Source organism: Coffea arabica, chromosome 3c (assembly GCF_036785885.1).
Source record: "Coffea arabica cultivar ET-39 chromosome 3c, Coffea Arabica ET-39 HiFi, whole genome shotgun sequence".
Lineage (NCBI taxonomy): Eukaryota > Viridiplantae > Streptophyta > Magnoliopsida > Gentianales > Rubiaceae > Coffea > Coffea arabica.
Genome location: NC_092314.1, coordinates 39,913,106 through 39,985,194, shown reverse-complemented (window position 1 = coordinate 39,985,194; position 72,089 = coordinate 39,913,106). Strand labels below are relative to the sequence as shown.

Here is a 72,089-nt window from a genome sequence, read left to right as displayed (position 1 = left end):
CAGAAGCACGCCAACATTCTTCCCTCAGTTTTGTTTTCTACAACTAGTTCAAAATTTCAACTTGAATTTCAAAATGTACTTCTCTTCCGTTTGCTCCGTCTGCTCCCATTTGGAAGTCAATATTTTTTTATTTGCAACGGCGTCGTTCTTTGCCCTGCTAAAGACTTGCTGACTTGACTCATTTGTCTCCTCACGTTTGTGATTGTGAGGAGACCGTTCAGGAGCGGTCGGCCTGACGACCGCTCTTGCCCCGTATCCCTTCTCCACTACCTCATAAACAGGGTTCATCATTCAAATCTCACATCAAGAGGACAATCATTTGGACTAAAGATTTGGTTTTGGTAGTTAATTTGCAAGATCTATATTTTGATAGGTATTGCAATTCGTGTTTTTTATTTTTCTTTCTTTTTCCTACTTTTGATTGAATCTAAAGGTGACAATTTGTGAAGAAATAGTGTTTTAATAGAAGAAGAGAAAGGAAAAAGAAGAAGAAGAATAAGCAAGGAGTGTTTTTGATAAGCAGTTTGTGAGTGTGTGCCCATTTAAATCCACTCTACACGAACAGCGAAGTATTGTGCAACTAACAATTTTGCAACTCTGTTGGTTTCAATCCCTGAGGAAGAGAAGAGTTAAAGACTTAAATGGGAATAAGCTCGTGAGTAGTTTAGGACATTCACTGACTTTTTCGTTTAATATCAAGCAGTCAACGTTTGTCAAGCTTTTGTGTATTCCAAGGGTTCTTCAGTAGTTTGGTCTCAGGGTTTAGTTTGTAGTTTGGCCATACCTCAGGGAGGTAAATATAATTAACCCTTAATTTTAATAACCATTGATGAAAGAAAAATAGTTTCATAAAAAACACTAAACTTATTAAAGCAGGCAAATAGTTTCTCTGCACAACTCCCTCTCTCGACAGTTTTCTCAGACCCATCCTCACCGCCCTGCACTTGTAGGCTCTACTCCAACATAGGTTAATTATACTGGAGCCAAGCTAGAGATAGTTGAGTTTTCTTGTTCTCCTTCTTGTTTTTCTTTTTCCTTCTGATTTCGCTGGTTATTGACTGGATTCTATATGAGATGGTTGAGGGTTTCTGGATTTTTGGTTGATTTTCTGTCGTTCTGGTGGGATGCTGGGGATTCATGGTGAATTGGAATTTTTGAGTAGCAATTGGCGGTGGGTTTTCCGATTTTTACAAACTTGAACAAAACTTAGTTTGTTGAATTTCAATTGACATTTTGCTCATTTTTATGGAGACAAGGTAAAATACATTTTACTCACATGTGATTTAGCGATTTTTCATATAACCCAACTATAGTTTCAAAAGTTATATATATAACTCCCTTATAGTTGGAACTAAAGTGTCAAACTAACCCATGAAAATATCGAAATTATTCTTGTTTAAAAATTAAAATAGTTGAAATGACCAAAATATATAAATATAATATGCTCGACATTCTAATCTCATATAGTTTTATATTTTATCATATAACCCCTTATGCTTTATATGGAAAGAAAGAACAAACATTTGCCTAAAAAAAATGATTCTAGAATATTAAATATTTTTTGTGTAGTAAACATGCCTATATACAATGTTTTAGATTTCATAGACACTGATATGAAGAACTTAATTTCAGGTGCAAAATGTTATTTTAACTAGCAGATTTCCTGTCTGAAGTTGAAGCTGAGGAGTCAATTAAAAAGTACACCAAGCCCTCTAGAAAACTCATTCAGGACGAAATGCTTATTAAAATATTCGGGATTAAGGATGGCCAGGGAGAAAATTCATGTGCCCATACCCATTAACGCTGTTTTGAGAACATTTGTTGTTCTGGTTGTGTGTGTGGGAGATATAGTTTACGGTGTATTGGCACCTGCTGAACACAGATCCACTGCAATTGCTGGATTTCTTGTCCAGCAAAGTCCTCCTGCTGTTGAAGCTGCTTGTCAAACCTGATGTTGTCATGACCTATTTTTTGTATTGTGTAAATCTCTTATTGTGGATACAACACTTCTCCTCTAGATTTTTTTATTGTCAGCAACAGGTTGTTTCATTCTTAAAGTAACTTTGAGACAAAGTTGTCTTTTTCTTTTCTGTATTATTTTCTAAAATTCTTAAGTAATTTCACTATCAACAAGCATACAACAAAGCAGTAGCTGGCCTAACATTTGGACCCACTCTACCACTGTCTTCCGGCGTGCACGTGCGCCCGCACACACACATATATATATGAGCTTTTTTTGAGATATAAGAGTTTTTAACATGAAACGATATTTTCTTATCATAAATTAAACAAAGAGAATAATAAGAAAAACTGCTGATCTTATTGTGAGTCACCCACAAAAGTTTTTACTCCCAGAATGTTTAAGTGATATTTTTGAGTACTTTTCAAGAGCTCTTGAGGTTAGGTTCCCCCCCCCCCCTCTCTCTCTCTCTCTCTCAAGAGTCTTGTATGTTTAATTTTAATTAGTTAATAAAATAAAATTTATTTAAAAAATAAAAATGAAATGTTTTTGGGAGATGTATAACTTTAGACCAGAGGCTTACGTGAGTACTCCATTTTGAACCCCCATTAAGCCATTATCAAAAAGTAGTAGTAAAGTATTACGAGTTGGAAAAAATTTAGTTTTGGTCCCTGATGTTTAGCTACTTTGCAGTTTTAGTTTTTAAAATTTTGTTAAAAACAAATCTGATTCTCAATGTTTAGCATATGTGTAGTTTTAGTCCGTAAAATTTTAGCAATAGTAAATCCGGTACCCAATATTACAAATTGGAAGCATTATTTAGGACAATTGATGGATTTTTTCAAATATTGACGGAATCAGTCATGACAATCACATGTTTGTTGAATTAAATTTCTTAAAAAAGAAGCAAAATAACTAGTAATCTTGAACAATAAGAATAACTTACATGATAGAACGTTAGTGACTAATTATTAAAGAATATTTATGAAAAACTAAGTATTATGATTTGTTGATTAAAGGTAATAGGATTAGAATATGAAAATGGATTCTAGATCGATGAATTGAATGCTTCGAAACCTTAGTTAATTAATTTGGACACAAGCAATTAGTCCTTATTATTGTTATTTAAAGTTAGCCACTATTTTGATTCTTTATTTTGAAATTTAATTTAATGGACACATGATTAGACATGACTACATTTTGTTAGTATTTGAGAAAAATTCTTCAAATGTTCTAAATCTGCTTTAAATTGGATACACTGGGTACCAGATTTGTTCTTATCAAAACTTTAACGACTAAGACTATACATATACTAAACACTAACGACCAAATTTACTTTTGCTAAAATTTTAAAGGCTAAAACTGCACAGATATTAAACATTAAGGACCAAAACTGCATTTTCCTCAAAACTCGACTTCAAGAACATAATATAAAAAGTATTCTGGTTTTACTTTTTTTTTAAAAAAAAAATAAGAAACTGTATAAAGCAGCGATAAACGAAATAGGAAGGCCATGTGTTTCACGAAGGTGTCCTTCGAAAAAATGCAATTTTCGTTTTCAACTGTAGTTTTCATATTGTATGTGGTACCATGTTAGGCAGACAAACCAAAAAGTAAATGGACAAGTAGAGAATAAGACATCAAAGCCCCACTGCCTCGTGTTTTTCGTCCCGTCGCAATAATGACTTCATGAGTCTTTTCTACTCGCGAGGAGAAATTATCGATCTTCACATGCTTCGCGAGGAGTAAAAGTTTTCTTGCCAAAGTAATTATGCTCCAAAAGTCAACAAACGCAGTCCCTTTCAAATTGACTTGCCATTCCAAATCAATTTTTAACTTGTGATTAGATTCATACAAAAAATTTATCAAAGTATAGAAAATATTGGACCAAGTTATAGAAATTGATTCTATTATGGAATACAAATTCTGCCATTTTGACACTCTTGTCCAAGTTATGAAAGAGTTATATATAACTTTTCAAACCTCAAGGGGTTATGCGAAAAAGTGCCAAATCACAAGGGGTAAAGTGTATTTTTACCCTAAATTTAATTATATGCTCATATAACCTGGAGCATTAGGACTATTTATTCTACAGTATTGTCAATTTAAACCAAGCCAATGAGTCTTTTGGCTAAAAATGCTTCCTCCTTGAGATAAATTAGGAATGCATATTTTATGTCATTCTCTCCACTGTACAATTTTGAGCTTTGAAATTCCTCCAATTGATGGGTGGATTTCAAATCCAAATCCACTCAAATCCCTCATCCAAACAGATCCTAAGGAAATCTTCATCCTATGTAGATCAGTTGCACTATGCTCTCTGATCAAACAAATTATGTTAAGACATGAATGATTCGGAATACATTTTGACTGGATTTGGAAGGGTAAACTCTGTGTTATTTTGTATTAAACAAAAGTTCTCATGGTTAATTATTTATTTGGAGCTAACAACGGCATGTTAGCTAATACTGTCAAGAGCCAATAAATAGAACAAATAAACTGATAAATTTACCCTCTACTCACAACAATAAATAAAATTCACAAAAAAAAAAGAAAAAGTTGCAAAAATCAAATTTGAGAGAGTTTACTAGAGAGAACATAAAGATAATTGAACAAAATAAATCTTTATCCCAACGCCTAAACTTTAAAAATTGATAGATAAAAGAAAATATAAGAATGGAAATTGCAGAAAATAATCAAAAGGAAGTTCACATACAAAAGAAATGGATTTCCGACTGAAAATCCATTTACAATATTTTATTCAACAGCTGGAGATAACATACTACATTAGAAACATGCTTCCATTTATTTATGTAACGGCTAGAACAATTTGCTAATTGTTCCCTTAGATGCTAGCAGCATTTTAGCTTGGAGCTTTAGCTTGGTTCAGCAGTTACCAACACACCTATCCGTAAGCTGCCAGATGCAGATACAGCCAGGACAACAGCCCCATGGATTGCCTGCGCAGGGTTCCCCGAGGGGTGAACATTCCCCTTCCTGACCATCATGAACTCCAACGCCAAGCATTTTTATAATCTGTCCTCCAATTGGCAGCATTTTTCTTGGTGCAGTTTTGACAGCATTGGTGGTTTCTGTAGCTTCATCTTGCCCCAGCACCACCACGCCTGCAAAAGAAATTAAAAACAAAAATCTTAGTAGGAAATTAGCTAGTAATGGACGGTAATTGAGTTCTACTAGTAATTAATACTCTAATTGAATTTAAAGACAAACTAACAATTCAATTGGGTTAAATGCATTAAATCTCCATGAACTTTCACTTATTTGCACTTTACCCCCTAAACTTCTCTAATAGGCACTTTTCGTGCCACCCCTCCCCCCAAAAAAATGTCCTTGCAATAATTTTTTTACCCTCTCATGATACTATTTCCTTCCTTTCATATTAGATGATACGAATAATTTGAATACTATATGAAATATACTTAGAGAGAGAGAGAGAGAGTATTGTTTTAATTATGACTATATGCAAATGATAAAACAAAATAAGTATGAGAGACTAACTAGATGCAAGGAGCACAAGAACAAGGAAGAAAAAATGATTAAAAGCCATTTGGTGTGAGATCCTGAGTGCATAAACATTTGCACACCTGCGTATATATATAGTGCTGAATGAAACGGTAGATGTGGTCAAAATGATTAATCCAAATTTATTAGTAATTTGATGGGGTCGAACTTATATTTGATTTAGTTCTTCTTCCGATTTTAAATGTGGGACATCTCATTCAATCCTTCCCCTTAGAAATTTTATGTACTTGCAAAATTTGGTCATAACTATCCACTTAGTCGTACGCAGATTTTAGAGAATCCCACACAGAGATCAAACGAGATTTGTTTTGATACCTCCAAATCTACTAGATTGGTCCAATAACTTTTTAAATTGAAACTATGTGTTAATTCAAAATTATTAATAATTCATTGGACCGAAACTTATATTTCATTTCTTTCTTCTTCCGATATCCGATGTGGATTATCTCAGTAGACATTCACTTGTATGAACACAAAAAACACGTTCCGGATAAGATTTTGGGATAAGATGGCTGAATGAAAGGGTCGTTGGTGGTAATAGCTTCACTCGATGATTGGGGGTAGGTGGCAATAATTTCTGGTGTAGCCTTAAAAAGAATAGGACACTATAAAAAAATATATTATCATTTATTCCTATATATCTAATAGAGGAGATTTATGTCTCTTTTATTTATATCGCATTACTTTCCAGTTCCTTTTTTGGGTAAGAAATAAGAATCATATAATATCAAGAATTTATATAGAAAATAAGAATTGATATATATCCAAACAAAAAAAGAGTAAGCCACGTAGGAAACTACTTGCCGTCTCGTTAAGCCACGTAGGAAAGAAAAAATATGAAGGGATAAATATGAGGATACGACTTTATTATATATATATATGATTACTTTGGATTGCTCTTCCTACCTTATTCATACCTCAGCCGTCCTTCTAATTTCTTCTTCTACTCCTCATTTTTTCCCTTTTATCATTTTTTTAATTTTATTATTTAGACGGTGAAAATGATGATAAAGTTAGTAAAGATGTACATTACAAACTTTTTTTTTTTTTTTTTTTTTACCATAGAAGGCCATTTGGTAGTGAAGAAGATGATAATAGCCAATATAAATATCAATTATAAAGGACGCATATATCTTCAGTACATGGTTGTTCTACTTTTCTTTCTTTTTTGTTAATTTTCAATACTGGAGTTGATTTTTCAAACCTTATTTGATTTGTTCTTGACTTGGGAGAGTCAGAATCTTCTTTTTCCATTAATTTGAGATATTCGGTAGATAAATTTATATTTGTTTTGATCTTTAATATTGCTAAACGAAAAACATTTTCATTTCTTTGGTTGATGAATTGAAAATTGCTAGACATTGTGTAAAAGATATTTCAGAATTCAGGGTTTTTGCCTTTATTTCATACTTCCTCATTATTAGCTATTTTTTTATTATTAAAAAAGTTTTTAAAAAAATCATCGAGCCGATGAACTGACTGGTTAAACCGATTTTTTTTTTAAAAAAAAAAACCCGAACATCCACCCAATTTGTTTGGAAAAAAAAAAAATCCACCTAATTCATTTGAAATTGACTACTTCCTAACAAATTTATATCTATTTGAAAGAACAATTAAAAAGTGAATTAAAGAATGATTAATGGTACAAATAAGTCACTACCAGCCAATAAATACTGCAAGTTGTCATGTGAAAAGGTTCTTCCGTTTATTTAAGTGTAATTAAAGGCAAGGGGATTGCCGGCCTGCCGCTTAAGCTTCTCAATCACAACATGTACTAGTAATAAGCATTTAGCTGTACGTGTCTTTTGAGGTGGACATAAGGTGTAAACTATTTAGCCAAACCTGCTTTTTTTTTATTTAATATTTTCAGGTTCATTCATTCAAGATGCATTTGGTAAAATTAAAATCTGACATCATTAAGTTATTAAATTATAAATACTGAAATCATAATATTTGAGCATATTCTGCATTCAATGAAATCCTACACCGTTCGAACCCATTTAATTAATTAAAATGCTCAATTTCTCGTTATCAAACATATCTAAACATGTTAAAGATCTGAATATATTAAATAAGTTTAAGTGCTGAATTGAATTATCAAACAGAATTTTAGTTTAAGAAGCTTAAAATTGCATTCAAGTGTACATTTTTATTTATCAAACTAGTTTTTCACCCTCGCACGAGGATGCCCTTGGTCTGTGTTTTGTTTATCAGTAGCAATCTTTATTGTGATTTGTTAAACACGTTTATTGGGTATTTCAGTTGCAAGGGGATACGATTCTTGCTGTTGTTTATTTACCCAATGCTAGTGGCATTGCTGAGCATGTTCAATTGCATTCGACATATTGCGCTGAGAATGCAATTATTCGTCCTGTGATGATGCAAGATTGCTTTCAAATTGGCTCTAGTCCATATGAAATAACACTAACAAAGCACACTTTTATTCAGCAAGCTGTAACCGTTCATGATTTAGCTATTCACAATTATTATCAGTTGACTCGTTTTGGAGATTTGGAATCCCTCATTGATCATGCTAATCCAAAAAATAAGTATGGCTGACTAATTTTACGTAAAAAGAAAATTCTCTGTAGCTTGCTTTGTTTATATGAGTGGTTATAGTTTAATAATAATTTTGAGTTGTACTGCAGTTATTACTTGGATTGACTATTCATGCTTTGCCAGCACGTACGATAATTGTAGGGAGGAGAAATGTACAAATGCAAGAATTCGTCGTTACGAATGAAGAATAGTATATCCTGATAAGCTGAAGATGTGTTTGATAGGGATATTGGGTATTAATTTGATTTGCTACTCACTATTGTTGTTCCCTAGGCTGCAAACGAATTTAATCGCTTGCGAATCGATCGTGAGAGACTCGAGTCCAGCTAGGTCAACATTGAGCTTGAGTCAAGTTCGATCTTGAACTCGAATTCAAAAATATTAAACCTGTTAGCTCGCGAGTCTACTCGAACTCGATTATATATATTATTTTTTATTTTAATAATAAAATTAAATATATATTCTTAATATTTTATTATTTATTAAGGAAAATTATTATTATATTTATTTTTTAAAAATTAAATAAATTTTTTTATTTTTTTAAACTCGAATTCAAGATCGAGTTTTACATTTTGAGCTCGAGTTCGAATTTCATAAACTTAGGTTGAGACTGAATTTAATTAGTTCAAAACTCGACTCATCTTAACTCATTTGCACCCGTAATTGTTCCCATGTTGGTACGAATGAACAAAAAATCGGACCTCAATATGGAAGGAAAATCGAGAGCAGCACAACTAGCAATTCATGTCAATATAGCAATCACATGGTGTGCTTAACACTAATCAATATGGCATAAACATAAAAAAATGGTCTTGTCTTTCCGAAGGAAGTCTAGAATCCAAAATAGAGAAGGGAAAGGTGGGGGGCTGTTTGTGTTTTTAAACTCGGATCAAACCGACTGGTTCGACTGGTTGAACCGAGAATCAGCTAGGCTTTCAGTCCGAGTTCATTCAAAAAACCGCCCTAAATAAAAATCAGTCAAAATCGGGTCTGACCGGGAATTGAAAATAACCATAAGGACCGGGTTTGTTTTATTTGTTTGGTATTCTGCTTTTTCTTCTTCACTTTTTGACTGTTCCTATCCCTAAAGAGATGATCACTAACCTTTAACTACCCTATGTTCTCTCACGGATACTTCCATGGTGGTAATCTAGCAAGAGCCTTTCATGGTTGCCATCACAGTTGCTAGATCTGGAACTTAAAAAAAAAGGATGGCTAGTTCTGAAATAAAAAAAAAAGGAAAAGATGAATCAGCAAGATGATGAAAAGAAAACAAGGATTGAAACTTACGAGCTAACGAGTTAAGTATCTTTAAACTCGAGTTTGCTCGAGCTCGGTCACTTCAATTGCGAGTAACTCGACTCATTTGGACCTCTAGGATTGATTGAAGCTCTGATGTGGTATGATTTTTCTAATTATTTATTTATTTGACTTGTACTTTTTTTTTCAATGCTCCATTGATTTGTTAATCATTCTTTTCCCTTTCTGGTATTAGGACTGCATGGTTATTATTATGTTTGGGATTTTAAGAATGCAAAGTTCAAGACCATACCACTTTGCTGAAATATTTCTTGAAATTTTCTTTTGCAATAAAATGCCTAATATTAGAACACTTGTAAATGCCTCTAAAGCCTATTTTGTGTTCGTATCGCCCACATTCTTTTAAAACCGGCCTGATATTAGTTAAAAATAGTAAAGATCGTAGACTCAATATAATTTGCCTGAAATTTAATAGGACCAAATTGATTAATTTTCTAAATATCAAGGACTAAATTTTCTTCCTTGAAACAAAAAGAACCATTTTACCCACATCCTAATTGTTGAGGACCAAAATCTAATTAGTTTAAGACTGAGGCGGAGGACAACCACCAGAAGAGAGGTAAATGGAGTTCTGGAGGGTGGTTACCCCTCTCTTCTGCTTCTGTTCCTCTGCCGATGAACTCCAAAAAAAAACAAAAAATGCAATTCCTTCTTTCTAAATCCAAATCATATATATATATATATATATATATATATATATATATATAATAAAGTCGTATCCTCATACTTATCCCTTCATATTTTCTCTTTCCTACGTGGCTTAACGAGACGGCAAGTAGTTTCCTACGTGGCTTACTCCTTTTTTGTTTGGATATATATCAATTCTTATTTTCTATAGAAATTCTTGATATTATATGATTTTTATTTCTTACCCAAAAAAGGAACTAGAAAGTAATGCGATATAAATAAAAGAGACATAAATCTCCTCTATTAGATATATAGGAATAAATGATAATATATTTTTTTATAGTGTCCTATTCTTTTTTTTTTAACAGCTTCATCATAGATCCTTTTTATTTTAAGATAATTTACCCATATATAGAACAACATACAAACAATCTAGAAATGGAAATTAAAGAAAGTTAGCTCGAGAAAGTTTTTACAAGACTCACAATCCCCATGCATAATTGATGTACAAAGAGAAATGGCACTTCATCTGATTGAAAAATTCTGGAAAAGTCCATAAAAAAAATGGAGTGTCATCAACCAAAGAAATAAAATCCCATTATCATAGCTAAAGAAAGATGAGATAAAACATTAGATATTTATTGAAGTTTTGCACCCCGAAAGCCCCTACCCGACCCTCCGTCCGTCGTGTCCTCCGCCCGTCTTTTTTTTAAATATATTTCTGCTAATAATTCCTTAATCACAATACATCTTTGCCCAGATGGTGGGGAATATTTCATGTGTGGACCCACATCATAGGAGTCCATGCACTTAAAGGACTCGATATAGTGGAGGTGGTCTTTTAAGGTCGATAAAATCTATCTTGATAAGGCATTTGTAAATTTATTACGTACAGGTTTATATACGTGCATAGTACGAGTCACATAAGGTCTTATTTCCTACCCAAAGTTATTTGGACGATTATGGTTTTATTTCCTATAAAAATTCTTAATATTATAAGATTCTTATTTCCTACCCAAAGTTACGTAATTTAAGCAACTTAAATTAAGATAAACATACTTTTAATGTTCTTATCAATATCTCTTTGTATTCTTATCAATTCTTATTTCCTATGTCTATACTACATATAGCCTCTAATATATTGATTTCAAGTATCAAATTCATGGTTAGGTATTTCCAGTGCAAGCGGTTGGCATATTAAAGTATCGATTTTGGGTTTTCACTCCTCTTGATTATCAGGTACATCTTTTTTCAATATATATATATATATATATTTTTAAAAAGGCATGTTGATCTTCAATTGTAAGAGCTTAGTAACATATCTTGAATATTTTTGTTTTATTTTCTATTTGTTTTGTATGAAGACATAGGATTTAAACAAGTACTTTCATCGTTATTTTTGTAGGATTTTTTTCTAACATGTTTGTTAATTGATTTTTGTGATCATATACTACGATGTTTGTTAATTTGCCTTCAGGAAAAACAACCAAAAACAAAAGGCACTGGAAAGTAATGCGATATAAATACAAGAAACATAAATATCTCTATTAGATATTTCTGCAAATTCATTAGTTAATTAAAAGACTCTGCCCATTTATTTAATTATAGTCTTTACGTATTGTTATACACAAACTTGAATGCGATAAATCATTTATTTTTTTTATATTTAGTTATCCTACTTTGCTATCATGCAGTGATAATAGAAAATCAATCAATGCTGATTTGCACGGACAAATCGAGGAGAATGTTCAAATAGAAAAAAATAAAAAAAAAAGTTTCTGAATAGTAGAATATTATTTGATACTATTTACTGCGCTTTTTATTTATTTTCAAGTTTTTGAATGTTATGGTATTGTTGAATGTTATTTTTTCTATTTTTGAATTATTATTCACTGAATTAGATGTTCAAATTTATATTATAAGAATACTTTACATTACAATGCGCACATGGTAATAAACTTAAGACAAATTATAATAGATTATACATTAAATATGTATTTTATATCGACATTTTTATAAATTGACTAAAGTTTATTATTTTTCGACGATTCCCGTTCAACGAACGGGTACAAAACTAGTTCTATATATTTTCGATGTGAAATACGAAGGGGCAAAAGGTAGTTTTGGATGACAATCATTTTCTTGCACAGTTGCACGTACCTATTACGCGTTAATTTACGACAAACTCAAAGAAGTCATTGCAGTTGGTGGAGTCAGTGACCCATCTTAATGTGATAACTTATCTTTTTGGAAGAATAATTAAAAAGTGAATTAAAGAATGATTAGTGGTACAAATCAGTCACTACCACCCAATAAATACTGCAAGTTGTCATGTGAAAAGGATCTTCCGTTTATTTAAATGTAATTAAAGGCAAGGGGATTGCCGCTTAAGCTACTCAATCACAACATGTACTAGTAATAAGCATTTAGCTGTACATGTCTTTCGAGGTGGACATAAGGTGTAAACTATTTAGCCAAACCTGCTTTTTTTTTTATTTAATATTTTCAGGTTCATTCATTTAAGATACGTTTGACAAAATTGAAATTTCAAATCTGACGTTTGAAAACCGACATCTGAATCCGTTAAATTATTAAATTATAAATACTGAAATCATAATATTTGAGCTTATTATGCATTAAATGAAATCCTACACAATTTGGAACCATTTAATTAATTAAAATGCTCAATTTCTTGTTATCAAACATGTCTAGAAATGTTAAAGATCTGAATATATTAAGCAAGTTTAAGTGCTGAAGTGAGTTATCAAATAGGGTTTTATTTTGATTTGCTACTTTTTTTTTTCCAGAGACGACAATTGTAGTATATCATAATCTATCCTACACTAGGGGGAGGGGGTGGACCTAACGAGGTCCAGGGATAATCCGGAAGGGACTGAACTACCACTAGACCAAATGGGTGCACTACGTACTCGTCTGGGTTTTTTGAAACAAATCCACATTTAATTGTGGTGATTGGTGGGATGGTGGCCACAAGCCCAAAGGCTGATGATTCCTTAATTTCGGAGTTCTGATGGCATCCGGTGCATCAGTGCTGGTATGATCGCAACCAAGAAGGAAGATTTGCTACTCACTATTATTGTTCCCAATGTCTGGTACGAATGAACGAAAAATCGGACCTCGATATGGAAGGAAAATCGAGAACAGCACAACTAGCAATTCATGTCAATAGCAATCACATGGTGTGCTTAACTCTAATCGATATGGCACAAACATAAAAAGTAGTCTTGTCTTTCCGGAGGAAGTCCAGGATCCAAAATATAGAAGGGAAAGGTGGGGGGATGTAGGAGGAATGAAAATTTTGTGCAAAGAGAGGGAGATGGAGAGGGCCTAGTTCTTGGATAAACACCAAAGCCGCGAACAAGAAGGGAGGAGAAGTGAAGAAAGAGGAAAGACATTTGTAGAGGGTGTAAATGAGTCTAATAAAATCAAATGTCATAGTATTTAAACTTGTTTAGTTATTTTAACGAGTTTGAAATTTTATTAAAATTTAAATAATTTATTTGTCAAATCGAAATTAAATAATTTTTTTCAGCGAATATAAAATATTATTTAATTTTAAATTAATTAATTGACGAATCAAAATTGAATGAACTTTTATCAAATAAAACTCGATTCGAATATTGAATAGTTTGACTCCTCTTCCAATCCTATACATTTGTTTGGCGCTTCGGATGGTGGTGAGTGAAAAAGGCTTTTTTTTTCTCAGGCCTATGGCCGTAGATATTGGAGAGAGAAGGAAACGGCGGAGGCGATACAGTGGTAAGGGAAAGGCTACTAGGGTTTGATTTGAAGCAGGAGGTCAAACCCAGACGACAACTAATGAAACGCCACTGGATTTGTTGAAATTTACAGCATAACTGCTTTCATGAAAATGCAACTGAAGTTGCTCGAAATTACGTTAGGCAACTCATACTTTAGTGTAGTGAAAATATGATATGATTTGAGGTACAAAATTCAAAAGGACAACCACTCTTACCGCAAAATTCAATCGGATTACTCTTACAGACCACTATACTTTTTCTTATAACCTAAATGACAAACTGAAGGCACACAAGAAGTAGAACTGCAGAAGAAGAACCAAAGAGAGTAAAAGTCAATCAGGTAATGATGTTCAATCCTATGTCAGTCATGTTTCCTAATTCTTCTGATTGTTGCTAGCATTTGACATTGACTCACTGCTTGTTCAGAAGTATAGAGTGCAATTTTTGTACTTTCATATGCAAGTCCCCCCCCCCCCCCCTCCTCCTCCTTTCTTTCTTGAGGATACCAACTAGACAGCAGAAAAAATTACACATATACCTTTAAACCTTGGTGTTGCTGAATTGTCAGATGATATATATATATATATATATATATATATATATATATATATATATATATATATATATATTTGAAAATGGATGCTCAAATGCCTGAGAGTTGAATCAGATGATGAATTTGATTTTTGCGCTATAAAATGGTAAAATCGTGCAAACCACGAATGCAAGGTTGCCATGCACATTTTGATAGACCTATTTTGAGCTCACACTAGCTTATAGAAGCCTCTAAAACTCGACAATCCTTTAGAGGATCCTGAATTTGGATGTTAACCACTTCCGTTTACCCCAGACCTTCATAATGGAGTTAGTCCGTTTTGAAGTATTTACAGATGCTTCTACATGATTGAAGGTTTTGGATGATAACAGACAACTAAAGTCCAGAAAGGCTTGAAGAAAACTACTGCTAGAAATCTCATTGTGGATGTGTAGGAAAACTTTTGGTTTGTATTGACACAATTTACGGTGTAATAAGGTCTTTAGGTCAATCATTTATGTTGTGTGCCTGGCGCTCCATTTGATACCCTCATTTTAAAGACAATGCATCCATGTTTCTGTTAGAAGTCTCAAATGGGGTTCTTATACAGATTTTCACCTTTTTTCACCTGTTGTTCTTGAGAAATTTTGTATATGACGAAAGCCTAATCCATCTTGTGCCATCGTCTATGTCTTTGATGCTGGAAATTGTCCTTGCTTCCTGTCCAGTTTCTCTTCTTTACAGCTGGATTGCTATTGTGAATAAAGAGAGGAAAGGAGAGGAAAGAACCAAAAAGTTGCATGGCCTTCCCCATTCCAGACAGAGTAAAGAGGCTATGGGATGAGTGGAATCTTCGTGCTGCTGTTCTCATCAGTCTTTTTTTCCAAGTGGTGTTAATATGCTGTGCGGCATCACGTAAAAGAGCAGGAAACATGATAGTGACTGCTACCATCTGGTTATTTTATCTGCTTGCTGATTGGTTTGCAGCTTTTGCTGTTGGACTCATCTCCAACGGTCAAAGTAATAATTGTCCTGAGAAATTTGCAGTAAATCAAGACCTTGCAGCATTTTGGGCTCCATTTCTATTGCCACATCTTGGTGGCCCTGATAATATTGCCGCCATCTCACTTGAAGACAATGAGCTGTGGATTAGGCATCTGCTTGGGCTTATCATTCAGTTTTCTGCTGTTGCTTATGTTTTTTCACAATCCCTGCGTAACGTATTCTATGTCCCCACAATACTCTTGATTTTTGCTGGAACTATTAAATATGCTGAGCGAACACGGGCTTTATATTTAGCTTGTTTGGGTAATATTAAGGATTCTATGCTTCCACTGCCAGATGCTGGACCAAACTATGCAGCTTATGGAGGAGTACTCATCGAAGGAAGCTGCTCAAGTTCCAGTTGAGATAGAGATAGTGAAGGAACATGACAGAGGCACTCAGACTTCTGAGACTTTGAGTCCTGAAGGCATCAGTGATATAGATATTGTGCAAAATGGGTATGAATTGTTTACCACTTTTAGGGGCCTGATTGTTGACCATATGTTTAGCTTTCATGAGCGCAGTAAGAGCAGAAAATTTTTCTTCCAAAGGTCTGCATTTGATGCTTTCAGAGTAATGGAGGTGGAGCTCAATTTCATATATGATACTCTCTACACTAAGATGGCTGTGGTACACAGTAAAAAAGGTTATTGTCTTCGATTGATCTGCTCTATACTTATAGTGCTTTCTTTTGAGAGATTTGCATCACATCATAAACCCGATATTAACCATGTTGATGTTGCTACTACCTACATTTTGCTTTCGGGAGCTGTTCTCTTGGATTTTGTAGCCTTTACTAAGCTCATTTTCTCAGACTGGACCATAGTCAAGCTTAAGAATCTCACAGTCAAAACAACTGTATATGCAGTCCATGAAAAGCTGTCATGTTCCAAAAGGTGGTCTAATACCCTTTGGCAATGTAACTTGATAAACTTTTGTGTGAATCAGCGTTGGAGATGGTTAGATATTGCAGCTGAAACCGTTGGAATCAAGGATGTTCTTGATGAAATGTACTACAAGGAGGACATTGTCATTCCAGAGGACTTAAAGGATTTCATCTTTATTGAGCTCAAGGTTAAAGCTACCAAAGCAAAAACCACAAATGTTGCTAAAGAGATATACTCAGCAAGAGGTGATTTGGCACTGTTGGATTACACCAATCACTACCCATATCCCATCATTTCATCAAGTGTAGGTGACGAAGTTGAATACGATGAGAGCCTGTTGCTGTGGCATATTGCCACTGAGCTATGCTATTGCACGACTCCTGATGATGGCAATTCCAATCGCAATTATTGTAAGCTTATATCTGATTATATGTTGTATCTTTTGGTTATGAGGCCTAATTTGATGTCTGCAGTTTCTGGCATTGGACAAATTCGATTTCGGGACACATGTGAAGAAGCTAAGAAGTTCTTCAGCAGGTGGAAATCAGAACTAATTATAAGAACCCCAGGCTTGGGAATTTGCAGAAAATTGATCACCTGCTGCATAGCCCAGAATGGATTAACTGGAAAGAGACTCAAGTTCAGCAAATCGAAAAAGAAATGCATGCGAAAAGCTACTTAATGTAAATGCTCTTGTTAAAGCCATTGAGGTGAAGGGAGATAGAAGCAAATCAATATTGTTCGATGCCTGTAGGCTTGCAAAGGATTTGAAAAAGTTGAATGATAAGAAAAGGTGGGAGATAATGAGTAAAGTGTGGGTGGAACTGTTGTCCTATGCTGCCAGTCACTGCCGAGCAAATGCTCATGCTCAGCAGCTCAGTAAAGGTGGTGAGCTCATTACTTTTGTCTGGATACTGATGGCTCATTTTGGATTGGGAGAGCAATTCCGAATTGAGGCGGGACATGCAAGAGCAAAACTGATTGTCGGAAAATAGCAACTAAGAGTGACCATTTTCATTCTAGCTGTAAACTGAAAGAGAGTCCTCCAACTTGGATGTACTCCTTGACTTAGGTGAGTTTTGTGCGTTGCAAAAGACTTCCCTTATCCCTTTTTTTCTTTTGAGTTTCAATTTCAGAGCCACAATTCACACTAGTGCTTTTTATAAGATGTGCTGATTTATCTTATGTTTCCTGTGGCTTTGGTATCAAGTGAGCATTATGTGAAGTTTTTTCATATGTCATTCACACACATTAGGATGTGTGTTCCAATATGTTGCCTGTGCTTTTCTTTCTCTGTTTGAAATACGAAAATACTTTTATGACAAAAACATGAAAAGCTGGATTACCAATATTTCATGGGGAGAAGGAATTGCTGACTGAATCTCATCTCTCCAACCAAATAACTTGTGAAAGGCATAACAGGTGTAAGTAGTACAGTAGTATCCGTCTTGTGAAACACAGTCACCTCAGTTCATCTTCCTCATTTGATACTGATACTGACATCTTTTGTAGAACTTAAAACTTACACTTTTCCTCTTTTAGTGAATCAACAATCAGTTATTCCATTTTTCTGAACGATTATTCACATCATTTGAGCTGATTTCAGCGCTTTTCTCTGCTCCAAGTTAGCTAAGGACGGAGGTAAAATAGAATTTAACTGAGGAGGCTCTCTTATAAAACAAAGAATAAACAAAATGAAGTTTCTAATTCTTATAATCTTATTATGATTATCATTATTTTGTTTTTTCGGTTTTTCGGTTTCGACCCTTTCTTTAGTGAGTGCAGACTGCAGACCATAATACACGTCAAGGCAACTGCAATGCTAGTGGTAAAAAGTAAGATAATGTTATTTTTCCAGGCCAAACCATATTTTTTAACCTCCCACCCTTCCCACTCCCAATTGTTGAGTCCAAAATTTGAACCCTCAACCAAATAGCGGGGGAAGTCCCTGACTACTTGGCCAACTTAGATTCTTCTGTCTGAGAAAACAAGTTTCATCGGCTAAAAGACTCGCATCTGAAAAGTGTAACATGTTGTTTTCATAGGTATCACGAACTATGTCTTCTGGAATTGTGCAGATGTCAAAATGTCAATTCTTTTGGGCTGAAGAAACAAATGACCATTTCTTGTCTTCCAGCATCACGATTTACACATTTGCGATTTTTTCCCTCTTCTAGTAGTGCAGGATCTAGTTTGACATTGACTGATGGCGATTGTACTATGATGCATTGACAGCAAAGGGGGGAGGTGGTGCGTGTCATTTCCAGCAGAATTTGCTGGGATGCTATTAAATGTGCATATAAGACCAGGCGAATATCAACCTTCCTTTTACTATGTTAGGCTGCCTGATTTATGCTATCTGTTCATTTACCATTGACCAAGCGCGGCTCCATGGTAGACGAACGGTTTATTTTCATCAATGGTGTGCCATTGTCATGTTCTCAATTTGCTCCATCAGATTGCCTATTGCTTGTCTCATTTATGATCTGGCAGATGAGGGAGTGAAAAAGAACGAGAACTAATTAATAGCAGAAAAAAAAAGGGCAAAAAAGTTTACTGAAAATGACATCTCTTGTACATTTCCGATTCAGCAAACTTATCAAATCGGGAACTGAACTGTATTTTGTTTTAAGTTTTAACTGAAGGCTGAATCAGTTAAATCTCGGGCTAAGCTCTACAACCTCAGGAAGCATGTCTAAGCCCAATTCCAGAATTAGTTTCTTGTTAGATTATTTATGTATGAGTATGTCGAGCACATGTAGTTTGCAATAGACTTGGAGTTTTTCTCATAGTTATTAAACCCAATTTGATCTGGTGGTTCGACTCGTCAAGTCTGTGAACTGGTCATTGAACCAGGCCAAATTTTTTGATTCAAACATTCCTACACGTGAACCGTTGACTTTTTAACGGATCGACGGTTTAATCGGTCAATCCGGTGAACCATTCGGTTTTATATGAAACCCAGTTTACATGTTAAAAATTTTTAGATGTGAAGATTTGAACCCAAACTTCTTGTATATATGCAAATGCAATTACCACTACAGCAACAACTCATTTGTTGATTGTTTAGTCTTTTTTATATTATCTATTAGACTTTTATCCTTATTTTATTTTTTAAAAATAAAATTTATTTGGAATCTTTTAATAAATTTTATTACTCCCCAAACTCTATAAATTATGAAACGAATATAAAACATAACATATCACACAATTCATTCTAATATCGTTTAATAACTATCATAATAAGTTTTTACACACAATTCATGTCTAATAATCTTTTGCACCTAAAATTCATAAATAAACCCGATAATTACACTTAAATAAAATTTTATACTTGAACTTTGATAGATTACTAATTGAATTTAGGTTTTATTAATTTTTATAAGAATTAATGATTCTATAATAAATTAGGCAAATTCAGCATTTACTATGACATAATTTATTATAGTTTTAACTATATCAAAATTTATGAAATATAATATTTAAATATATTTAGTGACTCACCGGTTGAACCACTCACTCACTGGTTGAACCAGTAACTCATTCACTCACCTCTTTCGTCAGCTCCCTTTCGGATCGGGTTTAATAACTATAGTTTTTCTAGTCGAACTTTGGGAAGAAAACTGAAAATTGAGTGGCCAAGCTGATTTAACTTGAGACATTACTTCATGGTGTCAGTAAATTAGAGCTGTAGGCTTTGCCATTGTGTTCCCTTCTCACAAGTAGGATTAATCAAATCAAGCTTCTGGGGTCAATACCATGATTTGGAGCAAGGGAACATGCACAGCGAGGGATAATGTCCAGAAGTTTCTTCAGCTGTTTGTTAGAACACGCGTGTCATTTGTGGACTCTCAGCAACTTTACCTCCAACAAACAGGACAACATTAGAGATTGCAGAAACAACTCAATTGGGTGAGAGCCACAAGGGATCGAGTCCTCGGATAAATTTGGTCGGTGACGTTGGGCAGCCTCTCTCGGCCCACAGTTGGGATTAGTTGGGCCGTACGGTATTACCAGTCTATGGGCGCAGATACCCAACTATGTCGAAAAAAAAAAGAAAAAAAAAAGAAAAAAGAAGGATGCACCAAATAACAGGACAACATTAGCTTTAACAACGAATGCAAAAGCTACAGTTGCAATAAAAGCTATAATCTTCAGTGTCCATCCAATCATCCTTTACTCCGACCGTATGCAAAGATAGGTTAGTCCAACCCATCCGTTGGCATTTCCTATGACACATCGTAAATTAGATCCTCTATAAGTTTATAACTTTTCTTGAAGTTAGCTTGGTCTTGTCAGATGTAACTGCAAAACTTGATTGTTGTACCCAAACATACAATAAAACCAGAAAATAAGTGTAATTCTTGTTAAAACTCAGAATGAGATCTTAAAGTCTAATAAAAACTAGTAAGTTATTAACCATTTGAGATATAGACCCTAATCCAAGGATGTTAACCAACCTAAATGTGTTGTTTTATGGTGTGTGAACTGATAGCTGCATCCAAAATGGCTACAGTCTTCCATTTCGCCTACCTGATCTGCTGATTACCACCTAATTTCTTACATCTTTTTAATTTTCGAGTAATTTTGCCACTGCTTAAGTTGTATTAGTAAGATTTGAATACGACATGATTTTTTTTCATATGTTCATCAGAACATTTTAGATATAATTAAACTATGTTATGCAACTAACTTGGAATGAAGTTACAAATTTCTTGCTATCAATTTTATATGCCAGATGTTGAGGATTTAACTATTATTAGCTTCTTTGCTCCTTAGTGGTATTCTAACTGAATTTTATCTTTATAATTTTTGAGCAAGTACTAATATAAAATTCAGTTTAATAACAATGAATGCATAAATGCAGTGAGATAATAGAGAAATCCATATCATATGGCCATTTGTAGGCAGATAGATCATTGATAGTACTAATCTACTGGCTAATTGCATGAGCATTATAACTAACACTCTAAGGTGGAAAATGAACCTATAAATTTTTTTTACCGTGTATATTGCTGCTGCACAAAACAAGAATAATATTAACAAAACAGCCTCCATTGATCTCACACAGATAAGCAGACATAGACTAATATCTCCAAAATACCTATCTTGTACAGACATCCTTCACTAAGAGAATCATCAGACTTCACTCTTATTATGTTTTTGTCTAAATTTAACATCCCAAATTTATTTTCATTAAAAATTTCCTCTCTTATATGGTTAAATGGGACATAAAATCATCACAAAAAAAAAAGAAATAATTCTTTTCTATCTTAAAATGGGACCTAAAATTGTTATAACAAAAAAAATTAATTTTTTGAATTTATCTATTAAAATTTGAGGTATCCAAATGAATAACACCAAAGATTGACAATATGTATAATCGTCATTAGAAAATTAAAAAATATATATCCAATTCAAATAGAAAATTTTGAACTTTACTGAATCATCATCATCATCAAGTAACATAACACAATATACCAAAATAAAAAAAAAAGGGAGAAAAACCCAAAACAGAATATGACAAAAAAGAAAAAACAACAAATCAATAAAAAATTAAAAATAAATGGAAATTAAAGTAAAAAATGTAAATATGGACAATGAGCTCATGCAAAGGTGATCGGACTTTGAAAATTGTGAAGACGTCAGCAATCGGACATTGATTTCCCAATTACTATATTTTTCTAAAAAAAAAGATAAAAAGAAAACATATTATGTATAAAAAGTCTACAATTCCAACTATCAATTACCTGATTTCTAGTTTCACCTAAAGATTTCATGGAATCACTGTCCAATAAGGTTTGTAATTTTGCATGTATGCATCATTAATTCCAATAGTCGAAATAACCAGGGCATCTGGTATACACTAAAGTTTATGTTCACTATGTGTATCTAAAGTTAATGCCTTGGGTTTGGTTAAACTTTCTTTGATTATTAGTGTTTATTATTTGGCTATTTAATGCGATTATTTTGAGCAAGTTATTTAGCACTTTAACTCTTTAAATCATGATTAACTTGGTACCATTAATTGTGATTGCTAAATGTGTTATTTCTTCAATGAAAATTGAGATTTAACACTAGTTCAAAAAATGCTAAACCTAGGGAGTGCACTCACGAGAGTAGAAGTGCGTCTATGTGGCTTTAGTGATTCATTTCATTTAATTTCATAGAAGAAATGAACTTGTAGCTAATTTAATAACCACGAGAGTAGGCATGGATTAGTCATAAGTATAATTGATTCATTACGAGAGTAGGTTTCACATGCATAAGAAAATTACGCCATAACTAGCCAAGATTGTAGTAATCAATGATCCAAAAATAGCATTTGCATGAATGGTTAGGAATACCATAATCTAAGGAGCTTTCATTTGTTTTTATCTTGCATAAGTTTTAACATAGTTTTATCTCTTTTAATTTATTGATTGTCTAAATAATAGAGAAGTTTTAGTAGTGCCGGTATTTGTCCAATCTTCCTCATGGGATTGACCCGATATTTGCCATAAACTACTAATTTGACCTGTATACTTGCAGTCAAAAAGGGTATATTTCGAAATTAAACTTGTACTTATATTTTGAAAACGATATGATGAAAATCACTTCAAATTATAAACATCACTTGACTCTATTAATATGATCAGAACTCACCAAAAATGAGTGTGTGTCCAATTTGACCTGTATTTCATTTAAAAATAGTACATAAAAACAAGTTAGTTGAACACAAACCGAATGAGATCTGGAAGTCTAATACAAATTGGTAAGTTGCTAACCATTTGAGGTATAGACCCTAATCCAAGGATTTAATCAGCCAAAATATCTTATTCTAGGTTCTGTGAACTGGTAGTTGCATTTAAATTGGCTACAATCTCCCATCTCACCTACCTAATCTACTGATTACCATCTAATCCCTTACTTTTTTTAAAAAATTTTCAATTAATTTTGCTATTGCTTAAGTGGTATTAATAAGATATGAAAGCGACATGGATTTTTTCATATGTTTGTCAAAACTTTTTAGATATAACTAAACTATGTTATGTAGTTAACATGGAACGACCTTACTATTTCATATTATCAATTTTATCTACCAGATGTTGTGGTCTTAACTATTATTAGTTTCTTTGCACCTTAGTGGTTTTCTAACCAAATTTTATGTTTAGAATTTTTGAGCACGTACTAAAATAAAATTCAGCTCAACAACAACAAATGCATTAATGCTATGAGATAATAGAGAAATCCGTATCAAAATGCTCAATTGAAAAAAAAAAGTGAAAGAAAAAAGGAACGAATATGTCAGGTGTGCTGTAATTTCATTATTGGGTTGTGTAAAAACATTTTCATTTTGACAATTGAACATACATATAGACTTTGTAATACCTTACTCTTGAAATTCTTGTCTCTTCGTTTGAAGGTGAAAAGAAATTACGGCATAGTTATTTCCATAAGTCGTAGAAAACAATCAATAAAGGAAAAAGAATAAGGTTTTGATGGGGAAAATTCAGAAATTGGAACGGAACAATGGGCTATATTTTTGTTAAGAACTGAAAATCTTTTTCTTCATTATCCGTTCCTTCTTCAACTTACATTCAGCTGTAATGGCTGAATTTAAAGTGGAAGCGATGCATCTACTTCAACAATGTTGGAAACAGTTATTGTCCTTAGCTACCTCAACTCCACACCATTTATACATAATGTGCTTGCTGTGCATTCCAGGCTGGGATTTGGACGCATTCCAATGTTGGATTGTGGTGGGGTTTAATACCAAATCAATGAATTAAATCCTTTATATAAAGGAGCTAAACAAACAATTTTATTACACTCAAAATATATATAATAACAACAGACAAAATACATTTATATTAGACACTAATAATTGAGCCTCACTGTTGAGAATATTTGGTCTAATTTATCAGAGGCTCACTCTTGAGATATCTGCTCAAACACTCACTCAACAATTGAACTCGTTCATTTCCTATCTTTCACTTGAGCTTTGGTGCCCTTCAACTGAGGAAATGGCATTTATTTATACTAGTAAGGATCCTACAAGCGGCTGTAATTTTTCTCTTCTCATTCAATGCCCAATTGCCAGAAAATCCGGTGAACTTTGCAAGTAAGTCTGGTTCAAAGCCATAAAACTTCTATTGATCAGCCGCCCACGTTCAGCTTCAAGACTGGACTTTGGCAATTTGTCTATTGCCAATAAATGAGTAAAACAAACACTCCAAAGCCATAAAACTTATTCTGAACATCCTGACTAAAGATTCATCACTCTTTAGCACAAACAACATTTTCAAAAAGCATATTAATTAATTATAATAAACCTCAATGATAGATCTCAAGCCCAATACTGCAGTTATCTTATAGTCACTGAAGCCTGCCTCAGAGAAAAGTTTCGCCCAATCTGTCTCATTTCTTTGCCTTCCTTTGACTAGAACCATCGCCCCCATATCATAGAACAGTTGGGTCTCAATCGCCTCATGATCATCATCCCCTTTCTGCTGGCTTTTGCAGAACGTGTCAACAATTATCACTTTGCCTCCTTTTTCCTTGCTAGGAATTGCTTCTTTACATTTTTTTAGTATTTGTACACACTCATCATCGCACCAATCAATCAATATCCACTGCTCGATTGCAAATTGTATCACAATGAAAGAAAATTTTTGTTAGAGACATTACACCCCATCTAAAGCTTTTTGCGTCAAAAAGAAAAAACAAAACTATTCTCCTATAGTACCAAACACATGCCATCAATTTGACGTTTAAAACTTTGTTCTTTTTCTGTCCCTCTTCATGATGCAGTTCTTAGATTAAGCATAGCCTCAATTTCTTCTGCTCAATCTTACTTTTGAAGTTGACACTTCCCATAATTGGTGAATTTTAATCCTATGATCCCAGGCAGTTAGGATGAAAATCTAAATAAAACTTCTATAAAAGAAAATTGTCAACTAGAAAACATGCAACATCGATTTCATACCTTCATTAAAACAGCGTCTGCAGGAGGAATGGCTTCAAACATGTTACCTCCAACATAGGCCAAGTTCTTACTACTCTCCAAGCCATCAACAACATGAGGAAGATCAAGCACAGTGCATTTCAGGCGAGGGAAAGCATCAGCAATTGCCTTAGCAAAGGTTCCAGTTCCACCTCCAACATCCACCAATGAATTCAAACCCTCAAAAACGTGCTTACAATCTTTGGTCACCACGCTACTAACCATCCGGGCATCACTAGCCATTGCTTCGTTAAAGAATTGATTAAGCTGAGACTCATGGCTCGCAAAATCATAAAGTGACCTCCCATGGCAAGTATAAAATGGGCTTTCATCGCTGTTCTGAAACCACTGGCTGAGATGGTGCCATGGATCAGTCAAGGCGGGATCGAGCATGGCCAGTAAAAATGGCGTCACGCTAAAAGGGTTGCTCTTTAAAAGAAGTTCAGAAGCAGAAGTGAGCAGATAACCCTTTTGATTATCATTCTCATTTCCAGGAATCTTTGCTTCAATGAAGAAGCCTGAGTGGATCAAAATCTGCATGAGACGATAAACGAATGGGGCTTTTTCATTCTTGATGGGAAGAGCATCGATCAATTGATCGAGGGTCATCGGCTGGCCATGCTTGTGAATAACATCTGGAATGTCTAATTGAATTGCACATTTGAGGGACATAGAATTTATGAAGTTGAATATATGGTTCCATATGTGAGCTTGTGCTTGAAAAAGCTCATCAGTATGATCACCAATATTTCTAGCCAAATCCATTTTTTGTTTGAAATTCTAGGATTTTTTGCGCTTTTTGGTGGTGGGAATTGCAAGTAGAACTCGCATTTTATAGGCAGATTATGGGATTCACAGGAATAATGTTGCAATAATTTTTTCTAATAGTCTGACAAGAACCTGTTAGAAAAATAAACAATGAAATCAACTCAGAAAAAAGGATCCAAAGGCAGCTGACATCAGTTTCCTTTTCTTGACTAACAGGTGTTGGGCCTGTGCAATAATCAAAACCTGCTCAACTAAAGTTAATTTTTATAGTAGTGGTAAGCAGGATCGAATCCACAGAGATTGGGTGTAACTGTTTCTTTTCAAATTCACAGTAATCAGGGGGTGTTTTTACGTAGAAGGTGACAATCAAATAAATGCAAATAAAATTCAAGAAACTACTAAAAATTAAATAACAATTTACTAAAGTCAAATGAATGATAACTAACGAGCTAGCCAGGAAATAACTTCAACAATGGTTCACCTAATTGATCATCGAAACAAAGGCAATTCCAAATATTTACTAATAAATAGGTTACAACTGCCAAACAAGCGATGACAGTCAACTCCTCCTTACTGTATCGGTGACTAAGGTACGTCCGTTAATCACTGTTCTAATTGAAAAATAATTTTAGATACGCCCGTAAGATTTAATTCCCCAATTGCCTTACGTATTAGAGGGGCCATATTCTAACAAAATAATGCACTACCTGGGTTATTTTAGGTTAGCTCGCGTATCTCCCTGACACAAATCTAATCATGTCAGTTGTCACTATTTTGAGACAATTAAACAATTACGGATTTAACATCCCAATTGACAATAGATTATCAAGTTAACTAATTATCAGGATCCAAGACAATCAATTAATTGAATAATCACAACCATTGAAACCAGGGAATATGCGAATACCAATAAATAAAAAAAAGATAAAATTAAATCGATTTCACAATTTTAGACGATCCAAACCATCCGTTGTTCCTTGACTAGAGGAGGGGATTTAGTTCATATTTGATGAACAAAACCCATAGGAAATTGTAAAGGAAATTGCGGCCATTGTCCCTTGAAATCGGGGAAATTCAATTCGTAGTAATCAAGAAGAAAGACAAGCTACAGGAAGGAATTCAATGTTTCCACTTGGTCTTTACATACGCATAAGAGAAACCACAAGAAGATGAAATGGAAAAAGTCCAAAACTAAACTGAGCTAGAGGTCCTACTATCTGAAGAAAGAAAAGCTACTCCAGAAAAGTCAAAAGAAAAACTATCTAATATCTGGTTCCTCCTACTCTTGTGCGGCGTCCGCTGCTATCAAGAAAACCGAAGACTTCCCTTTTTTCTTTCTTCGGCCAAATTACCAAAAAGGGCTGCACCTCCTTTGTTCCAAAAATGCTCTTGAGTGCCTTCTTTTTTAATTCTTTCCCGATGATCGTAAAATTGGCGCTTGTTATCATATTTTTGTTCTACTCCCTGAAATAAATGCAAATTACGAAAAATAAATAGAATCTAATAATTAATTCTCATCAGACCAGGTAATAGGAAAAATTAATAATAAAATAAATTATAAAATTGTAACCCATCATTGACCAATTCATATATGAGTATATGGGTTACTCAGTCTCCTTCTTGGTGTGACTACACATAATTCATTGTTTCTGGAGACGTGCTTAAATTAAAGTATATAATCAGCGCTTGTTAATTAATTGTTCTTTGTGTCGACTCGTATTATCACTTGAGAAAATCACATAATGCACGCTGCAGGTGGTGCTTCTTGTTTGGAAGGTGAAGAAAAAGAAATTTAAATAGTCACAACTTTTGAGTCATGGTTGAGTTAAAGTTTACGTCGATGCGTCATTCTTGAGCAAATTCTCTTAATTTTCACAACGATCTGATGTATTGCAATGCTTAAGAAACTTTATATCTTGTCCTAAATATAGGGATCGATTTTTTAATTGAAACGTTAAGACTTGTTTTCATCCTGCTATGAGAGACTGACAACTCTGATGGATTCGAAAATTAGTACTCGCCATTATTGTTAATCAATATCAAATTAGTACTCACTTTCGACCTGTAAAATATGGGGTAATTGAGCACGGCATGATGCTAAAGTAAATGAAGTAGTCTTTAATTTAGGGTCCTATCTAATAAGTGTCCATTAAGCACTTGTTGTTAAGATGAAGTTCACATGTAAATATCTTAGAAATGTAAAGTTAAATAAAGAAATTTTATAAAAATAAGGTATAGTAGTAATTGTTAGGATGTATATTTATACGGTGAGTTTGGTATGATTTACAAGTCTTAATGGCCACAAGATAACACAATTCTTAATTTAAAAGTTCTTTATTTTGGAAATTCAACACAGGCAGACATTTTCTAACACATGTAAATTTGGAAAGCTTTCCTTGTTATTGTACGGATGGAGAAAGGAAAGCCTATACAAGTGTTAAAGGAACCAAAATCCTTGCAAAGAAAAAATATATATAAGTACAAATATTTGATTTGAATATTTGAAGAACTTAAACTTCGGTTTTACTAATGGGTGTCTTAGATAATATTCACTTAACGTATCATATATATACACATAGTAACAATTATTATCTTTTCTTGTATTTATATACTTTCCTTATTTAATCTTACCTACCCTCTCTTATATTTATTTACTTTATCTAATTAATCTTTCATTTTAAGAAAGTATAACATTTGAAATATATTTTAACGAGCGTTATATGTGCACCCGTTATACAATTTAAACTTTGATTATATTATATTGAACTCCAGAATGGGCTAAACTTTTGTTTCTTGACTTTGATTTGTTGCTATATTTGCAGTGCAGTTAGTCTGTCAAACATCTTAAAAAAGAATTACGACACATAATAAAAAATATACACATTTGTTTGGGTACTAAGCTTTTAAATTATATTTTGTCACTTTTGGTTTTGTTTCCAATATTACTTGCATATCTTGTTATCGAAGTGAGCAGATACCTTTTGATTTCATTTTCAGGAAGCTAATTTGATTTAATGAACAAGTCTGAATGGATTAAATCGGCATGAGACAACTAATAAAAAGAGACCCTGCATTGTTGATTGGTATAGCAATGATCAATTTAGCAAGGCTGATTGGCTGGCCATGTCAATTTCTGCTTATGAAGTTAAACTGCACATTTGAGGAATAGAAAGTTTATGAAGTTGAATATTTGTTGGCTTGAGCTTTGAGTAGTTCAGCAGCTTTTTTTTTTTTTCCCTTAATCTTCAATGATTTCAATTGCAAGCCAAATAGAAATTGGACTTGATAGCGCAGGTCACGAGGCTAAAATAAATCACGTAGCTATAATTTCCGTGATAAACTTAATAAAGTCAACAAACAATGTCCTATCAAAATGAGCGTATTGAGAAAAATATATATGTAAAAAAATGAATTAAAAAAAACATGGAGATCAACTGAAAAACACATTAAATTTGACAAATTTCAATTAACCTTTGTCACAGCCATCTACAGCCTATCTCAACTTCATTTGAATGAGTTAGAACTCATCCGAATTGGTAGATAGCATCTCCCGGAAATTGACTGTTTACTATTAATTCAACATAAACAAAACTTAATGCAATGATGAACTAATATCCAGTTCCTCTCAATTAGTCATAATTAATCATATTATGCGAGTAAATCAACATGGGATTTCCCAATCACGTTACATGCGTTTGCCAGAATGCGAGTAGCCGTGCAAAGGACGGATGATGATGATGATTATTACTATTATTATTATGGGGTGCACGGTTATAGTCAGGTATACCCTAGTTAGTTTTGAGGCAGATTGTGACCCAGTGAGGGAAGATATCCACTCAAAACCATTTTGTCTCCTCAAGTTAAGTTAATGAAGTTAGTGTATATCAAGAGTTAATTTGTGAATTGTAAATCATCAAAGAGTTAATTCGGGAAGAAATGAAATTATTCCCTGAAATTAATTGGGTAGCTAAGCAGCCCGTGCTCTACTTTCACATGCATAGCTTGCCCTCAAATTCCTCACAAACTTACTTGGTTCAAAGCATTTGGCATTTCCCCATGGGGCTGTTCATGGAGCAGCGAGCTAGCGTATTACCCAATGACAATTTGACGGCTAATCTTATTATGATTATTCATTTGGTATTAATTGTCTACAGGTATGAAAAACAGGTAAAAATTATACTGTAAAACTCCAAAAAAATATTTTAAAAAAAATTATAAAGCTCCACTTGTTAAATAGTACAATACGCGCTTAGCTTAAACTAGCACTTCATGATGTTATCCCATTCTTTGCGTTTGCAGAAATGTTAGAGATGGTGTTGTGCATCTCATTATGCATTAGGTTAGAAAGATGATGATAGACTTGTCCTTGCACCTTAAACGTATAAATGTCACTCTTACTGGATACAAGATGCTTATTTAACGTTACTTCAAGTAATGTGAAGGAGAAAATAGCTATGTTTTCAGAATCGGACCGGATATCGACTCGATCGAGGTCAGAGGTCAGGGTTTAATAGATTCAATCGGATTTGATCAAGATTGAACTGGATGACGTCATAAATAAAAATTATTTAAAAATTAAATATTATATGTAAAATACCTAATAACATGTTAATATTAATAAAAGTATATTCATATATATTTGATATTTCAAATATATTTAACAAAAAAATACAAAGAAATTAGAACAATCAAGTAGCAATTTGTATTTTTTAATGAGCATTAACAAGTTTAGAATTAAAATTATGAATTTATTTGAAAAATAATACCAAACTTTAGGATAATATTTATAAAGTTTGAAACATTTGAGATATATTAATAATTTTTAACAATCTGAAGGTCAAAACATAATATTAAAAATATTTTGACCTTTCAAAAAAAAAGAGAGTGAATTGGTGCCAAGTTTGGCGGATAAAAAGAAAGTCTATGAGTTAAATGGAGAAGTCAAGGGCTAATTGCTTAGATTATAGGTAAAAAAAAGAAACATCTGCCAAATGCACCTTGATACAGGCTTGTTCTTATTCTATACGTGCCGTGCTGATTCAACACGGCTTCAAAATTAAAATTCGCACGAGTAAAAAAAGTCAGTGCATTCAACGTTGTGTCATTGTGTCAGTCAGAACCGTGCTGTGTCATTGTGTCAGTCAGAACCGTGCACAGTCAGCACGGCTCCGACTGACACAAACCCGCATCCAAGCTTTTGTGTCAGTTCGAGCCGTGCATAGTCAGCACGGCTCGGACTGACACAAAGCTGACATAATTGTAGAATGTTGCTTTTTTGCAGACTTTATTTCTATGCCTAGTCATTGCTGAAATTGTCTATCAAGAACCGAACTTTGAAGGCATCTTTTGCTTGATTGCAGCTGTGCAAAACCCAAGGTTCTTCCTTTGTTCGTTGCTTATAAGGATTTAGCTGTGAGCCCATAATTTTTTTTCCTCGGTTAAAGCAGGATAAGTGCAGAAACTGCTTCAATCAGCTCAGGTTTGTATCTTTGGCTGGATTTGGACTGACCCTTTTGGTTTTTTGTTTTTCATCTTTAGATAGAGGAAGAGGCCTAATGGAGACAGAAAATGGAGATGGCGAATCCCGGTTGGAAGAATATGAAGTAATGGAGCAGATTGGCAGAGGAGCTTTTGGAGCAGCATTTCTTACAAATTAAGTTATCAATTTATACCGCTCTTTGTACCTATCATTAGTTTTAAATATTTACTTATAATATTCAATAAGCCTAATTATCAATTTTTTTCCATTGATACTCTATATCGCAAAATTACATATTATTTAATAATTAAATAATAAGAATATAACAATTTGAACTAAGTACTATAAAAGTTAATATTAAAACTTAATCCAAAAATTTTGAACCCCTAACATTTTTTTATATATAAATTTAAAATTTTATTTTATAAAGATAAAAAAAGAGGCTAAAATTTATCATAAATTGGTAATGCTAAAAAATGAGCAAGTTAACAAACTATGAGAAAATAAAATAATAAGATAAACCAACAAATAATAATAATAATAAAATAAAAGCAGTTAACATCATGACAAAATGAAAAATCTGAAAAAAAAAATGGGTGGGAAAAGAGAATTTTAAATGGATTAACTGGGTTTGATGGGTTATCCAATAATATCCATTTAATAAATGTGTATTATTGGGTAACCCATTGATACTCATATACAAAAATTTAAGATACCATACCTATCTATTCATGGGCGGGTATAAGTAAATTTAGTTAATTGAGTTGGTTTGTCACCTATAGTTCACAGTGGTTCTGGCTTTTTCTTTACTATAATATTTTCTTGAAATTTTGTAATTGAGAAGGCAAAAGGAGCCTTTTTTGCTGATAATTTTAGTAATAATATGCATCTTGAAGTAATGTTGAAAATTGAGAAGTGAAACTAATATATGATGCCTGTTTTCTGTTGGCTTGAAATGAAATTCTTTGGTGGTGTTATTGTTATTTATTTTCACGAAATAGTGCACAAGAATATGACCCCCTGCCCCTGCTCATCCGGCTCAGACTTCACATGGCCTTGTCGGCCTTCGTAACTGTCAGGCGCCTGACGGTTTTTTTTCAACTGCTTGTTGGCACCGTGCCCAGTCAGCACGGCTGCCGACAGGCAATTAAAAAGTCACGCCCATTCTGACTTTTTCAAAAAAAAAAAAAAATTTCTTCCATGCGACCGTGCTGACTCAACACGGCATCTATAAATTGAGACACACACCATGTCGGAGGTGCATTTGGCGGATTTTTTTTTTTTTATCTATAATCTAAGAAATTAGCCAGAAAGTCCTATTAAATATTTAATAATTTCTTTACCTTTTATTTTTATTTTTTCATAAAAGATCAAGTGTAGGATTTATTTTCTCCTATCCACTGGTAACTCTTTGATCCCAACTGTAGATGGCTAGCAAGTGGTAAAACTTTACAAGGTGTGAACAAAGGTTGAAAAGACTATAAAAAGTGTGTACTGAAGTACCAAGGAATAGAATAAAATAATTCATCGTCATGACATGCGTTTAAATATAAGAAATTTGTACAAAGGAAAAAGGTTGGGAATTTTGTTTGCCTATATCATTACTAGTTCTTTAGCTCGAAACGAATACAAAAATATAGAGTGGGTGGTCAGGATTGAATGAAAATCACTGTTGGATGCTGAACAAGAACATCAGGAAACAGTTTGGATTTTTTCGTACGACTACCAACAACCGCGTCTAACGGCTTTGCTTTTATTCTAATAATATAAAATAAAACACATTCCGCTAATTCGTATAGGGTTAATTCCACTTTTCACCTTTTACCAATGCTCAGATTATTACTTTGATTCCTAAACTTTAAAATGCGACATTTTAGTCTTTCGAATAAAAATTTTGTCCCACTTAGGTAAAATTAATGATGAAAATGAGACAGATTTTATATTTAAGTGAGACAAATATCATTCTTTAGGGATTAAAGTGGAATAGATTTTATAATTTAGGAATTAAAATAGGATAGATTTTGTACATTAAAGGACCAAAGTGAGACACATATTATACTTTAAGAAAGTAATTTAAAGTTTAGCGATTAAAGAAGGAATTCGGGAATAATTGAGCGGTGTAAAGTGAAATTAATCCTTGAAATATGTAAGAATTCTGATATTATGGTTTCTATGGCGGGTGAGGAATTTGTCCCGGTTCGAGGGTCGCAAGTTTTCTGTTTCGCAGGTCCGTGCTTTTATCATACAAAAGGTAAGAATGCTAGTTAGAGCCCATTTTTCGGGTATTATGGTGCCTTGGCAATGGGAGGAACTTCTTCAGGCTCTGTCTGGGGTTCGGAGGGTTTTAACTGCAACGATTGTCAGGTGGGCTTTCCCTCCGACGGGCTGCTACAAGTTAAACACTGATGGGTGTGCCACGGTGCGTGGTAGTGGGGGTGGGAGGGGTGATTAGGGATTCGTGTGGGAGGTTTATTGTAGCTTTTGCGGATTCATTTGGCGGGTTGGACTCTTTGCAGGCGGAAGCTCGTGCTCTCCTTTTGGGGCTGCAACTGGGCCGCCAAGTAAGGGTCCCTCAGCTAATTGTTGAATCTGACTGTCTGGCTCTGATTAAGTGTTTAAGGAAGGAATGGGGAGTTCCCGCAGGGATTCGGCCTATTGTTCGTGCTATTTGGATGGGTGAGTCAAGTTCTCACTGCTTCTTTCATTGCTACCGGGAAGGGAATACAGTGGCGGATTCGCTAGCAGCATATGGGGCCTTGTCAGGCGCTCAAGTTATTTTCACTAAGCGCTCTCAGTTACTGACTTGTACTAGAGGACTTTTGGCTTTGGATATGCAGAATTTTTGTAACTTTCGATTTTCTTTTAGGGGTTAGGGCATCTGCTCGAACCTCGGTTTTGTTCTCAGTTTATGATTAATAAAATATTAATTTAAAAAAAAAAAATCCTTGAAATATGTAGAATAGAAAAACTGATACTATTTAATTTTTGGTTGAAATAAAATGACAAAAGTGGGCAGTGTTGGAGACCAAAAAGATTACGTATTCGTGCCGGTTCCGTATTGAAAAGAAGAATTACTCAGCAGCTTCTTAATCAACTAGTGCTGGATTCTGTGATGTATTACTCAACTAAGTATTGAACATTTATCATAGTTAATAAACAAAGGATGATATTCGATTTCTGGAATATGGACTTGGAAAGGATTTTTTTTTTTTTTTTTTTTTTTTACTTTGGAGAAAGGGATTGCTTCCTTAGTACTACTCCTACTGGGTCTTGACTCTTTGAGCTTGATTTACAGCTTTTGACGATTTACTTTACATCTTTTAATGTAGTCCACAACATTTACTCAATTATTGCTAGATATTAGACGGTATACAGGTAAACGGATGCATTCCACACAGCTCCATTTTTTGCCTCACATTTCAATTTACCAACACGATAGACCCCAAATGTTTCTTGCATTAACTATTTAAAGTTTTATCCTTCAAAATAAAAAACTATTTAAAGTTTAAGGGATATTTGGTAAGTAGGTTTTATGCTACGAGTTTCAAATTCAATCTCATTTGGATTGCTATTTTCTAGAAAAAATTTGATATATGTGAAGTAAAAAAGTAATTGAAAAATATGATCACTAAAAACGTAACAATTTTTTTGAAAAAATTTGCAATCCAAACATGTAAATCTAAATAAATATGATACGTTTATTCTTTGGATTTTGTAATTACTTATTTTTTAAATAGGGATTTAATGTTTACTTATTTATTTGTCTCGTATCTTAAATTAAGAGTAAGAAAGCCATTTTCATTTTATACTCTGCATTCCGCTTTTCTTTCAGTTTTTGGGCATCCTTTGCTGCTAATGTGGCGGTGGGGACAAAGTATGAAAACATGAAATTTCCAAGCGAACACGTATCGAAAAGACAATAGGGAAAACAGTCCAATATAGTGGTGCCTTTGCACATTTCCAAAAGACAATAAAAATGGATGGGGTGTTTTTCAAAAATTAGCTTTTTAAATATAATAAAAATATTTTAAAAGGTTATCTAAAACTTAATTTATATTTTTTCAAAAATTAAAAAAAATATTTTAAAATATATTCTAGAAATTCTTCTATCATATATATATATATATATATAATAAAGTCGTATTCTCATACTTATCCCTTTATATTTTCTCTTTCCTACATGGCTTAACGAGACGGCAAGTAATTTCCTACGTGGCTTGCTCCTTTTTTGTTTGGATATATATATCAATTCTTATTTCCTATAAAAATCATATATATATATATATATATATATATATATATAATAAAGTCGTATTCTCATACTTATCCTTTCATATTTTCTCTTTCCTACATGGCTTAACGAGACGGCAAGTAGTTTTCTAATAGGATTTTTAATAAATTTTATTATAGGATTCTTAATAAACGAAACAAAGTTTTGTACCCATTCTTAATAAATGATTAGTAAACATATAGTAGTTGCCAAGTATAATTAGTAAACATATTTATTACTCGGCTATACTACATGGTTTGTTAACGAGACATGGTCATCTTACATGTTAATTCTTAATATTATAGGATTCTTATTTCCTACCCAAAGTTACATACTTTAAGCAACTTAAATTAAGATAAACATAGTTTTAATGTTCTTATCAATATCTCTTTGTATTCTTATCAATTCTTATTTCCTATGTCTATACTACATATAGCCTCTAATATATTGATTTCAAGTATCAAATTCATGGTTAGGTATTTCCACTGCAAGCGGTTGGCATATTAAAGTATCGATTTTGGGTTTTCACTCCTCTTGATTATCAGGTACATCTTCATTCAATACATATTTTTTTTAAAAAAAAAAAGCATGTTGATATTCAATTGTAAGAGTTTAGTAACATATCCTGAATTTTATTTATTTATTTTTGTTTTATTTTCTATTTGTTTTGTATGAAAACATAGGATTTAAACAAAGTACTTTCATCGTTATTTTTGTAAGATTTTTGCTAACATGTTTGTTAATTAATTTTTGTGATCGTATGCTAAGATGTTTGTTAATTTGCCTTTAGAAAAAACAACCAAAAACAAAAGGTACTGGAAAGTAATGCGATATAAATACAAGAGACATAAATATCTCTATTAGATATATCTACAAATTCATTAGTTAATTAAAAGATTTTGATCGTTTACTTAATTAATCCACTGGAGAATGGTTTCACAAGGTTTTTTAAAAAGTACTGATGCAGTCATTTATTTCTCCTCAACTCCTTGAGAAAGAATAGACTTACGGATGGAGGATTTATGGCCATAACAGTACAAGCGAATGTGACTTAAAAACGTATACATCCTAGATCATGCAATTTTTGATGTATGCTTTATGCCCTCACTCCAAGGCCCAAATAAAATTGCCCATGGTGCAGTCTGTATATGAAAAACTTAAAAAATGGATACACCGGTTTTTGTCTTCGACAGAACGCTGAAAGCTCCAAGCCAAGGCTAAGGGAAAAATGTTTAGTAACATATCTTAAATTTTATTTTTTTTGTTTTATTTTCTGTTTGCTTTGTATTAAGACATAGGATTTAAACAGCATGAAAAAGAAAGCAATATATTAAAACAATACGGGTATCATGCACGTATCTTCCAATCTATGAAAATAAAATTATTAATGATATCATCTGTAAAATATAAAGTTTCAATTTAAGTTAATATTCGTTATCATTTATTCATATCTGTTAATATAAACATATTGTTAATGATACAAGAAAGATTTGTTTAAATTATTATTAATACAAAAGTGATATTAAGAAAAAATATAAATAAAAAATTTTGAATTTTGAATTCCAAATTCCAAATTCCAAATTCCTCATTTCGGATTGAATTGTGTTAAATTTCGGAATGAATTGTGTTACTGCTTGGAAGGCAGAATATTATTGAAAGACTCAACAGTTATAGAAACATATAAGCAAAGGCCACAAGGAAAATGGGCATAATGGTCATATTGAGAGATAAGTCTGTGGTCCTGCAAGGCAGTGATTATGAAAGCAGTGCAAAGCTTATGAACAAAAGTTTTGGCGCTTTCAACTTTTTGCAGAGACCCTCGACTTTTTCGCGGGCCTTTGCAGACTCCTTCAGGATTCTGACCTCTGTTTTGCCTGTGGCTCCCCCCCGCCCCCCTCCACGGGACATTATATGCTAAACTATTTTATTTATACAAATTAGGACATGTAAAACGAATATTACTTCTAAATTTAGATTTTTATTTTTGTTGATGTAATTACATGTTTACAATAATTAAGTTTCTACCATATATTAAAATGCAATCAAATATCAAATATATGTGTATATATGTGTGTATGAATGTGTGCGCATCAAATTCATGGTTAGGTATTTTGAGTGCAATTGGTTGGCAAATTTTGCATCGATTTTGGGTTTCCACTCCTCTTGATTATCAGATACATCTTCTTTCAATACATATTTTTTTTAAAGGCATGTTAATCTTCAATTGTAAGCGTTTAATAACATGCATCGAATTTTGTTTTTTTTTTTGTTTTATTTTCTATTTGTTTTGTATGAAGACAAAGGAATTGATTTGACATGCACGTTTTGCGTGGATTGCTATTTTTGTTTTCAAAAAGTATGTATGTTTTCGGTAAATATTTTTTAATCAAATTTTCACCTCATATATATAAATTTTCATGGGTTTTGTTGTCCAGAATTTTTGTAATCAAATTGTTTTCAATAAGTCAAAAGATTCTTTTTTAAAAAAATATATATGTTCATCTTCAGATGTAAGAATTTTATGGAGGTAAATGCTATTGTCGATTATGTCCCATGTTGTTCTTAAATTTTTAATAATCAATTGATGAAGATATTTCTTCACGAAATTTGTGTCTTTAGCTATTATTACTGTTAGTTACTTTAGTTGAATTTTTTTTTTGCTATGTCTGACACTGCAGTTAAATATTTATATTATAAGCATTTGGTGTATACCTCTTGAGTGATCATGAACTCAAAGGGAAAATTTTATTTTGGTTCCTTTTGCGAAATTTATGTATGCTGGTGTTCAAGGGTCAACGCAACAAAGATTTTCAAGGGCATAATATATAGTCAACTAACTCTACAAATACAATTTACTATAAAATTATTACCCACTTTAATACATCAAATACCATAATAGAGTGGCTAATTAAATGTACAATATTTTATTTTAGCTCAAATTAACATTATTGTATCATTGCACATTTATATTTACACTTAATTTATTTAATGGTATTTATGTAGGAATCATGAATCAATCACGAGTTTTTAAAATTTCATTCAAGACGCTATTGAATGAAATCTTGGATTCATACAATATACCATTACCAGAGTGGACCTACGAGAATAATGGCAACAAGGCATGGAAAGCATATCTTGAAATAGTAAATCCTTTGGATCATGAACTAAAATTATACTTTCATAGTTTTGGATACAAAGAGAAAGATGAAGCAGAAGAACAGGGAGCCCAACATGCAATACACTACTTGCAAACGCTGCTCGAATTTAAAGTTGAAGACGCGAACTACAAAGCAATGTACCATTTTCAAATGTATTACAATGAAAGCAAAATATGAGCTGTCACAAGAGAATGAAGACTTAAAGGAACTTTATAAGGAGTTACTTAAGGAGAACAAAATTTTGAAGAAACGTCTTTACGAAATTGAAAACAGTGATGCTGAGTCTGTGGTTATGAACTAAGATAATAGCAGGAACTTTATGTTGGATTTTTTAAATCGATAGTTTGAGTGTCTTTAGTGATTGTTTTAGTAAAGATGGATGTAATTCCCATGAGGGACTAAATATTCTCTATTTGCATTTTATTGGAATGATTGACTTTGTACTTAATTTGAAAGTTTCACTTTATAACATGTTTGTGTGTTCTAACATTTGTTAGTCTAAATAAAATGCATTTGTTAATCAAAGAAAAATAATCTAACAAAACGTATTTGTTTATTTAAGAACAACTTTTACATAGCATTTCTATAATTTTGTTTTTTCTCAACGTCTTATCAAGTTATGATAAATGTTTTTATCAACAGCAACTCGGTGAATCCTTCTCGGTTTGAAGATTACAAAAATAAAAAACAGACAGCAACCCAGTAAGTTATGCTTACTTTTTTCATCAAATAATTTATTATTATATGCTAAATTATTTTAATTATTTATTAATATTTTTTATTATATGCTAAATTATTTTAATTATTTATTAATATTTTTTATTATATGCTAAATTATTTTACTTATACAAATTAGGACATGTAAAATGAATATTACTTCTAAATTGAGATTCTTAATTTTGTCGATGTAATTATATGTTTACAAATATCAAATGTTTCTACCATATATTTGAATGCAATCAAATATCAAATATATGTATATATATGTGTGAATGAATATGTGCGCATCTGTGTATATATATATTTACTATAACATAAACAACAAAGTTAGTCTAAATATATGTGCACTATTAATCATAATAATTAGGATAAATTGATATTTACATATTTTGATAATTCTCCTAATAAAATTATTGATTATTGCTCTAGATAAACTACACTTGTATTTTATTTTTATCAGTGGATTCGATTGAGCTGGCTAGATATCGTAGGAGCATACGACGAGCCGTAATGTTAGAACGTAGAAATCAACGTAACCACCTGGCTGTTCGTCATACCCAAATATCCCCATTGAGCAGACTTCACCCAAATGTAGATCGTGCTAGACGTCTTAGAAGATTATATCCAAGTCTAATAATGTCACCATTTACCAATGAGTACAACCTGCCTATTGTTTCACATAATAATTTTTTTGAAACTATGAGTGGATCGAAAAGTATTCAACAGCAGCCCTATCGCCACGTGATTTCACGAACTGTTGTTTCTGAAGATGGTCAGAAGGAGACTTCAATAACCACGTTATTAGACTCACCTTACAACCAAACCCATATCCCCCATAATCACTACATACCTACTCAAGTTACAGGAAGTCAATATAATCGAGTCGAAATCGTGGCGGGTGCAGCCATAAATTCACATTCCTCAATTCTAGGGCAATCATATGATACTCAAATCGAAATTCAGAATGACATAGATTCTCATATGGTTGTTGGTCAAAATTGGTCATTCGAATCAACGAATACCAATATTTGATAGGGTGCGATTTTGTCATTTATTTTATTATTAATTTTTCCTATTACCTGACCTGATTTGAATTAATTATTAGATTCTACTCACTTTTCGTAATTTATATTTATTTCAGGGAGTAGAACAAAAATATCACAATCAGGGCCAATTTGATAATTATCAAGAAAGAGTTCAAGTAATAGGCATTTAGGAACATTTTTGGAATATCAAACCACAACCCTTCTTGGTAATTGGCCCGAAGACAGCATTAAAAAGAGGAGGCCGAAGTCTTCTTTTTGGCTCTCGAATCTTCTTCCTCTCCGGAGGGGGAGCCGCCGCACAGCACAGAGAGAGCTTTAGACTTTTCTTCATTCTTTTAGTCCTGAGTAATAGATTGTATCTTCTTGGTACGTAGGACTACTTAGCTTAGTTCCTTTGACTTTTCTTCTTCATATATTAGTGGGGCTCTTGGTAGTTTGTTCCCTCACATGTCAGAGCCTTTTGAAGAATTGAATCGTACACTGTAGTTTCTCATTTTTCTTTCATTCATTCGGCCAAATTGAATTCGCACGAGCAAGGACAAAGGGCGCAGTTGCCGTTTCGATTTTGTGTGAATTTTGTTCATTAATTATGAACTAATCTCCCCACTCTAGCCAAGGGACAATGGATGCTTTGAGTCACCTAAAATTGTGAGATCGATTTAATTTTATTTTTTCCTTTATTTATTGATATTCGCATATTCCTTGATTGCAGTGCTTATGATTGTTTAATTAATTGATTGTCTTGGATCCGGATAATTGGTTAATTTGATAATCTATTGTCAATTGGGACGTTAAATCCGTAATTGTTTAATTGTCTCAAAATAGTGATAACTGGCATGATTGGATTTGTGTCAGGGGAATACGTGGGCTAATCTAAAATAACCCTGGTAGTGCGTTATTTGGTTAGAATAGGGCTCCTCTAATACGTAAGGCAATTGGGGAATTAAATTCTATGGGCGTACCTAGGATTATTTCTCAATTAGAGCAGTGATTAACGGGCGTACCTTGATCACTGACACAGTAAGGAGGAGTTGACTGCCATCGATTGTTTGGTAGTTATAACCTATTTATTGATAAATAATTGGAATTGCCTTTGCTTATCGATGATCAATTAGGTGAACCATTGCTGAAGTCATTCCTTGGCTAGATCCTTAATTATCACTCATTTGATTTTAGTAATTTGTTATTTAATTTTAGTAGTTTCTTAGATTTTATTTGAATTTATTTAAATTGTCACCCCTGAGATAAAAACATCCCCCTTTGTCACTGTGAATTTAAAAAGAAACAATTACTCCCAATCCCTGTGGATTCGACCCTGCTTACCACTATTTACAGAAATTACTTTTAGTTTGAGCAGGTATTTATTATTGCACAAGCTTCGACAACATGTCAATTTTTGGCGCCGTTACCGGGGACTGGTGCCAGATTAAATTGTTTCTTTTTTAGTTTATCTTGTTTTCATTTTTTTTTATTTGTTTTTCTCTTATTTTTTTTATTATTATTATTTTTTTTATGGCTGCTAACATTCCATATTTTGATGATAGACTGGACTTTGTTCCTGAATGGAGTTATGAGACTCATATATTTTGATGATAGACTGGACTTTGTTCCTGAATGGAGTTATGAGACTCATATTTTCCCTAATGATCAATGGGCTGTTGCAAATTGTGGAACTTATTTTGACTCAGGTTATTCAACTGACACATGCCCCGCATTTCAAGATAATCTAAGTGCTCCAATTGATACTTTTGGAGATTTTTCACCCCAATATCAAACGCAGTATGACCCTTATTCAAACGGGTATGATCAAGAATGGTGGGATAATTCCAATTTTTATTATGCGACCGGGCCAATGGATTTTCAACAGCAAGAGTCTCAGCAATCATCCTCCGTGTCAGGTATGTCTCTTGAAGAAACGATGGGATTACTAATTGCTAATACAAATCAATTTCATCAGGAGACACAAGCGAGCCTAAATCGATTTCATCAGGAGACACAAGCGAGCCGTCGCGACCTGGCGGATCAAATGCATCAATTGACATCCAGGATAGAGCGATTAGCTTCTCACCTTGACGAATTGCCCTCACAAACCAATATCAATCTTGAAGGAGATGAGAATGCAATTATCCGGCCAAATGACATGGAACTGCAAGAGTTTCAAGGAAACAGATTTAAAGATGCAGTTGAAAAGGAAGTTGAAGTGTAAAAAATGAGACTCCAGGATCAACTCATTCAAGCGAATGAATCCAGTGAACAATCTCCAAATGCGGTGACATCCCCTCCACTCCTTCATCACTATTCTCCTGACTCTTACTCTTCAATTTCTGTTAATGAAATTGACTTTATTATACCAGACAGTTTTGAATTTCATGACAGGAATAAATTAAGAGTGGCGATGGCGAGATATCTTGAACCAATAAATGCAAGTGAGGGAGGAATGAATGGAGAATTCAAATTATCATCGACTCATTTGGCGCCATTCACTAGTCCATGGAAGCCCGTAACTCGTATGCTCAAGGATTATTCTATTTACGAGGGTTATCAGGACTATATAGAGGATGAAACATTAAGACGAGCCACACGATTTTATCCTCCATGAACAAAACATGATAATGTCTAGTCAGAGACATTAAAGAGAGGCGCTAATTGGGAGGCAACCCAATTGTTTCTTTTAATTATTTGTTTGATTTCGTGTGATAGTTTAAATATGTTTTCCTTGAGTTTGATTGATTTTGGGTGTTAATTTTCGTTTTTGCTGATTTGTAGGTGACCTTCAGTCATGACGCACCCGCGTGGTGATGTGCATGAAGCTCACGATCAGAAACTTCTGGGAGCTCTCTTGCCCTCATGACGCGCCCGCGTGGTGATGTGCAGGAAGCTCACGATCAGAAACTTCTGGGAGCTCTCTTGCTCTCTTGACGTGCCCGCGTCACGTTCGCGGGAAAGGTAAGGATTCAAAAAAAAATCACACAAAAACTCTTTCTTATCAACGTAGCTTTAGTGTCAGATATTAAAAAATAAAAAAAAATTTCAAGTAAGTAACAAGGAAAAAAAAAAGAAAAAGAAAAAGGGGAGTCTTTCCCTGAAAACAAACAAAAAAAAAAATCTCAAATGAAAAAAAAAACAAAAAAGCAAAAGAACAAAAAAAAAAAAAAGCTTTTCTTTTTTTCTTTTTTTTTTCTTTTCTTTCTTTTTCTTTCTTTCTTCTCCCCTGTTTCCCTTTTCTTTTACTCTACGCACGCCACCGAGCACCGCTCGGCCGAAGCGCACGCAGCAGCTTCCCCTCGCTGCTGCTACCCACGGTGCCGCCATCCCCCTTCGCCGTCCGCGCTCCCAGTTCCGCCACGCGACGCAGGCCACGGACAGGGCCCGCACGCCACTTCGCGCAGGCCCAGCTCATCTAAGCTCCGCCGCCCGAGGCTCCACCTTCGACCGCTGCTGTTCACGACACCAAATGCCGCACCTCCTCCCTCTTCGCCGCGCGCCGCCCCACTGCCCCACGCCGCTGCTCTGGACGCACCTCCCTTGCTCTGGACGCACCTCCTTTGCTCTGCCCACAGCTCCACCGTGAGCTACTGCCGCCACCTCTGCCCAGCTCCTCTCCACCGCACGCCAACCTCGAGCTGTACCCAACCTCGCCGCCAGCCACTCCTCCTCGCGCCTCCACCACCGTAGCTTCTACCAGCAAGAGAGCTGTTGCCCCTTTTGTTAACCACCACTAGCTCCACTTGCTTCGCCTATTGACCAGTGGAGGTATTTATCACTCAGTCTTCAACTATGGCAGTGTTAGTATTATTTTGGTTTACCGGTGACTTGGTTTTGGTTGTGTGTGGTTTATCTTTCATTATTCGCTACACCAGTGGTACTGGTGGAGTAACTGGACCGTAATTTGGTACCCTAGTTTGGTTGGCTGCGTTCTTATTGTCCAATATCTATGCTGTCTTCATTTAAAATTGCTGATTTTGAGTTAAAACTTTAACTGGCCAACTGGAGCCATTTGTTGAGAATTTGGGTGAGCTGAAATATTGCACTTGTTTGTTAAATTGGGAGGCTTCTATACCCTTTACATTGCTTATTCCAGTTCAGTGCATCTAGTTGAAATGCGGGGTTCAGTATTAGATTTGACTGGGAATCCTGTGGATACATTGCTTGTTGTCCGAATTGAGCTATATTATTTGGGGGATCTCACTAGTGTGGGTTAGCCGTTGAACTTGTTTCATCCACTGTTTGGGTATTTTGGCTCCACTGGGTCACTTCTACTCTTTTGGCTGACTGTTAGAGGCTGGGCACTTGGAATTACTCTACTACTGTCGAATTTATGAGTTATTATTGATTGCATTGTTCTTTCTTGGGGCTGTTTGATTGGGTTGTGCATTCCATTTTCCGCCAGTGGTACTGGTTGGAGTGTTTTCACTTCAATTTGATGCTTCTTTTGGATTGGTTAACATTGTGCGGTTAATTGTCAAATATGGACCATTTGTTGGGATTCTGGTTGACCTTTGTCTACTTTTACCTGTAAATTTGGGAGCCGTTGTTGACCATATTTGAGCTTGGGTGCCCGTGTTTGCTTTTGCATTCGACTATTGAGTTGGGGAACACCAGTGACTATGGATTTGCATTTGTTGGTTTTGTTGGATATTCTGTCTTTTGTTATTTGGGGTGATAATTGGCGACAATGGTGAGTGGCGCCACTTACAAGCACAGGTTCACAACGTAGAGGAGCGGATGACAAACATCACCCGCCAAGTGGCAAGGATGTCTCAGAACCTGGCCTCGTACCGTCACCACGTTGGTTTCCCTCCGCAGCTGCCGAATACCCTTAGCCACTTGGGAGGGAAGTTTCGTTGTCCTCTTCGCTTTAATTATTTTATTTCCTCCATTGAGGACAATGTAGGATCTAGGTGTGGGGGGAGGGATAGCTGTGCCAGTTTTTAGTTTTCAGATGTCCTTCTTTTATTTCTAGTTTGTCATTTGTCTAGTCTTCGTTTACTTTTTTTTTTTTAATGAATACCCAAGTTTGATGTTGGATTGTTGTCTCTAATTCTACTTTTGCCAAGATTTACTAATAAAAGGGTATCAAGTTAATGTGGTTGAATCCAAAAACATCTCTTTGGTGAATATCGATGACTGTTTTACTCTTATAATTTTTGGTTAACTTTCCTAGGCATAGGGAATGATTATTGACATTTTCATGTGAATTGGTCCGGTTATTAACTTTAGTCCTTCATGTTTGAAAATGAGGCTAGCTGATGCGAGTTTTCTTTTGGTTCTTGTGTTATATTGAGTTTTTGTGATTTTTAGCTATGAATAAACTTGACTGTACTCCGCTATTAGTTACTACTGAGAAACCGGGGATCTGCACCTAAAAGTGTTGATTCTCGCGTCAAAAGGTAGTAATTCCTATGAGTACGTGGTCACGTGGCGATAGAAGCTGAGTAACCAGGCTCCTTCATCTGGCCAATGTTGGAGTTCGCGTCAAAAGGCTCTAATGGCTAGCGACTAAGTCTTTTGTTACTATTGAAAAAAAAAAGAATCAAAAAAAAAAAGTAGGGAAAAAAATGTGAAAAAAGTGAAGGTTGTGTTAATGTGTAATAAAAGTCAGCTTGCCGAATTATAGATTTAATGTTGAGATTTTGGTTAATAGTTGGACCATTTGCTGATAAATGTTATGCGTTATTCCTTTTTCTTAGATTAGTTAACCTGAAATTAGAGAAGTTTGTGGTTTAGAAGCTAACCGGAGTGATGTTTCTTGGATTTGACCATTGATGCTTGATTATTATTTTTTTTGGTATCTTGGCAATTTTGTAGATAGAGCAGTAGCCACTATCAAATATTGGTGTTTGTTTGTTATTCTCATGCTTGAGGACAAGCATGGTTTAGGCGTGGGGGGAATTGATAGGGTGCAATTTTGTCATTTATTTTATTATTAATTTTTCCTATTACCTGACCTGATGTGAATTAATTATTAGATTCTACTCACTTTTCGTAATTTATATTTATTTCAGGGAGTAGAACAAAAATATCACAATCAGGGCCAATTTGACAATTATCAAGAAAGAGTTCAAGTAGCAGGCATCTAGGGACATTTTTGGAATATCAAACCACAACCCTTCTTGGTAATTGGCCCGAAGACAGCATTAAAAAGAGGAGGCCGAAGTCTTCTTTTTGGCTCTCGAATCTTCTTCCTCTCCGGAGAGGGAGCCGCCGCACAGCACAGAGAGAGCTTTAGACTTTTCTTCATTCTTTTAGTCCTGAGTAATAGATTGTATCTTCTTGGTACGTAGGACTACTTAGCTTAGTTCCTTTGACTTTTCTTCTTCATATATTAGTGGGGCTCTTGGTAGTTTGTTCCCTCACATGTCAGAGCCTTTTGAAGAATTGAATCGTACACTGTAGTTTCTCATTTTTCTTTCATTCATTCGGCCAAATTGAATTCGCACAAGCAAGGACAAAGGCCGCAGTTGCCGTTTCGATTTTGTGTGAATTTTGTTCATTAATTATGAACTAATCTCCCCACTCTAGCCAAGGGACAACGGATGCTTTGAGTCACCTAAAATTGTGAGATCGATTTAATTTTATCTTTTCCTTTATTTATTGGTATTCGCATATTCCTTGATTGCAGTGCTTATGATTGTTTAATTAATTGATTGTCTTGGATCCGGATAATTGGTTAATTTGATAATCTATTGTCAATTGGGACGTTAAATCCGTAATTGTTTAATTGTCTCAAAATAGTGATAACTGGCATGATTGGATTTGTGTCAGGGGAATACGTGGGCTAATCTAAAATAACCCTGGTAGTGCGTTATTTGGTTAGAATATGGCTCCTCTAATACGTAAGGCAATTGGAGAATTAAATTCTATGGGCGTACCTAGGATTATTTCTCAATTAGAGCAGTGATTAACGGGCGTACCTTGATCACTGACACAGTAAGGAGGAGTTGACTGCCATCGATTGTTTGGTAGTTATAACCTATTTATTGATAAATAATTGGAATTGCATTTGCTTATCGATGATCAATTAGGTGAACCATTGCTGAAGTCATTTCTTGGCTAGATCTTTAATTATCACTCATTTGATTTTAGTAATTTGTTATTTAATTTTAGTAGTTTCTTAGATTTTATTTGAATTTATTTAAATTGTCACCCCTGAGATAAAAACATCCCCCTTTGTCACTGTGAATTTAAAAAGAAACAATTACTCCCAGTCCCTGTGGATTCGACCCTGCTTACCACTATTTACAGAAATTACTTTTAGTTTGAGCAGGTATTTATTATTGCACAGGTTTCGACAACCTGTCAATATTTTATGTGGGGAACGAGTTCAACATGCTTCATCATCTTTGCAAGAGGAATTAGATATGAATCAGTTCGCTAATTCAGACACTTTATTAGGTATGTGATTTCTCTTACAATTACGACAATAATACTTTTCTTATAGTTTTATGATTTTATCTATTCAAGCACTATTTTTTGAATATATTCATGCAGATTCAGAAATGGATACTTCATGCAATAATGTACCTAATTATGAACGAAGAGACATTCCTAAACGTAAGTTTTTGTGATTTAAATGTAAGAGTCATTTAGTTTTTTGGTTTCGTGATGACAAATGTAATCTTTTATAATTCATAGGTACATTTTTTGAACGTTGGGATTTTGGATTTCCTTCGCATACATGTCCTTATTGTGGAGCAATTTTATGGTATGAAGAGAGAACCATAAAATCTCAACATGTTGCTTCTCCAAGATTTTCAATCTGTTGTCAAGAAGGGCAAGTTCAATTGCCTCTACTTATCGAACCACCACAATTTCTGAAGCAATTATTGGAATATAATGGAAGACGTCAAGCTAAACATTTTCGAGAGAATATCAGAGCTTTTAACATGATGTATGCATTCACATCGATGGGTGGTTGTATTGACAACACCATAAATGATGGACGTGGCCCGTACGTTTTTCGAATCAATGGGCAAAATCATCATAAAATAGGGTCTCTTATACCTCCTGATGGTCGTCTTGGAACTTTCGCACAGTTTTATGTTCATGACACACAAAATGAGGTCAGGAATAGGATGCATCCATTTAGTACAGTAAACAGAAATTGTGATTTGGATCCTGAAATTGTCAATGGATTGAAAGAGATGTTGGACGAGTATAATCCACTTGCAAAGGCATTTCGAATGGCAAGGGACAGGTTTCAGGAATCCAATTACATGTCAGTTCGTTTGAGATTGATTGGTACTCGATCTCGAGATGGAAGACAATACAACTTACCAACATCATCAGAAGTAGCTGCACTTATAGTCGGTGATGGAGAGCAGGCAAGGGGAAATCGAGATATTATTGTTGAGGAAAAAACTATGGGGTTAAAAAGAATCACTGAATTGCATCCAAGTTTTATGGCGATGCAATATCCAATCATATTTCCTTATGGTGAAGATGGTTTTAGGGTGAACATACCAAGAAATGTGTCTCCAAATCCAAGAAAGAGTAACGGTAAAAGAAAGTTTATCAGCATGCGGTAATTCTATGCTTTCAGAATACAAAATAGACTCAATGAAGCGAAAACATTGGTCAGTGCAGGTAATTTATTTCAGCAGTATATTGTTGATGCTTTTGCTGCAATTGAGGAAAATAATTTGAATTGGATTTGTGCCAATCAGCAAAAGATTAGAGCAGAATTATACAAAGGTTTGCAAGATAATGTGGTACGAGGTGATACGACACCTGCATCAGCAGGAAAAAGGTTGGTTTTGCCTTCAACTTTTACCGGTGGACCAAGATATATGGTTCAAAATTATCAAGATGCAATAGCAATATGCAGATTCATGGGTCCTCCTGATCTTTTTATTACTTTCACATGCAATTCTAATTGGCCAGAAATCAGCAAGGGTATAAGTTTGATCCCTGATCAGAAAGTTGTGGATCGACCTGATATCGTTGCACGTGTTTTTCACATAAAATTAGATCAATTGATGAATGATTTAACACATGGACAGCATTTTGGCAAGGTGATGGCAGGTATCAAACTAACAAAATATTTTATTTATTTTTTCAAAAATATTTAATTTATATCAAATTCTCATTTAATTTCATATACTTATACTTTGTACAGCATTATATACAATTGAGTTTCAAAAGAGAGGGTTGCCCCATGCGCATAATCTGTTATTCTTACATCCAGATGATAAGTGCACTACACCAAGAGATGTTGATCGAATCATTTCAGCCGAATTGCTAGATAAGAATACTGATCCAATAGCTTATGAAGCAGTTTTACAATTTATGTCACACGGACCATGTGGACCAGCTAATACAAGGTCACCGTGTATGGAAAATGGAAAGTGCAGTAAACATTATCCCAAATATTTTCAGACTGAAACAATAATTGATGAAAACGATTTTCCAGTATACAGGAGAAGGGACAATGGACGAGAAGGTATTAAAGCTGGTGTGAAAATTGATAATCGATGGATCATTCCTCATACTGTTGATTTGGTTGTCAAATATTGGGGACATGTTTGTGTTGAATTGTGCAATCAGGGCAGGTCTATAAAATATTTATTCAAATATGTGAATAAAGGATATGATAGAGCCACTTTTGTCATTGAGGAAAATGATGCAACTGATGGACAGAGTGGAACACGAGTTGTTCGTGAAGTGGATGAGATAAAAAGATATCTAGATTGCCAATATATATCAGCATCAGAGGCTTGCTGGAGAATTTTTTATTTTGACATCCAATATCGGAGTATTGCCGTTCAAAGATTAAATTTTCATCTTCCAAATGAACAGCCTGTGCTATTTGGTGATAATGATCCTTTGGATGAAGTATTAAATAGAGCAGAAGAACATAGTACAATGTTCATTGAATGGATGAAAACGAACTCCACAGATACATCTGCTCAACAGTTGACTTATGCAGATTTTCCTACACAATGGACATGGAAAAAGAAGTTGAGAAAATGGGTTAAACGGAAGTTTGGTCGATCAATAGGTAGAATTTTTTATGCTCATCCTTCAACTGGAGAAAGATTCTACTTACGCATGTTATTGAACATTGTCAAAGGTCCAAGGTCATTTGAGGAGATTAGGACAGTTAACGGAGTCGTGCATCCAACGTTTAAAGCGGCATGTCAAGCGTTGAGATTATTGGGTAGTGATGAAGAATGGCATAATGCTATAAGAGAAGCAGCAAATTGGCAAACAGGTCAGCAATTACGTGAATTATTTGTGACCATGTTATTATTTTCTGAGGTATCTAATCCATTAGATTTATGGGAGAAAAATTGGGAGTTTCTTTCTGATGACATATCCTATCGACAACGTTGTATACTTGGAGATAATTTTATATCTTTCAGTGATTCCCAAATAAAGAATTATGCACTTTATGAAGTTGAAAAAATTCTCAATCGAAATAGTAGAAGTTTGAAAGAATTTCCTGGAATTCCATTTCCTGATATGCTATTGGATAATGATAATCGAAATCGGTTTATTATTGAGGAATTGAATTATAATAGGGAAATTCTTGCACAAGAACACTTTCAACTACAAAGTGGGTTGAATGAGCAACAACTACAAGTGTATAATGCAGTCATTCATGCTGTTGATTATGGTCTCGGTGGTCTCTTTTTTGTTTATGGTAGTGGAGGAATAGGAAAGACTTATTTGTGGAGAACTATAATTGCTCGATTACGTTCACAAGGAAAAATAGTTTTGGTGGTAGCATCTTCTGGTATAGCTTCTCTATTGTTGCCTGGTGGAAGGACAGCTCATTCGAGATTTAAAATTCCTATAATTATAGATGGTGATTCTACTTGCGCAATATCACAGGGATCACAATTGGCTGAGTTAATTTGTAAAGCATCATTGATTATTTGGGATGAAGCTATAATGTTACATCGAAATATTTTTGAAGCGGTTGACAGAACATTCAGGGATATCTTACGCTTTCATGATCCTGACTCTGAGCACAAAGTTTTTGGTGGCAAAACTATGTTACTTGATGGTGATTTCAGGCAAATTCTTCCTGTCGTACCCAAAAGGGGTAGAACTGAAATTGTTGCTTCATCAATTAATCGATCTTCTTTGCTTTGGGGTCATTGTCATTTATATCTATTATCTTTGAATATGCGTATACGAGCTAATGACATGCATTCAGATTCTGTTGAAAGTTTAGAAGAATTCAGCAAATGGATTTTAGATTTGGGTGAAGGAAAATTATCAGCTATTTCCTTTGATGATGAAGACGAATCTACTTGGATAGAGATTCCTAATAATCTACTCATTCCTCAGGATACTGACTGCATACACCGCATCATTGATAGTACGTATCCTGATCTATTGGCTAATTATAATAATGCTTCATATCTTCGCAATAGAGCTATTCTTGCCCCGACCAATGATGTTGTTGATGAAGTAAATTCTGTTATTCTATCATCCATTCTTGGCCAATCTAGGATATACTTAAGTGCTGATAGAATCTGTCCCACCTCTGATTGCGGACTTGAGCAAGCTTCTTTATACCCGGTTGAGTTTTTGAATACACTTAAATTCTCTGGAATTCCAAATCATTCAATTGAGTTAAAGGTTGGAATTCCAATTATTCTGCTACGCAATATGAATCAGAGTCGGGGTCTGTGCAATGGTACACGGTTGATAATTACAAATCTGGGAGATAACATCATAGAAGCTGAAATGATTACAGGGTCAAGTATAGGGACAAGATTTTTCATTCACAGGATTGACATGACTCCTACGGATTCAAAATGGCCTTTTGTGATGATTCGACGTCAGTTTCCTATTAAGGTTTGTTTTGCTATGATAATAAATAAGAGTCAAGGCCAAACTTTTGATAACGTTGGAGTGTACTTGACAAAACCTGTATTTAGTCACGGCCAATTATACGTTGCTGCTTCTCGAGTAACCTCCCGTCAAGGATTGAAGTTTTTGATCAAGGATGATCGAAATCCGGAAAATCGTCGTACAAGAAATATTGTTTATCGAGACATATATGATAATTTACGCATTGGTATAGGTTAAATTCTAAAGCTTGATTTATAATTCATGCGTATGCAATTTTGTTTGTTTTTATTTATGCGCTTATTAATCATATATTGAAGTATTTAGTTTAGATACCTATATGCAATTATTTTATAAGTTGGTGAATTTTGGTAGCAGACACAAGTTCGTTACAATGAATTCAAGCCACAAGCTCTTGAATCAGTTGACTGTGGGATTTGATTCGAAGAAAATCAAGGTTAGAGTGACGCGCATGTGGGATGCCATTAACACAAATACTGGTGATGTGTTTGCTCTTGAAATGGTACTACTCGATGAAAATGTAAGTACCATCATTCATCCACCTATGACTGATTTGAGTTAAATTTGTTTATTTCATGACAATTTTTTCGTAATCTGTGATGTTTGAATTGTTTTAGGATAATCATATGGTGGCTATTGTACCAAAAAATTTGGTACAAAGGTTTCGACCACAACTACTTGAGGGGGATGTCTATATTTTGGAGAAATTTAGAGTGACACCAAGAAAACAATCTTGGAATGTTGTGCACAATGAGCATAATATTTATTTCACTTATACAACTCTGGTGAAAAAGCTTGGTGGTCGAATGAGTTCAATAAAATTTCACAAATTTGAATTCATCGATTTCAATGACCTCTCTTCACGATGTCAAGTTTTTACATTCTTATCAGGTATGACGTAATAAGTTAATAGGGTAAATACTACTTTTATAAATACTACTTTTAGTTTTATTCATTTGAAAGTAGTGATTCCTAAATAATTATATGTGTTATACTTATTTATTTATGTGTAATATAGATGTGGTGGGAAGACTTTCTAAAGTGGGACCGATCTATGAAGTTTCGAAGAGTAATGGAACTGTAAAAAAACGAGATATTGCAATTACCAATAAAAGGTATTTGCTGCTTTTTTTTTTAATTTAGTCTGCTAAATAAATTAGTTATAATATGAAGATTAGCTCATATTCTTATTTGAACAATTATTTTTGAGTAATTTCTATTCAAGTATTAATTTTGAGTGCTTTATATTGAAGTGGTGAAAGCATTAATGTCACATTATGGGGAACAACATCGAATCAGTTCAATGATGAGACTATTTTGGTGTCTGATCAACCATTAGTGTTGGTGATCTCTTCAGTGACAGTTAAACAATTCAGAGGTAATGATATAAACATCAGTGAAACTCTCATAGTAAACATATTGTTATTTCTTTTCATTAACATTCTTAATGGAGCTCAAGATTTGATGCTTACTCAGGTTCATACTATCTGTCATCAACAACTGCCACACGAGTATATATGAATCTAAATATTTCTGAAGTTGCAGATTATTTGAATTGGTAAAGCTATATATCTTTATTAAATGTTTATTTAATATTTTCATATATATTGTATATAAGTAATTAAGATAAAATTGTTATTAGCATTGATAGCACTGCTCCTCAAACTATTGAGGTTTTACATCCTCCAAAAACGCGAGAAGCTATACAGCAACTAATGTTCAAGAATCGAAAATTTTTATCAGAGATATATCAGATAATGGCCGGTGTTCAAACAGAGGTACAATTAAAGTTACAAGTTACAATTATAGCACATTAGTTTTCACAATTAAAAATATTAATTATTTAAATTGACTGCTTAAATTGGTCATTTCTCTAGGAATTGGTTTACACTTCCAAAGTGACAATTCTGAAAGTTGATTTCAATAGTCAACTGCACTACAAAGCATGTCCAAAATTTCAGAGAAAAGTGACATTAGAAGGATCTAATTTTGTGTGCAATGCTTGCAATCAAAATGTGGAGTATCCTAAATTGAGGTATGTTGTAGGTGTTAACATTTTTTATCATTTTAATTGCTACAATATCTACATAAATATAACTTTTAGAATATGTGTTTTTATACAGGTATATGTTAAAAGTCTTGGTAAGTGATGCAACCGGTAGTGCTTGGTTTGTTATATTTGATCAAGAGGCTGAAAGAATAATAGAACACAAACTTTCTTTTGTTCTTGAAGAATTTAACAAGGTAAACTTATATCTAATTTTTGAGAAGTTTTTAATAATAGTAGACAATCCGACACTTATCTTAGCCGTTGAATAGTATAACAAAAAAAAATCTATTATGCATTTCATTTTTAGGAAGGATTTAGCAATGAAATCGTGTCATCAATTATAAATAAGATCACATGGAAACCTTTTGTGTTCCAAATCAAGTTGAACAATTACAATTTGGAACAAGGTAGTAATAGATTTACAGTGACTAGATGGTTCCACTGTGATTTCGAGAGGGAAACAAATTTCATGCTTTCACAGGTAATGTGCAATAAATTTATCTTATATTTCACATATTATATCTCACATAATATTTTGCCTTTAATTTTGATAAATCATTATCAGATTGGTGGAACCAACAACCAATACCAACCTGAAGTATTTTCTTCCCAGATCCCAATTAGTACACCAGATGATTCTAATCAAGAGCATTTCAATACACTTCATATGAATAATTCATCAGAGGGTTCAACAAAAATCACAGAAGAAGGGAATCCTCATAAAAAGATTTGCATGAGAAGGTAGATTTAATATACTATTTTACTTTCTTAAATTATAATCTTTACGTATTATTATACATAACTTTGAATGCGATAAATCATTTATTTTTTTATACTTAGTTATCCTGTTTTCCTATCATGCAGTGATAATGAAAAATCAATAAATGCTGATTTGCACGAACAAATCGAGGAGAATGTTCAAACAGAAGAAAAATCAAAACAAGTTCCTGAAAAATAGAATATTATTTAATACTTTTTAATGCACTTTTTTATTTATTTTCAAGTTTTTGAATGTTATGGTATTGTTGAATGTTATTTTTTTCATTTTTGAATCATTACTCACTGAATTAGATGTTCAAATTTATATTATAAAAATATTTTATATTACAATGCGCACATAGTAATATACTTAAGACAAGTTATAATAGATTATACATTAAATTTGTATTTTATATCGACATTTTTATAAAATTAACTAAATTTATTTTTCGACGATTCACGTTCAACGAACGGGTACAAAACTAGTTTATTAGTAATTTGATGGGGTCAAACTTATATTTGATTTAGTTCTTCTTCCGATTTTAAATGTGGGACATCTCATTCAATCCTTCCCCTTAGAAATTTTATGTACTTGCAAAATTTGGTCATAACTATCCACTTAGTCGTACGCAGATTTTAGAGAATCCCACACAGAGATCAAACGAGATTTGTTTTGATACCTCCAAGTCTACTAGATTGGTCCAATAACTTTTTAAATTGAAACTATGTGTTAATTTAAAATTATTAATAATTCATTGGACCGAAACTTATATTTCATTTCTTTCTTCTTCCGATATCCGATGTGGATTATCTCAGTAGACATTCACTTGCATGAACACAAAAAACACGTTCCGGATAAGATTTTGGGATAAGATGGCTGAATGAAAGGGTCGTTGGTGGTAATAGCTTCACTCGATGATTGGGGGTAGGTGGCAATAATTTCGGTGGCAATAATATCAGTTGCATGACCCCAAAGAACACAATTCCGAATGAGATATGGGATGAAAGGCTGGTGGTTCATAAACTTTGCGATGTACTCCTAGATAACATCGTACCTGATTTGTCTTGTCATCTTTAATAACTTTAAGGATAAAATACACTTTACTCCCATGTGATTTAATAATTTTTCTAAAGTTTTAAAAGTTATATTTAATCCTTTATAGTTTGAACTAATTGTCAAATTGACTGAAATAATCATTTGTAACGAAATCTAATAAAATATAGAAAATACTCTTGTTTAAAAACTAAAATAGTTGAAATAACTAAAATATATAAACGTAATATGTATGACATTTTAACCCTCAATAGTTTTATATTTTACCACATAACTCCCTTATAATTTAGTACTTACCATATAATCTCGTTATGATTTTCAAAACATAACCCCCTATTGGTAATTAATAATTTCAAGTTTACAAAGGAGTGTTTTTGACATTTCAGTTGACTCCATTATAAAATACAAATTCTGTTATTTTGATACTTTAATTCAAATTATAAAAGGGTTATATAGCTTTACAAACCTCAAGGAGTTTATGTGGAAAAGTACTAAACCACAGGAATAAAGTATATTTTACCCTAAATTGAATTATATGGTCATATAACCTGAAACATTAGGACTATTTATTCTACGGTATTGTCAATATAAACGAAGCCAATGAGTCTTTTGGCCAAACATGCTTCCTCCTTGAGATAAATTAGGGATGCATATTTTATGTCATTCTCTCCACTATATAGTTTTGAGCTTTGAAATTTCTCCAATTGATGGGTGGGTTTCAAATCCAAATCCACTCAAATCCCTCATCCAAACAAATCCTAAGAAAATCTTTCCTACTTCACCCATCGTTTTGTTATGGCATTTTTGCAGGTCAAATGATTGTACAAATATGGTCATACCTCAGGGAGGTAAATATAATTAACCCTTAATTTTAATATCCATTGATGAACGAAAAATAGTTTCATAAAAAAGACTAAACTTATTAAAGCAGGCAAATGGTCATTGTGGTTAATTTTATAACTTGGCAATCAGCTGAAGATCCGGTTACCAGATTGTCAATCTATTCGGCTCTATTTGTTAGATGGGAAAGTCATACAAGAAAATGTGTCGTTCTATAAGCGAAGTGAGATAATTGTACTCTCCAAGGGCCGCGTTCCGCATACCGTCTGTTTAGAAATTCAAGTAGCTTTCATCACATTGGATGATGACAAACTGGATTGTTTTCATATTTGTGCATGTATATTTAAAGTAGTATTAAAAAACCTGTTGACATTTTTTTTGTTTTATGATATGCTAATTTAGAAAGCTTGAAGAGGACACCACACCAGATTTAGCTATTAATCCCTGTAGCTTTGGTTTTTGTACACTGACTCAAATTTTGAGACTTAAAAAACGAACAAAAATAGAAAAATTAAGGTAAGACATTAAGATTGTGTTAGAGGAAATACTAAAAGAGTAAATTTTATATACACGGACAGAGTATACTAGTTGATGTTTATTTTATTTTATTTTATGCTAATTTAGAAGGATAGGAAGGGACACCACACCAGCTTTAGCAAATAATCCCTATAGCAGGTCCAGTAGTATTTTGGACTCCAAATGCACCGCGCCAAAACCCCTACTTTGCCTGATCTAGCAAGCAGTGATTTTAATGGTAGTGACTCTGCGGTAATGGAAGACCAAAAAGTCTTCAATTACCACTCCAGAGAAAATTGGGCACTTTTGTCTTGATTATTCACCAAGCCACAAAATCAAAGAAAAGGTATTCGTAACTTTCTCTACACAACTCTCTCTCTCTCTCTCTCGACAGTTTTCTCAGACCCATCCTCACCGCCCTGCACTTGTAGGCTCTACTCCAACATAGGTTAATTATACTGGAGCCAAGCTAGAGATGGTTGAGTTTTCTTGTTCTCCTTCTTGTTTTTCTTTTTCCTTCTGATTTCGCTGGTTATTGACTGGATTCTATATGAGATGGTTGAGGGTTTCGGGGTTTTTGGTTGATTTTCTGTCGTTCTGGTGGGATGCTGGGGATTCATGGTGAATTGGAATTTTTGAGTAGCAATTGGCGGTGGGTTTTCCGATTTATACAAACTTGAACAAAACTTAGTTTGTTGAATTTCAATTGACATTATGCTCATTTTGATGGAGACGATTTGTAGTATTTGAGATAAATTTGTGATGTTTTGGGGACTAGTATGGGTTCTAATGTCATAGGCTGTGGTTGCTGGCAGGTGCTTGGTGATGGTTTGGCTCCAGGGATCAGCCTATCCCATTCCGAAGCAAGAAAAAAAATTGAAGAAAAAATGGAAATCCATTACAGTAATAAAAAGAAGGGTAAAAGACATTTTACTCTCCTGTGATTTAGCGATTTTTCATATAACTCACCTATAATTTCAAAAGTTATATATATAACTCCCTTATAATTTGAACTAAAGTGTCAAACTAACCCATGAAAATATCGAAATTATTCTTATTTAAAAATTAAAATAGTTGAAATGATCAAAATAGATAAACATAATATACATGACATTTTAATCTCATATAGTTTTATGTTTTAACATATGACCCCTTATGTTTTACATATGACCCTACACCAGCTGACAAAATAGTTGCTGATATCAACAAACCAGTACAAATGACTGCTTGCAGGATTAGACTCTCTAGCATGTAGTAGCAGTAGTCATGGTTTTCATTTTCTTTACATGATTAATGAATTATATAGTGTTGTTACACTTGTGATGTGCATGTATATGGAGACTTCTGACTCTCCTTTGTAAAGCTTTCCTGCATATCAAAAAAGACCAAACATTTGCCTTAAAAAAATGATTCTAGAATATTAAATATTTGTTTGTGCAGTAAACATGCTTATATACAATGTTTTAGATTTCATAGACACTGATATGAAGAACTTAATTTCAAGTGCAAAATGTTATTTTAACTTGCAGATTTCCTGTCTGAAGTTGAAGCCGAGGAGTCAATTAAAAAGTACACCAAGCCCTCTAGAAAACTCCTTCAGGACGAAATGCTTATTAAAATATTTGGGATTAAGGATGGCCATGGAGAAAATTCATGTACCCATACCCATGAACGCTGTTTTGAGAACATTTGTTGTTCTGGTTGCGTGTGTGGGAGATATAGTTTACGGAACACAGATCCAGTGCAATTGCTGGATTTCTTGTCCAGCAAAGTCCTCCGGCTGTTGAAGCTGCTTGTCAAACCTGATGTTGTCATGATCTATATTTTGTGTTGTGTAAATCTCTTATTGTGGATACAACATTTCTCGGCTAATTACTCAGAATATAGATCAAAAAAAGATTAATTGCACATGTATGGCTCTGACAGGATTTTGGTACGAATCTATAGGTGCCGGGCTGACACAGCCCGGAACCCAAAAGCGAGTCAAATTTTTTTTTGGCTCTGACATGCTGCCTCAGCCTGGCAGCGAATTTTTTTTTTTAAAAGTTGTAGGCTATCGGGCTGACAAGGCCGCCGATAATATCTGAAAAGCTGGCTGCCGGGCTGAGAGAGAGCCCGGCAGCCAGTCAAATTTTTTTTTAAAAAAAAAGCTCCAAAGCAATGCAGCAGCTAGCTTGTCAGATATCCACTTTGAAAATAATAATTTTGTTGATTAGTAAACCAAATTTAGATTAAGTTAGCTCTGACTAGCTAGTGGGTGATGAAGGAAAAGTTAAGCGATATGAGTCGGGAGATATAAAAACATGAACAATCTAAACTGTAACATGATGATCTTCAGGCTTGTTAAAAAAAAAACATTTTTTTCTTCCAAAAGTAACTTGCTACAGCTTCTAACCTCGTTAGCCCTTAAATATTACTGTGGTTGCTTCTTTAATTAGCCAGTATATAAGTAGATAGCGAGGTACTGTACACTACAAGAAAATTGCGTTTCTGTGACAGGCGAAAGTCGTCACAAAAAAAGTCAGTGACGACTTTTACTGCTGTCACAGAGCTGTCACTAGTTCTATGTCACAAAAGGGGGTCCATGTGACGACTGTTGAAAGTCGTCACAAACGATTTCGCTTTTGTGATGACTCTTGTCGTCACTCATTGTTGTACATTGTGTGACAACTTTTATTGTCACTAACCTGGCTAAATTCTTGTCATAGTCAACCCTTGGAGTTGTCACATTATGCTTCCGTTCAGTGACGACTTTTGTTGTCATTGTTTTCCATCCATAAAAAGTGACGACTTTCTGGTGTCACTAGTGAAACTTGTTGGTAGTGACAACTTTTTTATTATCATTTATTTTTTTGTAAAAAGCAATAATCTAATGTTAATTACGCAACATAGCTGCCAACAATCACAAAACGTTCATTGAGTAGCAAGGAGAAAAAAAAAGCCAACATACGAAAAGAAAGCCAACATTCATTTCCAATAGAAGATCAACCCAAATACATATATATATAAGTGTTGCCTCAAATGAGTCATAAACCATGCACCATCCAAAATAAGCCATTCAGTTACAATACTAGTGATTTCCCATCCACAATAGAGAGTAGTAAAGTTCTATACAAAAATATGAGCACGATTCCCATCTAGAACAAAACATGAGCACGATAGGCCTTGTAGTCTTCAATTCAAAAACCATCTTCACAGCAATGACTGGCTTCTTCTTCTTGGGCACTGGTGTTAGAACCTACACGTTACCAAAATTGAAGCAATGAGCACTGGTGTTAAAACTGGAACTACACTTCTAGATAGGCACCATATTATAAAAACTAATGTCACTCTAATTTGAAATTATAGCAATCTAAGTAAATTGCTTAACACAAAAATAAAGTGAAATTATAGCAAATAAGACATTGAATGTATATTCTGTGAAATATAGAATAATAATACAAACACAATAAATATCTGCATGTTCACAAATATATATGCAATAACAATAACAATAACAACAATGAAATCCTAAAATCATTGAGAGCCTAGATGATCGTGAACCACACAGTATATCAAGAAAAAAAAAACACACACACACACACACACAATCACAGGTGCCTCTTTTTCCTTAGCACAAAAAAAAATTCTGATACAGAAAAATTTAGATGAGTTCGACAAAGAAAAAAGTGGAATACATCCCAACGTTCAAACACATTTGCTTTAAAAACACTAAAGTTTTGGTTGCAACATCCAGCACCTCAATGGCTGTAATTAAACATGAACAAGATTTCAAGCACCTAAATCAGCCTCAAGCACCTCAATTGCATTAAACAGGAATCAGATTTGGTGGAATCAGATTTGGTGGAACCAGATTTCAAGTGCCATCAAGCAACTAAATTGACATCAAGCAACCCAATTGTATTAAAAATGAATCTCTATTTTGTAGAACCAGAATTCAAGTGCCTCAATTGTAATAACTATGAAGAGCAAACAATTTATTTATACCACAAAAGAAATTAGACATCCAGGCAAATGATGAAATACATTCCTAAGCACAATATGCCAAAGTAAAGACCATATTCATATGGCTAGTGGACATGTTGCGTCTCAAGGGAAGGGAGAAGTATTATCACCAAAATTGGGGTAACAAAGATGCATTTGCTTTCAGATGGCAATAATACAAAGGATAATGCAATTAGGAAGAAAATGACCTGGGGACTATTATCAAAGAATATATGCATCAAACACAGGTCATCATAACAGCCCGAGATCAGAGCATCAAAGATATAAAGGAATGTGGAAACACATATTAAATACAAATATAAATTGAAAACATGCCTTCTTCTCTTTATTGCATTTGACAAAGTTTCCATGATGTTAAACATGGTGATAGGGTGTTAATTGTTAGTAATTTTATTGTTAATTTCCCCTTTTATTCTTGCCAAATATTGTTTTAATTATTAATATTTACTTATATTTGGTATTGGGGTTTAATTTCAGGAACAAAGCAGAAAATTACCAAAAAGGAGGGACTTTTATGGGAAAATGGAGACTTCTAAGGACCTTGGACTCTTGAATTGGTGGGGACCACAAGCTAGTGCAAGGCATTTAGTCATTTGGGCTTTTCAAAGAAAGCAACGTAGAGAGATTTGGAACAACAAGTACTTTGGAGGTTTTGTCCACATGTGCGGGGACCACGGATAAGAAGCATGAGTCATTTGGACTCTAGGAAAAGAAACGTACAAGACTTTGAATTTGATGTGGGGACCACTAGATAGCATGAGTCATTTGCCTTTGGCTTTAAAAAGAAGACAAAACCTACGGGAGGTTATCAATCAATAGTTCTTAGTTTAGTTTTAGTTTCTTTTCTTTCTTTCCTTAGACTGGCCTCTGACACACGCCAGGTGTTCGACAATATTCCCCAACGGGGAGATTTTCTCATGAGGCGTGGTTAAGCTTTTCTAGTCAAGGGGACAACTGACGATTTGGTTCGACAATTACTGTGAGATCGAATCTGTTTTAATTATTTTCTTCATTTATTGGTATTTATATGTTCATTGATTTTAATTGCTATGGCCTTGTGTATGATTGATTAGTGCGCAATAATTAATTATTCATATAGGCTATTTTTGCTAAATAGGGGTAATTGAATCCGTAATTGTTCGTTATCTCTACCTCAGTAGCAACTGGCGTAATTGGGTTTATGTCAGGGGAGCATATGATCTAATTTAAACAAACCCTCGTAGCGTGTTTGTTGGTTAGAATTGGGCCTTTCTAATTATTAATGCAATCTAGAAATTAAATCCTACGGTCGTACCTAAGGTTATTTTTGGGTTAGAGAAATAGCTAACGGTCGTATCTTAGCTATCGAGAAATTAAGGAAGGGTTGGTTGTTTATCGCGTGCATGACAATTATAACTAATCTATTGCTAAATGTTGGAATTATTTCTGCATCAATGATCAGTGCATGAACCATTTCTGATGTGTACCCTTGGCTAGAGTTTTCCCTTAATTATTTCTCTTAATCAATTATTTTCTGCAGTTAATTTATTTAGTTAGCATCTAATCCAAAATCCCCCATACTTTGGACTCTAGAAGAAACGAATTATCCCCAGTCCCTGTGGATTTGACCCTACTTACCGCTATATACAAAATCTATATTATTCTCGAGTAGGTATTTATTATTGCACAGGTTCGGCACCTGTCAATTTTTGGCGCCGCTGCCGGGGACTGGTGTCAGATTAATTTGTTTCTCTTTGAGTTCACCTTGTTTTCATTTTTAATTTAGTTTTCTCTTATTTTTTAATGGCTTCTAACACTCCGTATTTTGGTGATATACTGGATTTTATTTTCGGGGAAGGCAATGAGACTAGTTTTTTTGTGAGGTCTGCATATGCAGAGGCACTAAACTCTGTTAGAGAAAGAATGGCTGCTGCAACTTGTGAAATTTGTTATGCCAGGGATCATTCAACCGGTATGTGCCCCGAATATCAAAACTACCTGAGTGACTATCTCAAAAGAAAATTTGGAGATTCTTCACCTCGATCTCAAACGTGGTATGACCCTTATTCAAACCGGTATGATCAAGGATGGTGGGATAACTCCAACGTTAATTATGAAGAGGGGCCAATGAGTTTTCAGCTGCAAGAGTCTCAACAATCGTCATTCATGTCAGACTTGCCCTCACAGACCATCAATGACTCTAAGAAAGGTGAGAGTACAATTATCCTGACAAGTGATATGGAACTGCAAGAGTCTCAAGAAGGAGGATCCAAAGATACAGTTGAAAAGGAAGTTGAAGCGGAACACATGAGACTCCAACATCAAATTATTCAAGTGAATGAATCCAGTGAACAATTTCCAAATGCGGTGACATCTTCTCCACTCCTTAATCAATATTTTCCTAATTCCTCTTCTTCAATTCCTGTTACTGAAATTGATTTTATTATACCAGAAAATTTGAAATTTCATGACAGGAATAAGTTAAGAGTGGCAATGGAAAAATATCTTGAACCGATGAATGCGTGTGGTGAAGGAGAGAGTGGAGAATGCAGATCATTGTTGACTTGTTTAGCGCCATTTACTAGTCCATGGAAGCCCGTAGCTCGTGTGTTCAAAAATTACTCCATCTATGAGGGTTATCAGGATCACATTGAAGATGAAGCATTGAAACGAGCCACAAGATTTTATCCCCCATGAGCAAAATATGATAATGTCTAGCCAAATACATTAAAGAAAGGCGCTCATTGGGAGGCAATCCAATTGTTTCTTTTAATTGTTTGTTTTGATTTCGTGTGATAGTTTAAATATGTTTTCCTTGAATTTGACTGATTTTGGGGTTTAATTTTCGTTTTTGCTGATTTATAGGTGCCCTTCAGTCATGACGCGCCCGCCTGATGACGTGCAGGAAGCTCACGATCAGGAATTTCTGAAACTTCTGGGAGCTCTCTTGCTCTCATGACGCGCCCGCGTGGTGACGTGCAGGAAGCTCACGATCAGAATTTTCTGAAACTTCTGGGAGCTCTCTTGCCCTCATGACGTGCCCGCGTCACGTTCGCAGGAAAGGTAAGGATTAAAAAAAAAAAAAATTCTTATCGCCATAGCTTTAGTTTCCAAAATAAAAAAAAATTTAAAAAATTAATTTCCGAAAAAAAAATAAAAAAATTTTAAAATTTTTAAAATTAAAAAAAAACTAAAAAAAAAAAAGTTTTTCCTTTTCACCGTAGTTTAAATTTCCAAAAGAAAAAAAAATCCCTTTCTTTTTCCTTCTTTTCTTTTCTTCCTTTTTCTTTCTTTCTTTCTTCTTCTCTCTTTTCTTTCTTTCTTCTCCCCTGTTTCTTCTTCCTCTCTGTCGGTCGAGCACGCCTCATGCCCGCCGCCATCTCCTCCATCCGCGACCACAACCACCATCGCGCGCCGCCTGGAGCCAGCGCCGCGCGGCATCAGCCGCGTCACAGGCTCACCGCCTGCCGCCACTCTCCCCTCTTTTCTCCCCCAGCTTCACCGCGCGTCACATCCAGCTCGGCCCACTCCTGTTTCGTCCGCTGCCCAGGCCGCCCGCGGCTCCATCTCCCTCGCGCGCAGCTCCTGAGCTCACGCACCACCACCAGCCCTTCAGTCCACCTCCTCCACGAGCCGACGCCCGCCGCTGACCAGTCCACGCCGCCACCAACCTCTTTATCGCAGCTGCTGTCCACCTCGCGCGCGCGCAACTCCAGCCGACAGAGAGACCCCATCGCGAGGCAGTGCGACCCCATCAACTCCAAAGCTCGCGGCCACCACCATCGAAGCTCCTCAGCTCGTCCGCTGCCCCTGCTTGCCCCAGCGCGCCGCTGATAAAGCCCGAGCTGACAGCCCGCAGCCGCAGCTCCTCCTGTGCTGCACGCCACCTCTACCCCAGCGCGTTACCACCTGTCAATTTTTGGCAGGTGGAGGTATTACGATTCCTGCCTCACTTTGTCTTCTTCTGAACCATAAATTGCGCAATTTTGTACATTTGCTTGGGCTTTTTGCTTGAAGAAAACGGCAGGCAGTGATTTTGGTCATTTTCTGGGGTTAATTTTGGGTACAATTGAGTCAAACTGCTGCAAAATTTGGGGGTACTTTGGGGGTGAGTTGACCATTGCTTCTGGCTTTAATGTCCGCTCATTTTTGGCGCTGTCTGGGTGTTCGAATTTATTTTGTTCACTGGATTGGTTATCTGCTTTAATTGCTCCCTATGCACTCACCAGTGGTACTGGTGATGGTAGTTGTTTAACATCTGATAATCCTGTGTTCTGGATTGCCTAATTAAGCGAGTTGTGCCTATTGGGCGTTTTTGGTTGAGTCGTTCCAGTCCACCCTGTGTTTGAGTTTCTTTATGGCTAATAGCAGGGGTGATTTAGGCATATTCTGGGGGTGCTTTTTGGACAGAATTGGATTTAATTGCTGCCATAGTGGGGGTATTTTCTGTTATTTATTGAATTATTGGCCGCTTGATTACTTTTCCCTGTGACTCACCAGTGGTACTGGTTGAGATCTTTTGCCTATAATTGTGGCTTCTATTTGAAGTCACTTACTTATTTTGAAGGTTCATTTCTTGTGGTTGAGTTGCTGCCGTTGATTTAATACTTTCCTGTCTGAGCACCAGTGGTACTGGTTGCAGTGTTACTTAAAATTATTAATTCTCAATTTCTATTTGGTTACTGCTGGAATTGCTAGTTCCGTGGCTCAAGTGCTACTTTTGAGCGTTTGATGTGGGTAGTTGACTGTCCAATTGGTGACATTTGTTGAGTTTCACTTGCTCGAATTGGTTGAATTCACTGCTTTGTTGGGGTCATTTTTGGTATCACTTGAGTCCTATTTTGCTGATTTCTGTATTGAGTCCATTGACGTGATATGTTGGAATATTTTGGGCTGTGACGAAGTGCTACTTTGCATGGAATTTCTGTTGTGCCGTTAGTAGAATAACTGTTGGGTTTGTCTATTGACTCTCGCGGCACCTGTGTCCCTTGTTTGGTTATTGCCATTGGTTGATTTTCATTGACTTGTTGGGAACAATTTGCTATTGTTGGGAGAAATTGACCGGTGGGACATTTGTCGAGTACTTGGGTGGACGCATTTTGCATTTAATTGTCCAGTTGCGGGATAATATTGTTTACTCACTTGATTGTTGCCTTACCCTTGGGTGCGACTTCTGCTTTACTAGTTTAATACATTTGCTGGGACACCAGTTTCTATTGTTAGTCGGATTGTTAAGTGGGACACATTGGTGGATATTGACTTGCTTATTGTCCTTATTGGTGGCTGTAGTTGTTATTGAATTGTCTAGGACCCCTCGACCCACATCATTGTTGGAGTGTTTATGTACCATACGGGTCTTGCACCTCAATTTCCACCTCAACCGCCGCTGTGATCCCGTCCCTATTTTGATGATTTCAGGGAAGTACCGTCGTCCCTCTCATTCCTTCTGCTTTTACATTATCACATTGAGGGCAATGTGTCATTTAGGTGTGGGGGGGGATTAGTTGGGGTGCTAGTATTTTATTTTTAGTTTCTAAAGGTTTTTCCTTTGTTTTAAGTTTGATATTCATCTTTTTTTCGTTTATTTTCTTTTCTTTTTTCTAGTGGTTAGTCTTCATATGCATACCAAGTTTTGATACCGGATTGTTGTCTCTAATTCTGCTATTGCCAAGTTTATTAATAAAAAGGTATCAAGTTGATGTGGTTGAGTTCAGGAATATCTCTTTGGTGAATATCAATAATTGCTTAACTTTTCCTATTTTTGGTTAACTTTTCTAAGCATGGGGAATGATTGTTAGCATTTTTCATGTGAATTGGTCCAATTATTAATTTTAGTTCTCCATATTTGGAAATTTGAGGCTGGCTGCTATTATTTTTGTGTTATTTTTAGTTATTGTACTGTATGGTTGTAAATAAGAGCTGACTGTACTCTGCTAGTAGTTACTACTGAGTAACCGGGGATCTTCACCTAAAAGTGTCGATTTTCGCGTCAAAAGGTAGTAGTTGCTATGAGTGCGTGGTCCTGTAGCGATTGGAGCTGAGTAACTGGGCTCCTCCATCTATCAAATGTTGGAGTTCGCGTCAAAAGGCTCTAAGGGCTATAGACTAAGTCTTTTGTTCCTCAAAAAAAAAAAAAACAAAACAAAACAAAACAAAAAGAAAAAATAAAATAAAGATTGTATTAGTATGTGAATAAGTCAGCTTGCCGGTTTGTGATCTTAATGTCGAGATTTTGGTTAATAGTTGGACCATTTGCTGATAAATGTGAGCAACCATTCCTTTTTCTTAGATTAGTTTGCTTTAAATTGGAGGAGTTGGTAGTTTAGATGCTAACCGGGGTGATTTTTCTTGGATCTTGACCTGTGTCGCTTGATATATGATTTTCTTGGTGTCTTGGCAATATGGTAGTTGGAGTAACAGCCATGGTCAAATTTTGGTGTTCAATTGTTGTTCCCATGCTTGAGGGCAAGCATGATTTAGGTGTGGGGGGAATTGATAGGGTGTTAATTGTTAGTAATTTTATTGTTAATTTCCCCTTTTATTCTTGCCAAATATTGTTTTAATTATTAATATTTACTTATATTTGGTATTGGGGCTTAATTTCAGGAACAAAGCATAAAATTACCAAAAAGGAGGGACTTTTATGGGAAAATGGAGACTTCTAAGGACCTTGGACTCTTGAATTGGTGGGGACCACAAGCTAGTGCAAGGCATTTAGTCATTTGGGCTTTTCAAAGAAAGCAACGTAGAGAGATTTGGAACAACAAGTACTTTGGAGGTTTTGTCCACATGTGCGGGGACCACGGATAAGAAGCATGAGTCATTTGGACTCTAGGAAAAGAAACGTACAAGACTTTGAATTTGATGTGGGGACCACTAGATAGCATGAGTCATTTGCCTTTGGCTTTAAAAAGAAGACAAAACCTACGGGAGGTTATCAATCAATAGTTCTTAGTTTAGTTTTAGTTTCTTTTCTTTCTTTCCTTAGACTGGCCTCTGACACACGTCAGGTGTTCGACAATATTCCCCAACGGGGAGATTTTCTCATGAGGCGTGGTTAAGCTTTTCTAGTCAAGGGGACAACTAACGATTTGGTTCGACAATTACTGTGAGATCGAATCTGTTTTAATTATTTTCTTCATTTATTGGTATTTATATGTTCATTGATTTTAATTGCTATGGCCTTGTGTATGATTGATTAGTGCGCAATAATTAATTATTCATATAGGCTATTTTTGCTAAATAGGGGTAATTGAATCCGTAATTGTTCGTTATCTCTACCTCAGTAGCAACTGGCGTAATTGGGTTTATGTCAGGGGAGCATATGATCTAATTTAAACAAACCCTCGTAGCGTGTTTTTTGGTTAGGATTGGGCCTTTCTAATTATTAATGCAATCTAGAAATTAAATCCTACGGTCGTATCTAGGGTTATTTTTGGGTTAGAGAAATAGCTAACGGTCGTACCTTAGCTATCGAGAAATTAAGGAAGGGTTGGTTGTTTATCGCGTGCATGACAATTATAACTAATCTATTGCTAAATGTTGGAATTATTTCTGCATCAATGATCAGTGCATGAACCATTTCTGATGTGTACCCTTGGCTAGAGTTTTCCCTTAATTATTTCTCTTAATCAATTATTTTCTGCAGTTAATTTATTTAGTTAGCATCTAATCCAAAATCCCCCCATACTTTGGACTCTAGAAGAAACGAATTATCCCCAGTCCCTGTGGATTCGACCCTACTCACCGCTATATACAAAATCTGTATTATTCTCGAGTAGGTATTTATTATTGCACAGGTTCGGCACCTGTCACATGGTGATAATCAGGAAGCCAAGAACACAACCAAGACTTTATCCCATTCAATCTCACCCTTGTACATCAGCCCTTTACTTCTATTCTACCCTTTTTTGGTCATGCTCTTCCATAAGCAGCAAGACCACATATTAATTAAATTACTAACATTCAACTGTGGTTTTAGTCCATCTTTTCCTCCAGCCTACAATTGTCGTCCTATAACTCTTTCCAACATTGCAACTTTTGATTATATGGAAACATCCGGATTTCCATATCAATTTGTTAAGTTATCTTCCAAAGATAACAACTATATTCTTTTCTTATATCACAATAAAATCAGTAAATAGGACCAAATGAATGGCACCAAAATGTGCTCCATGCAGCTCAAGAAACAACAACATATTGCATCGACCAATATTCCTGATTCAGGAAAGCCAAGTATATAGCCAAATCATAGAAGATGGCCAACACAAGCAATCAAGTTTTATTTGCCAATACCCTACAGAATCGTGTTGTTGAAATTGTTAGCATGCACAGGTTATCAAAACTAATTAGACCATGCAAGAAAAATAAGCTGCCCTTGTTCGATTCAGCTTTTCTGAAGCTGATTAGAAAAGGTGATCATCCAAAAGGTGAACTCCAAAAATTTGGAATTACGTTTCACTTTTAAAATTTCTCCAACCTAAAAAGCTGTTTTCAAAACTAACTAGAAGACTGCTCCTCATAAATAGCCTTTCTGCATAAAATCGATTCTGTTACTCAGATGCTTTTAGCTTAAAAGAAACTATAATTAGCTGATTTTAAGAAACCAAGAAGAGAACCTGTATTTAGCTAATTAATATATATTTTACAATAAGGACCCATGCACCTGTTAGGAACATAAATGTTTAACTTCCATGAATACAACTACTACCAATTCCGATAGTGATATATGATCAGAAATATAATACTAAACTAATGAAACCATGTCTTCTCAAAAGAAAGGAAATGAAGGAAAAAAACTATAGCTCATACTTACATGCCATACAGCACTGACAGTTTGCGTAGCCAGCAACTGAAAGAAACCAGCTTTCTTACCATCCTGGACAAGCCGCTCATATACATCTAAAAAACAAAATGGAGATCAGGCACCAATGTTGCTTCTAGCTTTGCTTCCAAATTTGTGTAATACAAGATGGAAAGCATGACATGCATGATAATATGAGCTTATACATAGAGGAATTAGCTTACGAGATGGATATCAAGCTCATAAATTTGGTTCTTGCAGCAGCGAGCAAAAGAGTAGTTCCTTAATACTTGTGACCTCTCCAGAGGTCTAATTACCATGGCCTTGAAAAGTTATGTTCACTTAAAATGTTGTTGCATTTAACTCTAGTAAGGAGGAAAATTAAGGCATTATATTCTTATCATTGATGAAGTTCCTTGACTGTCATAGATGGTATTGAAGCCGATAACATGAGGAACAAGAACAGTAATCTGCTTTCAAGCGAAGCAGATAGCTCAAATATCCAACTCAATTGCAGATGATAAGAGTGCATTTCTAAAATGTATCATTCAATCTCAACTAACCACATGATTCTTCATGACTAAAATTTAAGATATATCTACAATTTCAGCTCCAAACCCTTAGATAAAATAACTTTGTATATTAAGCATGTCTTCTTAAGTATCATAACCATGTAATTTATTAGATAAGTGCTACAAACTCCTTTCTCGATCTGGTTAAGTTAATAAAGTTCCAGATATAGTTATAAAGCCCTCCCTTTGATTTGCGCACTTCAAACCCCTTGCCAGCCTCCCAAAACCCCACGCCTCCTAAAATGCCCATGTAGATATATCATATGTCATATATGTCAAATGTGGGTCAACAGTAAGCCATAAGCTAGCTTTACTTCCACAACATAATACACAAGGTCTAGAAGAAAATTTAACTCACAACGCCCTAACACTGTTCATACTCCAGATCGCAAGTGTTTCGGATGCGATTTGGCCAAGAGTATTACCTTCCCCACTGCTAATTAACAATCTAGTTCATAAATTAGTCTTTACAATAGAAGGCTGAGCAGCTTTTGAAAGGAAAAAAAAAAAAAAAAACATATACCGCACAATTAGCTGAAGAGGGGGTCAGAGAAAAGTCTAAGCTGAAGTCGCGGAACGAGGAGGGAGCTTGGAAGTGTTCTGACTTCGCTTCTTCGGCGAGCTTGACCTGAAGATTGGCACTCGTCAATGGTGCTTTAGAGGAGCATTTTGCGGAAGCAGAAGGTGTTTGAGGTCCAGAGTTTTTCGGTGTTCACCATAGGAAGGAAAGACTGAAAATGAAATTTGTCTAAGTGTTGGAAGAGAGAAGCGGCGAGACTTTTGTTTGTCTGTGAACAACCAAAAACGACGTCGTTTTGTAGAGATTTCAGCCACCCGCCTCGCGCCTCTTTCAGATTTCAGACTAGCGCTCTTTTTTTTTTGGCATCTAAGCACGTCTTTGAGATTCCAGGATTCGCGCCTTTAGCTTCATACATCTTTTTTCTTTTTTTTTTCCCTGGTCAAATTTTTTTTTTCAGGTTTCTTTTTTCATACTTAATCTCTTT

The 72,089-nt window shown here is 34.6% G+C and overlaps 4 protein-coding genes and 2 long non-coding RNA genes across 6 annotated transcripts; 4 read left to right on the top strand and 2 right to left on the bottom strand.

The window, feature by feature from the left end:
* Nucleotides 1-4,673: 4,673 nt before the first annotated feature.
* LOC140038138 (uncharacterized) lies at nucleotides 4,674-5,559 on the bottom strand. The gene is made up of 2 exons (XR_011841961.1): nucleotides 5,480-5,559; nucleotides 4,674-5,085 (listed from the first exon to the last, which is right to left on the bottom strand). It is a non-coding gene; the product is annotated as an uncharacterized lncRNA (long non-coding RNA).
* Nucleotides 5,560-15,123: 9,564 nt separating this feature from the next.
* Nucleotides 15,124-17,249, top strand: LOC113735938 (uncharacterized). Its single transcript, XM_072083153.1, has 3 exons — nucleotides 15,124-15,543; nucleotides 15,665-16,893; nucleotides 17,009-17,249. Exons 1-3 carry the CDS (start codon nucleotides 15,124-15,126, stop codon nucleotides 17,247-17,249), a joined length of 1,890 nt encoding a protein of 629 aa, XP_071939254.1.
* A 6,769-nt stretch (nucleotides 17,250-24,018) lies between these two features.
* Nucleotides 24,019-26,057, bottom strand: LOC140037716 (trans-resveratrol di-O-methyltransferase-like). Its single transcript, XM_072082719.1, has 2 exons — nucleotides 25,223-26,057; nucleotides 24,019-24,869 (listed from the first exon to the last, which is right to left on the bottom strand). Exons 1-2 carry the CDS (start codon nucleotides 26,003-26,005, stop codon nucleotides 24,555-24,557), a joined length of 1,098 nt encoding a protein of 365 aa, XP_071938820.1. The 5' UTR covers nucleotides 26,006-26,057; the 3' UTR covers nucleotides 24,019-24,554.
* A 7,717-nt stretch (nucleotides 26,058-33,774) lies between these two features.
* LOC113735936 (uncharacterized) lies at nucleotides 33,775-52,726 on the top strand. Its single transcript, XM_027262898.1, has 7 exons — nucleotides 33,775-33,906; nucleotides 34,004-34,245; nucleotides 47,967-48,076; nucleotides 48,173-48,235; nucleotides 48,317-49,180; nucleotides 49,268-49,705; nucleotides 49,800-52,726. Exons 1-7 carry the CDS (start codon nucleotides 33,775-33,777, stop codon nucleotides 52,724-52,726), a joined length of 4,776 nt encoding a protein of 1,591 aa, XP_027118699.1.
* Nucleotides 52,727-52,880: 154 nt separating this feature from the next.
* LOC113735935 (replication protein A 70 kDa DNA-binding subunit B-like) lies at nucleotides 52,881-55,515 on the top strand. Its single transcript, XM_027262897.2, has 10 exons — nucleotides 52,881-53,027; nucleotides 53,125-53,398; nucleotides 53,526-53,622; nucleotides 53,761-53,885; nucleotides 53,984-54,065; nucleotides 54,150-54,285; nucleotides 54,385-54,542; nucleotides 54,631-54,751; nucleotides 55,123-55,298; nucleotides 55,422-55,515. The coding sequence occupies exons 1-10, from the start codon at nucleotides 52,881-52,883 to the stop codon at nucleotides 55,513-55,515; spliced, it is 1,410 nt and encodes a 469-aa protein (XP_027118698.2).
* Nucleotides 55,516-57,920: 2,405 nt separating this feature from the next.
* Nucleotides 57,921-59,634, top strand: LOC113733948 (uncharacterized). The gene is made up of 2 exons (XR_011841960.1): nucleotides 57,921-58,644; nucleotides 59,256-59,634. It is a non-coding gene; the product is annotated as an uncharacterized lncRNA (long non-coding RNA).
* Nucleotides 59,635-72,089: the final 12,455 nt, after the last annotated feature.

What these genes read in the sequence shown, in the direction of transcription:
- LOC113735936 (XM_027262898.1), top strand. Translation starts at nt 33,775, where the DNA reads ATGGTGCCTTGGCAATGGGAGGAACTTCTTCAGGCTCTGTCTGGGGTT. An exon ending in CTAGCAGCATATGGGGCCTT is followed by an intron (nt 34,246 to 47,966) that starts GTCAGGCGCTCA and finishes ATTATTGCACAG; the next exon opens with GTTTCGACAACCTGTCAATA. An exon ending in AAATCCAAGAAAGAGTAACG is followed by an intron (nt 49,181 to 49,267) that starts GTAAAAGAAAGT and finishes TGGTCAGTGCAG; the next exon opens with GTAATTTATTTCAGCAGTAT.
- LOC113735935 (XM_027262897.2), top strand. Translation starts at nt 52,881, where the DNA reads ATGAATTCAAGCCACAAGCTCTTGAATCAGTTGACTGTGGGATTTGAT. An exon ending in GTTGCAGATTATTTGAATTG is followed by an intron (nt 54,066 to 54,149) that starts GTAAAGCTATAT and finishes AATTGTTATTAG; the next exon opens with CATTGATAGCACTGCTCCTC. An exon ending in GTGGAGTATCCTAAATTGAG is followed by an intron (nt 54,543 to 54,630) that starts GTATGTTGTAGG and finishes GTTTTTATACAG; the next exon opens with GTATATGTTAAAAGTCTTGG.
- LOC140037716 (XM_072082719.1), bottom strand. Translation starts at nt 26,005, where the DNA reads ATGGATTTGGCTAGAAATATTGGTGATCATACTGATGAGCTTTTTCAA. An exon ending in CAGACGCTGTTTTAATGAAG is followed by an intron (nt 24,870 to 25,222) that starts GTATGAAATCGA and finishes GCAATCGAGCAG; the next exon opens with TGGATATTGATTGATTGGTG.
- LOC113735938 (XM_072083153.1), top strand. Translation starts at nt 15,124, where the DNA reads ATGGCCTTCCCCATTCCAGACAGAGTAAAGAGGCTATGGGATGAGTGG. An exon ending in TTTCACAATCCCTGCGTAAC is followed by an intron (nt 15,544 to 15,664) that starts GTATTCTATGTC and finishes TTCCACTGCCAG; the next exon opens with ATGCTGGACCAAACTATGCA. An exon ending in TTAACTGGAAAGAGACTCAA is followed by an intron (nt 16,894 to 17,008) that starts GTTCAGCAAATC and finishes CGATGCCTGTAG; the next exon opens with GCTTGCAAAGGATTTGAAAA.